Raw genomic sequence first — 72,089 nt, forward strand, 5'->3', positions numbered from 1 at the left:
CCGAGCTTTAGCGTCCGGGACATGAGCGGTATTGCCGTCGTACCCCCACCACGCGTCAGCGCCTGGGCCGTGGCGGAGGCCCCTCTGACAAAACCACTTCCCCCCGAAAGGTGGTGCGCCACAAAACCACTTACCGCCTCCTACCTGGTGACGTCGCCGCTTACGTCACCCCCTACGTCACCCCCCCTACCCAGTCACATGTCGAGTCATCTGCCTGCGTGGCCCCTTGCCATGTGTCATGCCACGTCACCGTCCGTACATGATGACATCATGCTGACGTCATCCTGCCACGTCATCATGCTGATGTCATCGCTGACGTCACCCGCCGTACAACGTCACGTCATGCTGACGTCATCAGCACTTTTCTGGCGCGAAGGGCAAAAATCGCACTTCGGGGCCCCAGAATCAGATTCTGAGGCAGTTTTTGATGAGCGATTTGCGCCTAGCGCTCATCGCTAGATTTTTTGGGCCTGAATGGGGAATCTTTTTATTCTGCGGCCCCCAGCAAGCCCGAAAGGCGCCAAATGAGCCGTTTTTCTTTGCGAGGCACTCAGGAAGGAGCAGAAAACAGTTTTGAAGGAAACAGAGGCTGAACAGCGGCCATTAAATGATGATTTAACCCACAGCACATCAGAACAGCATCAATTGATTGCCAAAGAGTATCAGAGGAAGAAGAAGAGCCAAAGAGTATCGGTCAAGATTTTTTAGGGGCTCAAAACACTTGAACATTGATGAGCCCCCAGAAGGTCAAAGCAAGAAGAGTAAGCATGTCCTAGCTCTCAAATCATAGTCATAATCATTCAATGTCACCGAACAGCAAGGGCGCAAAGACCAATGCACAGTTATGAGAGATAAACAACACAGAGCCACCAGGACAGGCATTAACTCATTTTGTTACAGCTGCTCCCAGCATAGCTCAAAGATATTTTCTGGCATTTATTTCTAGATAAGATTAGGATAAAGCAATCAGTTTTCTGTCAGACCTGTTAGGTCGGCTGCAATAGATAAATTTTGGATAAATCTTCCCTATATATACCACCCTCTGTATTGTTTTAAGGGTCGGTTGGTTGATAGTCTTCAGTAGAGACTCGCACTGTATACCTGATATGTTTCTGTAATCAAAGACTGCTGAAAAGCTTGGAGGAAAGACTGTCTGCTCTGTGTCTAATGGTTCCGAAGAAGTGAATTTGGAATTCTTGTGCTGCAACATGACTCAATAAGTTTTCCTACCTCTGTTTTTCATTTGATACACCCTCTAAAATAGTAGAAAGAAAGAATAGTCTAGAATTGGTTTAACTGCCCTGTATGCTCATTTTCTGCTATTTCTTTATGTTTTCATCTGGGTTAGAAATGAACATGAATTCCTTATGGCTCATGTTTCTCCCTAATCCATTCATCTTTGACAGATGTCTAGGAATTCTTAATTGCTCCTAGACAGAGCTCATTCACCTTCCCCCTTTTAAGCCGAGTGAGAGATTCTTTGTTGCCTCTCATTCCTTATCCCTCATTCCATCCTTTTAAGCTTTAAGTGTTGTTTCATGAGCAGCTACCTTGCTCCTTATTTCTCTTGTGACCAAGAAAACGCACCAGCAGTCCCACTCCTTGACTCCACACCCAATGGTTTGAAACTTACCAGACTATGTTCTGCCTCTTTACTTGAGACATCTTCCTTCCCACCAAAAACAAAACAAAAACCCTCTGGACCCAAGACCTAGCCTAAAATCCTTTCAAACAAAGCTAAATCTAAAAGAGAGAGCCCTCTCTGATTGCAGGTTGGCTAGAACCTACAGTCCAAAGTTGGTCTGTGGTTACCTCGGTCGTATCCTTTTCCGGAGCTTAAGGACAACTTGAGTGATAACACTTCTAATAGATTCAACCATTTATCTACGGCGTTTGCATCTATCAGGCCTTCGAATATGGGAATATTGAAGTTAACTTGTACCTTAAAAGAGTGGCACCTCCAAAGTGGCTATTGGATGAAGATGCATCGCCTGTGGGTAGTCATCGAAGGATCTAGGAAAAGTTATCCATCATCGCGTCCCTATGTCTCTCGAGGGCTTCCTCGAGCAACATTTTCAAAGGATCTCCTGCACCCTCGTCTTTATTTTCTTCCACCATGGGAGGTTGTCAGTTTTTGAGAGGCTAATCTTGCAATGGTTCAACCAGATCAAGCCCACTCCTTATACCTCGACCTCATTGGGGACATGCAAAGAAAAACAGAGAAAGAGCAGACCGCTCTAATACCATTGATCTGAAATTAAACAGGAATTCAACAACTTACATATATAATCATAAACACAGAGATGCTGCAAAAAAACACTTCATTTCATTAATATAAAAATATTTAACTATGCTTACAAAAATAATGGAAACAAGATAGCTCGAGCGATGGTAGCTTATCTCTGAGAAGATATGCGGTGGCTACATGCCTCTGAACTATGTTACAATGAGGCTTAAGGACCTATTTATTATTGGAAAACATGAGAAAACCCTAAACAACCAAAACCCTAACCATAGGAGATGTAACACCAAGAGTTTGTGAGCACCGTTGGGGTTAGTTGGGCAACCAACTTCCTGGGGTCGTAACTTGGTCATATTATGTCCATTTGGCACATATGATACCTTGGTGGAAAGGTCTCTCTAAGTACTACAGGTTTCACCACAAGCCCTTACCTATGGCTTTGGGCCTGCCACGGACTCCAAAAAAATGTCGTTTACGGGGAAAAAATTGTTCCGGAAGTTCAGGACCCAAAAAACGACTAAAAATAGTAAATGTTGAAATGAACAAAGAAACAGATGAAATTGACTAGGGGGTCTAGGTGGAATAGGTGGGTAGCCACCAATATCCACCTGGATCATTTCCCCCCAACAATTGACGTGAAAAAATGTATGTCATAGGGTTACAATCTGAAATGTCCATAGTTTTCTGAAGCAAGATATAATGGCAAAACCTTTGAATGACTTGAAATTATAGCTGCCAAGGCTAACATTTCTACGTGGGAATATCAGATCTCGGTATCATTAATATTCTGACTCAAATAATAAATGGCATTTTTATTCCTTAAATTATCTTCTTGGACCAATACCATTGTTATAGTATTAATGGCAGCAACAAGATACAAGAAGTAGTCGGGCTTATAATCAGGGGGACAGAGAAGAGATGCCCAAACCAGCACATCTTTCAAGGCATCAAATGCTTTTTGAGTGGCATCATCCCAATGAAAGGGAATCATTTTTTTAAGCAACAGAGTAAATCCTTTGGTCAACTCAGTGTAATTAGGTACAAATGTTCACAGGAAGTTACTTTTCCCTTGGAGTCACTGAAGTTGAACGAGTGAAGAAGGTGCAGGCAAATCAACAATTGCCTATACTTTCAATGGATCGATACAAATTCCTTATTTTGATATGACAAAACCCAGCAGTTGACCAAAAATGACACAAAACACACATTTGTTTGGGTTACATTGAATATTATAATGTCTACAACAAAGGAAAATAGCCCAAAGATGCATCGGGTGATCAACCCGATGTTTGGAGTGAGCAAGGAGGTCATCCAAATATGGTTGAACAATGTGTTTGATATTATGAAAAGTGTAATCCATGGCACATTGAAACGTGGCCCCAACATTATTTAAACCGAACGAGAGTTTCCTATAGGTGAAAGTGCCCTAGGGACAGATAAAATAAGTTTTAGGTTGGTCCGTCGAGAGAATTTTGATTTGATTATAGCCCGAAAATCCATCCATAAACGAATAAATTTCATAGCCAGCGTAGCCTTCAACAATCTGGTCCATAAAGGGGGTGGGATAATTTCCCTTTAGACATGCACGATTCACATCTCGATAATCGACGCACACTCGAATGGTGCCATGTTTCTACATGACAGGAACTACATTCGACACCCAATTAGTTAAATGGACGGGGTATATGAAACCAACTCGAAGAAGCTTTTCAACTTCAGCCTTAATACCAGTAGCCTTCTTGTGATGGACCAGACAGAGGCGCTTCCAGACTGGTTTGACATTAGGATATGTCTTAATTTCATGTAAAAGTATATTTGGGTCGATATCTGGCATTTACTCGTAGCTCCAAGCAAAGACATCTCGGAACTCACGAAAAAGGGCTCGATAATTCTCGATCTCGGATGGAGAACAATATACTCCAATGTGTAGATTTTCGACAACACCTGGCTTAATGGAAATTTCAACCAGTATTGTCTCTTTGATATTTGAAAGTTTATTTTCTAAATCAACCTTATGAATAGACACGGAATTCGTAAAAATTTCGAAATAATTGGGCCAGTATACATCACTAAGACTATCCTCAATGGAGTCAGGTAAGGAGGAACGATTATGATGTTCATCCCACGGCACATCATCCAACATCATGATCTCCATGATGCTTTCATCGATAAGGAATACATGCGAGAAAGGATTGGAAGACGTACCATAATCCAATAATCTGTCTACCCAATTAAGCAAATCAAAAGAAGAAACTGCATAAGCCAAATCAATGGCTTCTTAATATAGCTCAATGGGGCTTAGCAGCATTAGTTTCATCTGGTACAAGCCATGGATCGGCCAAGATAGTAGAAGACAATATCATGTTGATATAGGCTACCAAAGATGAGTTGTCGGGAAGGAGAGTAGGAGGGAGTGAAAATATTCCCATACGTGAAGAATCCTTCAACAATCCAACTCTAACATGCTAATATGACTGTAAAATTTCCCCTACAAGAGGGACACTTCAAGTAACATGTGAATCGGAGGTGAAAAAGGTGAGTTGGTCTATGGCTACAATCCCTCCTTTATGACAAAAATTGATCATACGAAAGTAAGTCAAAACGACAATAGCCATGGCATAAATCCAGGTACGTCCCAATAGAATATTTTAATCGATAGGTCCATCAATAATTTCAACTTCTATGGACATAGTTTTTCCCCCTAATTCAACTTCCAGGGAGTTCAAAATCCCACAAGGTTTGTATGTTCTCCCGTCAAAGTATTTCAATGTAGTATGTGACTGGCTCAGTTGAGGAGAAACAATCGCCTTCCAGCAAGACATGAACATAATGCAAGTCGAGGCTCCTTCATCCATGATAGAACGATGAATTTTTTTAAAACAAATGGCAACTTGGATTATAAAATCTAATTGAGCTAGAAGCTGAGGGGTATAGTTTTCATGAAAGAAAATGACGAGGTTGGAATCCAATTGATCCACACATCCAATAGCTAAAAGTAAAGCCTTCTTTTGGGCGGGCCATTTTTGCAACACCTCAAGAGTCGACATAGTCGATGAAAACTGAGCCAAGTCTTCAACTACGTTATAATTCTGAGAGGCTCTTGCATGAGGGTTGAAATTTGAATTATGAATAACTCCATTTGGAGGTTTAATAGTCACTTCGGAAGGAAACGATGATGGAGTGGGATCTAATGAGGATGGTGTCGAACTGGCAGGTTGATCAATAGCTTGACCATTCGGTGGATTCACATTACCATAATTATTGTTTCGAGTAGCTACTAAAATATCAGATCTCGGCTTTGAGGAGGAAAGCATCAAAATAGTGTTAGAGAAGGAAGGGTCTTGAGCAACCATATGAGTCTCTTGATTCGGAAATCAGTCGGTCAACATTGCAGAATAAGTGGAGGACTTAAGAAATTGATTCACTTCAGTGTGGTGAGGGAAATCGCGTGTAAGTGTTCTTCGTTGCAAATCAAGCAAGGATATCAAGGCTTTTGTTTCTCATCAGAAGATTGATTTGTTTGTTTATCTTGAGGAGAGGGATCTTTATTTTTCTTACCTTTCCTTTCTTCTTGCTTCTAGGTTGTTGTTGAGACTTAATTTTATCAGATGAAATGACATTTATCTCGGAAGCAGAAGCCGCATGAGTATGGGATTGAGGGTTTTGAGCAGATGCAGTTGGAGCAATACCAAATGGTTTACTCGTTGTCTTCATGTTGGTAGAACCAATAATTCCATCAACGGCATGAGATTCTTTACCAGGCGGAGGAGGAATAGTATTTGAAGGTCTTGAAGTGTTTGGTATCCTATCATAGAGAGTGTCAGATTGGGTATAAATCATATCCAAATATTGCGCGCGAGAAATCACTTGCTCTTCAGTCACAACTCCACCTTTGGCCACATATTCTATGATGGGTACCAACAGAGATTTGGTAAACCATTCCATGAGAAACTAATTGGGAACATAAGTTTTGACCGACCGGCGATTACGCCTCCACTCATGAATGTGATCTAAAATGTGAGTGGAATCAGATTGTTTGAAGTTAGTTAAAAATTTTGTTCCAGTTTCGTATTTGATGGGTAACTGGAAATGTTTGAGGAAGGTTGTTGCTAAGGAGATGAAATCATGGAATGAATCCCTAGGTAACTCAATATACCATTTAGCAGTAGCACCCATTAGTGTTCTTTGGGAAATACAAAGTCGAATAGAATCATCTTTAAGGGAATTTGATGAACACCATAGATGATACGCCATGACATGCGCCAATAGGTCTTCTCCTGGATTCCCATTTAATATAGGGATATTGGAAGGCAATTTGGTAGGAATAATCAGCCACCAAGGCGAATGAGCGATGGGGTCATTTGTGAGCCGAGTCAAATCTGGCAACTCGAGAGTGGCCACAAAAGGAAATTGTCGATTAAATTTCAGTGGAGGATGACCTAGATATGAAGGAATAGCCTGGGAAACATGCACTTGCATTCCTGGATAAGGAGGTTTTTGGTAATAAGGAACCTAGGTACCAAAATAAAGAGGATTCTGATAGCCAGAATACAAGTGACCTTGTTGGCCAGCCCCAAGGCAACCATGAATTTCTTGTCCTTGAAAAGGCACCTGAGGAATACCCTGATAAGGTCTATACCATTGCCCGATGGGAGTTTGCATTATCCCATGATAATGAGGGTTCGATTGAGACTATTCCATGCCATACACAATCTGTCGTACTGGAATTTGAGGAATACCTTGTGCAAGTGACTGAGAATGCAAAATAACTTGTAAAGGTTGAGTAAGTGGGACCTAAGAGGTACCAGATACTAAAGGAATAGGTTGAGATGAAATCACATCCTATACAGGTTGAGTTACATTAATTTGAGCTTGTTGAGGTACATATTGAGGAGTAGGAACTTGAGACAAAGATGGCATAGGTTGGGAAACAAATAATGAACCCAACATCAAACCAGGTTGAACAGGGAAAGTAGGCTTCCAAACACTAGCAGCCATCCCAGGATAAGGAGGACTATAATAAGGTTGGTTACCAATTTGAGGTATACCAACAACAGGTTTCCCCCTACCAAAGGGGGAGGGGATGATGGAGGCAACTTCCCCCCATGTGGAGGGTACCCAACATAAGGATAGTTAGGTTGTTGAAGAGGACCTTGCCCACTAACATAAGGGCCAACCTGTTGTTCAATTGTTGGTGTAGGAGGAGGAGAAGGAGCAGGTTGAGAAGCACTCATAAGAGCAGCGCCAGATGGAATTCTCGAAGTGGAAGACATGGGGGATGTCAATAAACTTGGATATGCACCAGAGAAGGTACCAGATAAGGACTAATAACTTGGTGAAATGGAAGGGCCACCATACAGATGTGCCTCTGGTGATGTCGAAAACATAGATGTGGAAGCAACATTTGATGTTTCAACCATAATGGTAGAAATAGGTTGGGAAGCCATATCGATTCCAGTCATGGTCAATAATCCCGATGTAGATTTCTGCGTGAAATTCGTGAGTGAGTCAAAAGAACTAGGCAAAGGAGTTAGTACAGGAGGTGGAGGAGGAAGAAGATGATGGTTTGGATAAAGGAAAAGTCCCTCAAAATGAGTAGAAGGATGAGGCTCTTCTTGTGGGATCTCCTCGATACTCATAAGTCCATGTGGAAGTGGTTCACCGTCAGGGCTGAGATATATAGTAGGCGGATTTGTCTGAGACAAAGGAAGAGAAGATGGAATTCCTGAAGTAACAGCTAAATATTATTAAGGCTCCTCAGGTTCGATGACATCAAGAAATAAAGTTTCTGACTCAGGAAGTTCAGATTGTATAACCTTAGGCAACAAAGTTTTAGGTAATTCAATATCATTTGTGTCAGTTTCATCGACAAGAGTAGATGTAACCTCAGGTTTGGTACTCAAGGGGACAAAGGATTTTGGTTTATCAGATTCAGGAGGACGACTAGAAGTAGTTCTCGAGTTTCCCAATTCGGTAGTTTGCGTTATTTTATGCTTCTGACTATGGCCAGGAGTAGCCTCTAGTGGAAGAGGAGGCTTATTTTGCATTCTACATGACTTGCAGAGTAGGGGATATTGTTGTTCCATGTTGGATAGTAAATTTTATTAACACAAAAAGAAATAAATCAAAAAGGGGATAATCTAGGCATAAAGGATTACCAAACAACTATGAACTGCAATATACACCTTGGCGAACCAAGGACTTAACATATGGCAGCCAATCTCCCTCAATGTTGTGTTTGGTGTATCATGGTATACAAGGTGACAGACTTAGTTACATATGGATGGATATCAACCTATTGGGGACTCCAAAAATATACGTGACGTTATGTTGGAATGCAGTCTATAGTAATGTTGTCTAATTCGTAATCATTTCATGAGAGCTTTCACATATAATTTACATGCGTGGAGCACCACCAATATACCCAAAGGTACGTGGAGAACAATCCTATTCACATACGTGGAACAGGATTTCCCTCCTAGGATGCAACGCTGGAATAAAATGACAACTCCTACATTTAACAACATCGAAACACATCTCTAGACTAGACCTATCTTACAAATTCTTCTTAGGTTGGTTCAATAAATTTTAAGTTGATCTTGAATTAAGTTTCAGTTTTATGGCTCACCACAAATTCACCTGAATTCCATAAAATGAACACTGAGCCAAGTCTTCAACTACGTTATAATTCTGAGAGGCTCTTGCATGAGGGTTGAAATTTGAATTATGAATAACTCCATTTGGAGGTTTAATAGTCACTTCGGTAGGAAACGATGATGGAGTGGGATCTAACGAGGATGGTGTCGAACTGGCAGGTTGATCAATAGCTTGACCATTCGGTGGATTCACATTACCATAATTATTGTTTCGAGTAGCTACTAAAATATCAGATCTCGGCTTTGAGGAGGAAAGCATCAAAATAGTGTTAGAGAAGGATGGGTCCTAAGCAACCATATGAGTCTCTTGATCAGGAAATCAGTCAGTCAACACTGCAGAATAAGTGGAGGATTTAAGAAATTGATTCACTTCGGTGCGGCGAGGACAATCACGTGTAAAGTGTTCTTCGTTGCAAATCAAGCAAAGATATCGAGGCTTTTGTTTCTCATCAAAATATTGATTTGTTTGTTTATCCTGAGGAGATGGATCTTTCTTTTTCTTACCTGTCCTTTCTTCTTGCTTCCAGGTTGTTGTTGAGACTTAATTTTATCAGATGAAACGACGTTTATCTCGGAAGCAGAAGCCACATGAGGATGGGATTGAGGGTTTTGAGCAGATGCGGTTGGAGCAATACCAAATGGTTTACTCATTGTCTTCATGCTGGTAGAACTAATAATTCCATCAACGACACGATTTTCTTTACCAGGCGGAGGAGGAATGGTATTCGAAGGTCTTGAAGTGTTTGGTATCTTATCATAGAGAGTGTCGGATTGGGTATAAATCATATCCAAATATTGCGCGCAAGAAATCACTTGCTCTTCAGTCACAACTCCACCTTTGGCCACGTCTTCTATTATGGGTGCCAACAGAGATTTGGTAAACCATTCCATGAGAAACTAATTGGGAACATAAGTTTTGACCAACTGGCAATTACGCCTCGACTCATGAATGTGATCTGAAATGTGAGTGGAATCAGATTATTTGAAGATAGTTAAAAATTTTGTTCCATTTTCGTATTTGATGGGTAGTTGGAAATGTTTGAGGAAGGTTGCGGCTAAGGAGATGAAATCATGGAATGAATCTCTAGGTAACTCAATATACCATTTAGCAGTAGCATCCATTAGTGTTCTTTGGAAAATACGAAGTCGAATAGAATCATTTTTAAGGGAATTTGATGAACACCATAGATGATACATCATGACATGCGTCAACAGGTATTCTCCTGGATTCCCATTTAATATAGGGATATTGGAAGGCAATTTGGTAGGAATAATCAGCCACCAAGGTGAATGAGCGATGGGGTCATTAGTGAGCGAAGTCAAATCTGGCAACTCGAGAATGGCCGCAAAAGGAAATTGTCGATTAAATTTCGGTGGAGGATGACCTGGATATGAAGGAATAGCCTGGGAAACATGCATTTGCATTCCTGGATAAGGAGGTTTCTGGTAATAAGGAACCTAGGTACTAAAATAAAGAGGATTCTGATAGCCAGAATACAAGTGACCTTGTTGGCCAGCCCTAGGGTAACCATGAATTTGTTGTCCTTGAAAAGGCACCTGAGGAATACCCTGATAAGGTCTATACTATTTCCCGATGGGAGTTTGCATTGTCCCATGATAAAGAGGGTTCGATTGAGACTATTCCATGCCATACACAGTTTCTCATACTGGAATTTGAGGAATACCTTGTGCAAGTGACTGAGAATGCAAAATAACTTGTAAAGGTTGAGTAAGTGGGACCTAAGAGGTACCAAATACTAAAGGAATAGGTTGAGATGAAATCACAACCTATACAGGTTGAGTTACATTAATTTGAGCTTGTTGAGGTACATATTGAGGAGTAGGAACTTGAGACAAAGATGGCATAGGTTGGGAAACAAATAATGAACCCAACATCAAACCAGGCTGAACGGGGAAAGTAGGCTTTCAAACACTAGCAGCCATCCCAGGATAAGGAGGACTATAATATGGTTGGTTACCAATTTGAGGTATACCAACAACAAGTTTCCCCCTACGAAATGGGGAGGGGATGATGGAGGCAACTTCCCCCCATGTGGAGGGTACCCAACATAAGGGTAATTAGGTTGTTGAAGAGGACCTTGCCCACTAACATAAGGGCTAGCCTTTTGTTGAATTGTTGATGTAGGAGGAGGAGAAGGAGCAGGTTGAGAAGCACTCATAAGAGCAGCGCCAGATGGAATTCTCGAAGTGGAAGACATGGGGGATGTCCATAAACTTGGATATGCACCAGAGAAGGTACCATATAAGGACTAATAACTTGGTGAAATGGAAGGGCCACCATACAGATGTGCCTCTGGTGATGTCAAAAACTTATATGTGGAAGTGACATTTGATGTTTCAGCCATAGTGGTAAAAATAGGTTGGGAAGCCATATCGGTTCCAGTCATGGTCAATAATCCCGATGTAGATTTCCGCGTGAAATTCGTGAGTGAGTCTAAAGAACCAGGCAAAGGAGTTAGTACAAGAGGTGGAGGAGGAAGAAGACAATGGGTTGGATAAAGGAAAAGTCCCTCAAAATGAGTAGAAGGATGAGGCTCTTCTTGTGGGATCTCCTCGATACTCATAAGTCCATGTGCAAGTGGTTCACCATCAGGGCTGAGATATATAGTAGGCAGATTTGTCTAAGACAAAGGAATAGAAGATGGAATACCTAAAGTAATAGCTAAATATTATTGAGGCTCCTCAGGTTCAATGACATCAGGAAATAAAGTTTCTGACTCAGGAAATTCAGATTGTATAACCTCAGGCAACAAAGTTTCAAGTAATTCAATATCGTTTGTGTCAGTTTCATCGACAAGAGTAGATGTAACCTCAGGTTTGGTACTCAAGGGGACAGAGGATTTTGGTTTATGAGATTCAGGAGGAGGACTAGAAGTAGTTCTCGAGTTTCCCAGTTCGGTAGTTTGCGTTATTTTATGCTTCTGACTATGGCCAGGAGTAGCCTCTAGTGGAAGAGGAGGCTTATTTTGCATTCTACACGACCTGTAGAGTAGGGGAGCTTGTTGTTCCATTTTGGATAGTAAATTTTATTAACACAAAAAAGAAGTAAATCAAAAGGGGGATAATCTAGGCATAAAGGATTACCAAACAACTGTGAACTGCAATATACACCTTGGTGAACCAAGGACTTAACATACGACAGTCAATCTCCCTCAATGTTGTGTTTGGTGTATCATGGTATACAAGGTGATAGACTCAGTTACCTATGGATAGATATCAACCTATTGGGGACTCCAAAAATATAAGTGACGTTACATTGGAATGCAGTCTATAGTATTGTTGTCTAATGCGTAATCATTTTATGAGAGCTTTCCCATATACTTTACATGCATGGAGCACCACCAATATACCCAAAGGTACGTGGAGAACAATCCTATTCACATACTTGGAACAGGATTTCCCTCCTACGATGCAACGCTAGAATAAAATGACAACTCCTACATTTAACAACATCGAAACAAATCTCTAGACTAGACCTATCTTACAAATTCTCCTTATGTTGGTTCGATAAATTTTAAGTTGATCTTGAATTAAGTTTCAGTTTTATGGCTCACTACAAATTGACCTCAATTCCCTAAAATGAAATCTAGCCTAAGGAAATGGAATCTTTCTCTTCAATGAAAATATAGCTAAGGAAGGGAAGAGACAAACAATATGCAGCATAGAAAATACAGCAAACAAGATGCTCAATGCAATTCCCTTTTCGTGGAACTATTCCTAAATCAATGTAGATGCAAAAACCTTAAATTCCAATGCAAGATTTTTCATTTTCACCACACTTGATTTTCGAAAATGAGGAAAACTAAGATGTAAAGTCTAATCATTGATTCAAATGCACTTTTCAAAATGAGGACTAGAATAAAAATTCATCCAAGCGATCAATGGTCAAGCAAAACAAGTTTGCAAGCGACCTAATGATAAGAAAAAAGAAAAATAGAAATCAATTCTTACCAAAGGAAATCACACATAAATTAAAACCAAATGGAGGCTCCAAATAGACCACAAGACACTCAAGACTTAGGGAAGGTTAGATGGAAGTAGGCTGATCAAAGCAACACTGAGCAAACAAGACAAATTTTGTGCAAAAATAGGGATTAACGCAGGTGCAAAAGAGGCATCAATGCTTTGCAACACAGGCACAGAGAGGGCCCAGGTTGGGTGCAATGCTCTATTAGCAGACCAGAGGGTGTGTTAGTCCTGGGAAAGAGGATTCCGAAACAAAAATTGTAAACAAGACTGATGAAATCACTTCCTAGGTCTATTCTTGGCTGGTTAAAGAAGCAAAGGTCTATGAAAGAGGTAAAGAAAACACAATGGACAAAGAAACCGCCAAGGGAATACATCGTTACCCAGTATGGTCACTAATTTTTTATGCGGGATTTACAATTGCAGACAAAAGTATCTCCCCTAAAAATAAAGGACCCAATATTTTCCTTAAAGTAAGTAGATGAAGGGATGAAACCTACTTGGAATATGTCGTATGTTTCGCTCCTTCTTTGGCTTTAATTCTCTAATCCTAGCTCCAGCTGCCAAAATTAGAACCTGCACAACCAAACAACACAAGCCAAGAAAATACAAGATCTATGTAGCATCATCTATCTACTTTATTCAACATATCAACATGGTATTGAAACATATGAAATAACAACATCACATATAGGAAAACAAAGAACCCTTTGTATTGATATAAATGGAGTGAATTACAACCATAAATAGGTTTTGATATTGTAGAAGAGCTCCTCCAAGTTGTTGACTTGTCCTTCCTTTGTCAGAAAGTGCACCTCCAATCACCCTAAATGCATGAAAGGATAACTTTCACAATAGTAGCATAAGCGTAGAATCACTTTCCAAAAGCCAACCCCTTTCATAAGGAAGGTTGTAAATATATAGAGGAGTGAGGTAAGTTGGGAGTTTTTATCCTTTTACCAATATTGGGATTGAGATCCACTCTTGATGGGAGGATGATATTTAAGGAAAGGGATGGAAACTCAAGGTAGGATAGGATAGGATTCAAAAGATTTATCTGAGGTAAATGGTTACCCCTTATTAAAAAAAATGTTTCATGCATAAAACCCTATCCAAGAGAATCCATGAAATTGTAAAAACATTGACAATAAATCATTCTCAAGAATTTGTCGTAGTTATTCAACCATAGAAAAAATATAGAAGTCACAGTATACAAGTAATTGTTTGCCACAGATTCTAGAAATGAATGCAAATGAGAAGTGCTTCTCTTGTGAGAGATTTAACACCCTTTTCATTAAAAATAACTTTATTTTACTAGTAGCCCTCGACGGGTAGCTCAATTGAAGATCATCGTAATAATGAAGTGTTATGTACCAAAAATTTTTAGGTTCAAATCCTACGGATTTATTTGTTTTTGCGGAAGGGGTGTACATAGGAACCTAGTGGTTATAGTGGTAGTGGTAAGAATCAACCTCGTGTCATGCAAGTATGTGACTGACTTAGTTGTTCATTCCTCTAGATACAAAAAAAAACATTATTTTCCTAGTAAAATCCCTAAGAAAATATAAAAATGCTTTATCTCTTTACGATCCTATTATAGGCTATTTTTTCACATCTGATCAATCAGCCTCCTAATGGAATAAATCAACATCCTATTCCCCATTTACATCATCATTGCACAAAGACCTATGCATGAATCTCTTATTCCCCAGAGTTTCTTCCCTAAACTGCATCATCTGAGCTAGTTTTAGAACCAACGTACCCTAGCCTCTTGCTGGACAATGTTCACCTACAGGTTGCTTCACTGTGGCCTGCTTTGATCACTTGTAGGTTGCTACCCTTTGCACCTGTGTTGGTTCTAGAAATTTGGGAAAAAGAGAGAGAATCCCAAAGCTTCTCTAGTATTGTTTTTTCACTCTCCATATTTCTCTTGAACAAATCTCTTCTTCAAAACCCTTGGAAGATTACTAGTGGAGTATCATCCCTTGAACTATCTTGAAGTTTGTAAGGAACTAGGTGGATATTATATGGTTGTAGTAGACATCACTAGATATCACCCTAGATATACTTATATCCTCTCAAGGGAGTCCTCATTTTACCCCATATTCCCAAAACAATAGTAGGCACAAGTCTTCTTCCATCTAGTCAATTGTATTTTCACAGTTTCAAATTTTATTTATGCTTTAAAGTAAATTTACAGTTTTAGTAGCTTATATTTAATTTCCATCCATAAAAATCCTAGATGTCTAGGGTTTTCTTTGATATATAATTGCAGTGGATATTCCATTGGGACATTTTGTTACAACATGTATGATAAAATACTAAAATATTTATCTTGAAGGTTAATGCCCTTTATATCCCAAATTCGTTATGTTTTTAATGCTTAAATGAAACAAATCGTTGAAATTAGAATAATGTAGAATAGAAAATTATGCATATAACATACACACCATTTTTAAATAAACAAAATATGTTACATTGGAAAACCCTTATGGGAGAAAACTCAGTTAGAAGGTGAGGCTTCTTTTTTCCCTTTTCTCTAGTATGTATCTATGCAAATAAAAATAAATAGATGCACTTTGTGGAGTTACCTAAGACTTTTGACCTACAAGGTTGCTACAAAATCTTATCCCATGATGTTCTTCACTATAACTTCCCACTCTTGAATTCTCTATTCAACTATGGAACAAACACAATGACATAGAATGGAACCCCTTCTCCCACAAACAACCTAGTATTTAACATTTCTTGATAGCCATCTAGGGGTAAATTTTGACTCCATAAACCCTCAACTAGAATTATTGTTTTGGATCTTATAGAATATTCTTGAATTTCCAAGCATGGATTGTTGAAATTCATTTGTAAACTAGAATTTCTGAACATGATATTTACTTATGACTCATAAATAAATTTTCTCTTGACATTTACTTCATTTAGTGATATCACTAACAAATTACACATTAAAAATTTAGTCATTCAAAAATTGAAAAAGAGACAAAAGACACCAAAAACTAGGCCAGAGGCTAGGGCAAAACCCACAAGGGGAGAACCCATCATTCCTTTCCTTATATAATCTTTGTCATAAAGAGAAATCCAAATCAAACTAACTAGTGATCCAAGTGCCAAGTCATCCCTCCAAAATTTGACATGTTTTTTTCAACCAATTTGTTTATACATGCCTATCTTTAGAATCCACGTCATATACATAGACATCCTTAGAAAATTTTCATAGTTTCAGAAATGCAGTGTCATACATAGCTCGGATATCACAGGAGTGTAGTGCTACAAAAGGATAGGATAAGACATAAGTACAGTGCCATAGGTAGCTCGCATGTCACAGTGAGATAGGTGTCATAGGAGGCTCGCATCATTACAGGAAAAGGTGCCACAAGGACTTGCATCATCACAGAGAAATGTGCCATGGGAACTCACATCATAAAAATGAAATATAGCCTCAAAAAAATTGTATGTATGCTTCAGAGAAACTTGAAATTTTGCCTCAAGAATCTCATCCCCCTTGCCTCATATTAGATCATCGAAGTGTGTATTTGATGGAGACAAATTGGCTCTATTTATAGTTATTTGTTCATGCAAAGGGACACGACTGTTAGGCAAGTCAACTTGTCTTCTGGAGGGTCGACTTGGTCTACTTGGGACATGAGAAAAATAATTTTATTTTAACTTAAATAAATTATTTTTGATATTTTTACAACATCATACATTATGAAAACTGAACCTAGTTACAATTTTAACAATCCCTCTTAACTAGGGAGGTATTCATAATGACTCATTGGGATATTCTCAAGTTGAAGGCTTCTATAAGAAAGGATCCATATTGATAAGCATCACTAGTGATAGCATCATCATAACTAGCGTTGTCAAAGTACCAAGGCCTTGACAAGTAATCTATATCTCTCTATTATATCAGAGCACAGTGTTGGGAGGCATTCAATATGACACCACACAATTGCCTCTCTGAGGCACATACTCCACCTAGTTCACCAAAGAATGTCCTTAAGAGGACCATTTCATAATCCATTGTCACAATAGTTGACACAAGGAAATGTCAATTCTATGGACCATTCTTATACCATATTAATGTACTTGACTTAAGGTTGTTAGTCTTGGTCACAATACATATCTCAAGAATGTCGGTCCCTGATGCTTATCCAATCTACCATTATTTGTATCCATGTTCATGTATTTGACTTACAGTTGTTAGTCTTGGCCATAGTACATGACACATGGAGAATAAGGTGTCCATCCTCACTCCCTCTCAATATGGGAGGAAATATCCACAAGCCCAAGATTGTCTCAAAAGTATTCATACTTCCCTTACATCAACTGCATGTTCATTTATGGATAATTTTTTGTAGATTATTGGCTCCTATCTACACCATATTCTTGAATCATAAATCTCTTAGACCTTCTTTGAAAAAACAAGTTTTCTCACAATCTTTATAGAATATTATGATCGAATGTAACATTTCGTCAAATACTCCATCAAACGTTTATAGATCCAAACTCATCCACAACTAAATGTACAAAGTGTCATATATTCTGCCTCTATAGTCAAACAGAATCCTTCTTCATTCTCTTCTAATAAATCATACCAGATCTCAACCATTAGTAGTATCTCTACACATCATCATCTCTACCAACCCAATCGATGTATCCTCAAGTCCCAAGTTGTAGTGTAAGAACATTCATGTCAAATTTTGCTTCCACTCCCTCTGAAGTCAATCTTTCTTCTTTTGATTCATGTGTCCTTTCCAAAAATACAAGGTCTTCTTTAATCATGAGGTTCCTTCAAAATCTGGGATAACTTTTCTAACTGACGCAATCATCTTGACATGATATTCTCCCTCTTATTGGGAGAACTTTCTTGCTTCCATGTTGTCATTTGATGAATGTTATATTTTGACTTCTATAATGCATACTTCAAACTTCCCTCTTTTTTCCGCATTCATGTTCTTCCATGATTCAGGGAAGCTGTTGTGATTTGCTACGTTCTTCCATTTCTTTATTTTGTTGTCAAATATTAGGCATCTCTTATCATTGACTTGCAAACCTTATTAGGAGGTTATATAAGAACAAATACAATTAAGCAAAGAGTATATACAAAATATTATCCAAAGATAAAGATAATAGCAACAATACTAATCGAAGAAAGGAGATGTAGAGTACTTATCTTTTGAGAAGAGAATCAACTCCCTCTTAATCTTGTACTTCTTGTAATCATTCTAGTCATCCCATTAGTATGATGTCATTTATGTAATTCTCAAGAGCTAGGGATTCTTCTTTCAGCGAAAATGATTAGTCCTAGGGTTTGTCCCTAGATTTTTCTTAGTTTATACTTTTGTTAGGGTTTACAAACTCTAGATGCTAAAATCCTCAAGACCTATCCTCCTTCAGAAATGAACCTTATCTTTAGATTTTGTTTACAGCAAGCTCGTAACATTCTAGGTTTTAGGCTTGATGATGCTTGGTTCTTGCTCAGAGAAAAGTCTTAGATCGTCCTTAATCCTATTGCAGACCTTGGACAGGATCGGATTACTTCTTTCATGAATTTGGATTTTTCTCCATAGGAATGCAACAATACTATTTCTTGAAGGCTTTAGCACATCTACCAAAGGAACCATGATTTTGGTCACAACTTGACTAAATTTTTTCAGTCTAATTCATAGTCCTTTATGGCTAGGGTTACCTCAATCCTGCGACCAAAAATACTAACAGTGGCTCCTTTTCTTTTGGAAACTCTTCCACTATCAAATACCATAGCAAGCATCATATCACACTGGGAAATAATACCGACTACTAACTTAATCTTAATGGCCCACCTATGTGTGCATCTTTACCTTTTACACAACTGACATCTTTATTACTTAGATGGTGATGGGTAACCTCATGTAGTTGTAATTTTCCTCTTCACAGTGTCGTTGGTTCTTCTCCACAACAACTCTTCACTTTTATTTGCGTAAATACTTCTCGGAGCTTTGACTCCTAGTTTCTTCATGCTAGTTTGTGGTCCTCACTACTCTTTCTTGATGGGTATTGGATTTTTGGCAATGGCAGGTAATAAAATTGAAAACTCACACATATCCTTTTCCTTGATTACAATGTTTGACATGATTTTCACAAGTTCTTCATGTGTTATAGGATATCACTTAATCCAATGTATATTCTCATGACTTTGACATAGCACCCAATGAAAATCCTTGAATTTCTTTGAACATGACAAGTATTTATGATATTCCTTTCTTACACAATCAATGCAGAATCGTCAAAAATACCCTTCAATATTAAAAACAAACTTATCTCTAAAATTTAGTTTCCTTCCTTCTGTCCAATTGTTTGTTGTTGTAATGTCTTGACACCTTCTTTAATCACATATGTCCCTCTTCTCCACTTTCTTCCATAGATTCTTTTTACCAAGGCTTCTTGTAATTATCTCATCGTAATTTCATGGACTTGTCATAGGAATATACATAGGAAAGAGGAGGCTCGAACCATATTTAACTCATCATCATGTTGAACAGTGTGCAACAAGAAATGCTAAAAATAGCACTGCTATAAATATTCAGGCTATAAATAGCAGTTCAGCCATTGGAGATCTTAGCTACAATGGTTGAAAAGTGAAAGTGCTAAAAATAGCTTTTCTAAAAATAGCATTTCGGGATCCCTTCTTATTTTAGTCAGTCCCTGGACTAAACATAGGAAGTAAAATTCGAATTTGATATCAACAGCAATTTGAAAATTAATTAATTCATCTTGAGTTAATTAGTTAAGGAAAATCAAACTTGAAGTCTATGTGAGCACATGCAACAGTTTCTCCATTAATTGAGGAATTTAACCTTCAGTTAAAGAGATAAGGATGAGTTGTAATATTGAGTTGTAATCAGTTAACTTAGTCAAGTCCAGTTAGATTAATTTAACAGTTTGTTAAATTAATGAGAGTTCAGTTAGTTAATGCTTGCATGCATGTAACTACTATAATTCAGATAACTAAGTATTCACTCATGGATAAGTCATGCATGTCAGTTCAGTCAGAGACCCAGTTGAGATCAGATGGAGGGACAGTGTACTATCAGTTGCTAGGATATTCCTTGGTGAATATTCCTTGCCTTGCATGCACAAGGAATATAATTCCTTATGGATTGCGCAGTTGGACCTGAGGTTACAGTGAGTGTGATGAGGCCAATTCACACATGTGATATCATTTGACCCCAATCAAAACTACGCAAGGAAATAGGAGGCTTGAAGGGCTTGAGGAAGATATATTCTATGTCTATTGAGTCTATGAGTTGTATTGTTTTGAGTGCAGAGGGATCATGATAGCTTGAGAGCTAATTCTTTTTTTAACTTGAACAAGATTTCCACTTGTATGATAATATAGAGCTAGGGTTTTAGGCTGGTGCTTTCCCCAGTGATATATCTTCTATGTTATGCTTGATTACTTCTCATTCTCAGTTATATCTGTTCATGCTTGATGTTACTCATGTTCGATTAAGCTTTCGCTAAATTGTTTGTAGTAGATCAAGTGTTTTGCTTTAGTACATTGCATTACCAGGTGATCTACAGTGGGAATTTCTACACATCAAGGACCAATACCACAAAGATGTATTTGATGTTATATACCATTGGAAAGTTAATACGAGCTTCAGCAGCTACAATAATGGCATAATACTTTTTTGATTCCTTGACATGCCTTCCATATGATCCCTTAAGACAGTTCCAAAAAAATTCTCAACCCTACATCCAATAATTCAACAAGAGACTCAGACCTGTATGCCCATAACACCCTTTGTAAACTTGATTAACAAGTCTCACTATATCTAGATTAAATCTTTAATAAAGATACAAACTTGTCTTCAACTCATACTAGGCTTATCTTGGATTATGACTAGCTCTAATACCATGTTTAAATTTGTTTGTAAACTAGAAATTTTGAACATGATAATTACTTGTGATTGATTAAATGTTCTCTTTGCATTTACTTCACTTAGTTATGTCATCAAGCAATTACACATTAACAATTTATTCATTGAAAAAGTGCATAAGAGACAAGAGACAAGAGACACCATAAATTAGGCCAAAGGCCAAGGGAAAACCCACAAGAGTAAACCCCATCAATCCTTTCCTTGTAGAATCATTGTCATTAATAGAAATCCAAATCAAATTAACTAGTGATCCAAGTGTCAAGTCATCCCTCCAATCTTTGCCATGTTTTTGGCAACCAATCTGTTTATACATGCATGTCTTTAGAAGCCACGTCATAGATATAGAAAGCCTTAGAAACTTAGCTTCAGAAAGGCAATGTCATAGATATCTTAGATATCACATGAGTGTAATGCTACAAAAATCTCGGATAGGAAAGAAGTGCAGTGCCATAGGTAGCTCACATGTCATAGTGAGATAGGTGCCATAGGAGGCTCGCATCATTGCTTGAAAGGTTCCACGAAAACTTGCATCATCACAGAGAAAGGTGCCACAACAAATCACATCATAATAGAGAAATATAGCCTCAAAATATTTGTATGCATGCTTAAGAGAATCTCAAAATTTTGCCTCAAGTACATCACCCTCCTTACCTCATATCAAATCATCGAAGTGTGTATTTGATGGAGATGAATTGGATCTATTTATAAAAAAAAATCAGCGAAGGGACACAACTATTGGGCAAGCCGACTTATCTTCTAGAGGGTTGACTTGGTCTACTTGGACACAATAAAAAATATACTTTTAAAAATCAATTTTATTTCTTTTAAATTTCCAAATGGGAGATGACAAAAATAATTTTATTTTGACTAAAATAAATTATTTTTGATACTTTTACAACATCATACATTATGAAAACCGAACCTAAACATAGATAACCCCATATGTGTTAGTAATGGGGATGCGATGACATTCTCTCATACCATGGTGGTCAATGGGGTACGTCAACTTATGGGAGGCATAAATTATGCACATGATCGCAAATTGGTGTGATTATTACACCATTGTAAAGGTCTCTAAATGTATATCAACATCAATGGCCCTCACACAAATGAGTAAATTTTTGGCCCAAAAACATGTCATATGATAACTCAAAATAGCTCTGAAAGGTTTCAAACCCAAATTTTCCAAATTGAGATCTACTACTAAAATGACCTTAAAAGTTGACTCCTCCAATATTTTCCATATAAAAGCATCAAGAATAATAAAAAATAATATGATGTTCTGATAGGAATTGTATCTCCCCATTTAGGAAGGATTTTGGTCCCCAAATCTTTACTAAAAGAGGTGAGGAAATTTTTCCCCTACCTTCTCCTTGGAGTACCAATTTTTTTTGCTTGAAAGTTATCCTTTTAACCCAATCTACCAAAGGTCATGTTGAACATGTCTTATATTTCTAGACCTCTTCTACAAAACTATTTCCTTGTCAGGATAATCTATGGGCATAGATCAAGACATAATATTTAATTCAATCTAGGTATTTGTAAACTTAGAATCACATTACAATATTATGGAGTTAGACTGGGTTGGTTTGTCACGTTAAACTAAGACGAAGTGTCCAAGTCAACTAGCAAAAGTTAAGGTTTAAAATTCTAAAATTTTAAGTTAAGAAAACATGAAACAAAACTTACAAAATTAAACTAATCTAATCATACTAATCACACTTCTTTGAAAGAAAATCACACTTACACTCAAAATCTATTTGATGATTATGCATGCACTAGGGTCCCAAAGTTGCAATGGTTGACTCCTAGTCTTCTACTTATCATGCTCAAATGATTTTCAAGTATTTACACTAAAATCAAATGATTGGAAATGTAAATTACAAGAATTGAGAACAATACTCAAGTAGGTGTAGTTTGATGGACTATGAATGCATTAGGGCCTTTTCTAGTATGAGAGCCAAATGGTTGGACATGTTTCCTAGTTTTTTACTCAATCCAACACTATTTGAGAAGCCAAGAATTCACTATGGTCTTTTCCACTTGTGAGAGTGAAAGGGATGGGAAATCCTAATCTCATACTTAAGTTATCAATCGTCTTGTCCACAAATCATTAACTAATCTAAGAAAGCTAAATCTATGATGTCTTGAAGCAATACCAGTTTGGTGAGTTATGAATGCACTACGGCATTTTCTACTTTTAAGAGACGAAGGGATGGTCACTCCTAATCATATACTTAACTAAGATTAAAAAAACAAAAAAACACAAAAAAAAAAAAAATCCTCATGTACATCAATTGATAATGATAATTTTGTTCATGAATAGTGACTAATTAAATAAATATATACAACAACAAAAAACAAGTGTAGATAATAAATAAAATGAGTATGAGCAACAAGCTTTATGAACAAGTTATGAACATATCAAGCATGGAATTGCAAGTATGTACGAGATAAATAAAAACACATGAAAAGGGAAGTTTTTTATCATAAATATGACAAAAATAACATGTAGAATATATACCAGAAATACATATGATAAACAACGAGTAAAATGAGTGTATAAGCTGAAAGTGTGGGGGGGCTCCACTCCTTAGCATACAGGCCTTTGAGACTACCAATTAAGAAAACTCAACAAGCTTCATACATTGATGAAATAAACATCTCCAAAACTGCAACACAACTCTGGAGATTTAAAACTAAAGCCAAAGTTCTCAAGACTGAAATCTGAAAATTACCAACTTACAAACTTATGAAAGTCTTTACATGCTTGGGTACTTATACACAAAGTTTTGAAACTGAAATTCCATAAAATCTCTAACCATCAACTAAAATTCTATTTTAGTTAGTTACTTGGGCCTAGCTCCACCTTTGGAGTGCCTCCAAATTAGGTGAAAATCCTCAAATATAAAAATTGTTCTAAATTTTAGGCTAAAACAGAGTATTCTATTCCAAATAGGATATGTTGACCAACCATTGACCAAGAACGTGTGAGTCAATTTTTGGGGAACCAGTAGGTATTCTTCCATCTCTGGTTCATAAAGAACAAAATCTATATTCTAGAATTTGTCTAGTTGTCCTACACATGTCCTAATAAATGAGTATTTACTAGAAATCCCATTTTCTTGTAATTTCCTTATAAGGTTTATTTCTTAATGCATAAATATTGTCAAAAATTCATGAATTCGGAGAAAATCATTCAAATACCTTTTTGATGCACTTTTAGTCCAAAATTAGGATATAGTAGATAAAATGTATTATAAAGTAAGTTTATTAGGTTGGATTAGCGTTTTGGTTAACAAAAAAAGAACATAAAAAACCACATCCAATATCTCCCCCAAAGTAGAGATGTTGCATGTCCTCATGCAACCAATACTTTTTCAAATCTCTTTCTTCTTATGTTTCTCTTAGAAGAAGATCAACATTTGGTTGAATTGGTCTCTAAACCTATTCCTAAACTTGTCCCTATTGAATGAGTAATAACACCCTTAGACTCTAGTTCCTATTTCTCGAAGCTTTCTTCTGTTGGAACCACTTTTATGCATGTTTGGACATGACTATAGTGTCTCTCTTAATATTTTGTTTTTCTGTTTCAGACTCTCATTCTCTTCAATACTTATTCTACTTTGATTTCTACGTAGTTCATTTTGAATTTTCATGTATCATTATAGGACTTCCATTTCCTCCACTTTCCCTTTTAACTTCTTGGTTTTCTTATCTTTCCTCTATTTTGGACCATTGGAGGATTTACCCTTTTCCTATTCATCATTATATTCATAATGTTCTTCATGAACTGTATCATTCTCTTGATAAGTTGTAGCATGCCCTTTATAAGTTGTATGATCCTCCTCTTTTTGTTCATCATATTCTTTATAGTCATTTCATATTCTTCATAAATTGTATCATGTTCTTCATTATGCTCATTATGTTATCCAAAAATAGTTATATAAAATTTCTTATAAATTGTGTTATGGTGGTCATCTTCATCTTCCATTTCTTGTATCTTATCTATAATTTTTTTTTGATATTGATTCACCTGTCGAGCAGAGGTATTGAATGAGGAATATCTTATTCTTGTTCTTTTAATAATCCTAGCAATATCTTCTTTGTTCATGCAATCTCCTCATTTTCCTCTACTTGTTTCTTAGCCATCATTCTTGTTATTCTTCTCCTACTAATATTGACCTATTTAGTTTTCCTCTATGATTTTCTGACTTGAGATTTTGCTGGAGGTATTTCTTGTACTTGTTATTCTTCCATCTCTACTCCTTCATCATCACCTTTCTCAATAAATTGGTTTTGAATGAGGAAACCTCTCCACGTTTTGTTGACTTTTTGAACTCGTTTCAAATTATTATTTTGATCAATGCATAATGGCATAAGATCCTTTCTTCATTTACTAGTTGTCTCTATACATTCTTGGCCATTCTTGTAAGACAGTTGAGGAGGTAGAAGGGTATATTCATGGGGATATATTCGCTAAAGTGTTGAAGTAATATAATATGGTACAAGTAAATGGGGTTGTGCCTTCTCTCACATGTGATATTTTTCATAATCAAATATACTAGTTCATTTCAGGGGTGTTGAAGCCAACTCCTTGAAACACCATTAGTCCAATTCATTGATTTTATGGACTTCTCAAGGAAGGGGGTCCATATTTTCTCCTTAGGATGCATGTTCTCAAACCATCATTCCCCTCCCAGTGGAAAGCTTGTAGCAAGACTAATTATGTGTTATGAGAGGTGTAGTTCTAATTTTCCAACTTTGGCTATAAAATCATCAAAATTGTATAGAAATCCTTTTGTCACTAAAACATTCAATACTTTAAGGTTATTGAAGAATTGTGTCCATACTACCTCTTGGAGTAGGGTGTCATATTCTATTTTAAATTTATCAATGTAAAATTCCTCTAGTTGATATCTCATAGCCATTGAAGTTTCTACAATAAAACCCTAATAAATAATATAGTTTTTTAAACTGTAAATTTTTATAGGTTTGGAGAGAATTAATTGGCACAAAATTTTCAAAAATATGACAAGAATATGAATTTCATATTGTCTCAAAACAAAGGACTGTGACAGTATTAGAAGAAAAACCATTAGAGCAAGGACTATGACAGTCTTAGAAGAAAAACCATTATTTTCTCTACTCGAAATATTCATGATTTTCGTTGTCTTTCAAAAGCTTAATTAGTAGTAGGGTTTATCATTGTAGAGAGGTAGGATTTGAAACATACTTGGTTTAACCTTGAAGCCTTAGCAATTGAAAAGTTGACCTTGAAACCATTACTTTGTATCTTTGTCACTCTTAAAATAATAACAATTTAGTTCAGTTTGTTTACATGTAGCTTTTCTAACATAAGAACTAAAATTTCAAATAGTTTCTTTGTAGCTTTGTATCACAAAAATAAATGCTCCATGTGGTTCGAATTGAGGTCATACATTTCCACAGATACCCTCGATGCCAATGTTAAGTATTCTCTACACAGAATTTGCTTGTGGTTTTGAACAACTTCAAAAGAGATACTCTCACTTTATTTTGAACATTTCCATTCAAGTATTGTCTTAACGTGGCTACCACCTTATCACTTACTTGAATTTTGGTAAATTTACTCGATCCTCATATTATAGAAAACATGCAAGGGTTGAATGGTTTAAGTGAATCTAAGTATAACTAAGCAACATTTAAACATTTTTAATGGCAGTCACATTTTGTGTGAATTCAACCATAAGTATTGTTTGGTCAATTCAATGTCCTTGAATTGGAAATCATAAATTGTTAGCCAAGGTGCATAGATTGATGAAGTATAGGTGCACAATATGTGCTTAGAAGTTATTCACTAGGTCATTATGTATTTGTCAAGATCTAAACTTAAGATGGGGCGATGTTTGTCAATTGTATTAGTGTTGTAATTCTTAGGGATGTTGATTAAGTTTCCTAGGAATTAATCTCTATCCAATTAGTTTGTAGATGATGTGAGGGTGATTTTACTTATGTTAGATTGTTGGGATTTTTTATCTTAAATCTCTTTGCTACAGCTCCTAATTCTCTAAGTGCAAAAAGAAACATATTCTATCAGCTATGAAGGAATATTGTTGAACTCAATTGTTTTAGGAGAGGTCTTCTCGCTTGTTCAATTTCTACTCAAACAAAGTAATCCAAGCAACATCTATGAATTGAACACACTTCAATTATGTTGGATAATAAGCAAAGGAAATAAATGTGCAGTACCAGGTATAAATCAAATTAGATAACAGTCTAAGCTAGGTATAAAGCAAATTAAAGTTCTTATGCATATAACAATTCGAGAGGTTTGACCTTTATAAGGTATGCATCACATCATAATGTTTTTTAACCATAGTAACTTATTATTTAAAATATATGAGGGGATATTACATCTTCCCCCTCTCAGAAAAAACACTGTCCCAATGTTTTCACATCTTCAGAACGAATTTGGGTATGCTTCTCTCATGAACTTTTCATCCTCCCAAGTGGACTCATCTAGGGAAAAGTGCTTCAACTGCACCTTATCTTGGGTGATAACTCACCTCTACAATATTACTTCTCTCTGATTGAATATACACTAGGGCTCGACCAGAAACTCGTTGTTCAATTCGAACTACAACGACAATTGCAATTTTACCAGTTAGTTTTTTTTTTTTTTGCGGATGACGACGGAGAAACGATGAAAGGAATGGGGCTAGGGTTTCAACCGAAACCTGCAGACTGCTCCACGCCTACAGCCGCCTGACTATGTTGCTACACTCTCCGCCCTCCCGTACTCCAGCCTCGTTTACTCTCACACTGCTCCCGTTTGTCGCCATCACGATCACTCCTCCTTTCTTACAGCTTGGATTTTTACCCTTACCCTCCTCCTCGACAAACCCTCGCCTGTTACCCGGTCACTACAACGACAGGAGACTTTGGTTTCTGAAGGTAGCTGGTGCAGAAATATAGCAACGGTTATGGAGGACCTAGTCGACTACTCGGAAGACCCACTAGCGGGTACCTCCATCTGGACTTCTCCCCAGGTTAACCCGACAAGCAGTTTCCATTATGGCTATGAATTCATTGACATTGTTGCCTCGCTTCCCTTGATCTCAGGGCCCTCGTGCTCGATGGCTACACTCTCAGAGGCCTCCCCCTCCATTCCTGACCTCACAGCCCAGCCATTGTCCCCTTCTACCCTAAATTTCATGGATCAAACCCTAGATCCCAGTCTGGGCATCTCCTCTGAGGGTATCTCATCTTTCCCTTCCTCCGCCGGCTCCCGCGTCCTCTCTGCAATGACCAACAGTGATCCTGCCGCCTCTGATTTAGGGCTGCCTGTGTCGGCCTCATCAGCCCCCCCTTCTGGCAATATCACTGAAATCCCACCCATCTCGGGGGTTTTTCCCACTAATCCTCCCTTGGGCGACCCTGCACCTGAGACTAACCCTTCCTGAGAAACCCATCAGAACCCCATACCGGATGAAGGAACCCGGAAAGTAAAGAAGCAAAGGGTCCTAAGACCAAAAGCTTTGGAGGTTTTCCTGAGTTTGGGTGAGGATTTCCAGTGGAGTGAGGCGATGGACACAGCTGAGCGAGTACTGGTTGGAAGAGTCAGGGGCCATTTTTACAGTGCTACCAGATTGAAGCAGTGGGCCACAGAGGTTTGGGGGCATCATCTAGCCGAACCACTAGTGGTTCAGACTTTTGTTAAAGGATGGTTCGCACTTCATTTTGTCAGGGCAGAGCATACCAACTGGGTTCTTTCAGCGGTTTGGCATATTGAGCAAGCCCCAGTCCTCCTTCGGAGATGGACACCACTTTTCGACCCAGAAAGAGAACAGCTTGGCGCTAGCCCTCTCTGGGTTAGACTACCCAGCCTGCCTCTTCAGTTTTGGTCAGAAGACATCTTTAGGCATATCGGGAACTCTCTGGGCACCTATCTGGAATATGACAAGACCTACCTCTCGACAGGAAGAATGGCGTATGCAAGAATTCTGGTACACATTGACACCAGTGATGGGCTTCAAGAATATATCACAATCCAATGGAGGAACTTCTCTCGAAGGCAGAACCTAGACTATGAAGGGGTTCCATTCAGATGTAGGAGATGCCATAAGGTTGGGCATCTCTTCAAGGACTGCCCTCTCAACAAAAACAAGGATAGGGGAGAAGCTGGGAGGAAAATTCCCCCGAAGACAGACCAGGATCAGGGGGAGTAGCCCCATAACAAGGATGACGGGATTCAAAGTGAACCACCTCAATCAGACATGTCTCTCTCGCAGGGGACCCTGAAGAAATGTGGTAGGCCTCCGCTTCGACCTCCCTCCCCTCCTCTCACCAGGGCAAGAGCAGCTGCTGGGTCGGTGGTTTCTTCGGGTAAGCGACCAATCTCTCCTACTCCCTCTTGTAATCATGATATTGATGGATTAAATGAATTTCCAGTAGATTTTTCTTTAAAATAATTTGTAAACCCTCCCTCTCAATCCCCTCTGGTCGTCCCCTCTCCCTCATCATTTCTCGCCTCCTCTGAAGCCATCCCAACACCCCTTCCCCCCCCCCCCCGCGAATTCATTCTTATTCCTGTAGTAGGTCCTCCTTCCCCTTGGTACCGAACCCGATCAAAGGCTAAGCAAAAGATAATAACCCAGGATTATATTGGCCTTGATCCCTCTTTAACCCCCTTTCCTCCCAAGCTTCTGCGGGGTCGACCCTCCTCCCTCTCAAAGGCTCAATTTCGAGCCGGAGGTGAAATTGCCTTGGGAAATTAATCAACCATTCACTGGGCACTTAGAGCTTTGAACCCCCCTTCTGACCCCCCTTCATGAAGATTGCCTCCCTTAATTGCAGAGGGTTGGCTAGAACCGGAAAAAAAACTAGCCCTCCGCAGACTATTTCATACCTCTCCCATTGATATCATCCTTCTCCAAGAAACTCTGGTTCCTGCTGACACCATTACTGACCTCCTCGAGGCCATGTTTCCTAGATGTAAATTCATAGGAATAGATGCTAATGAAAGAGAAGGAGACCTTGCCCTATTTTCAGTCAATTTAGTGTCTTAAATTGCTACATAAATTATCAATCCGGGTATCATAAACTGATGAAGTGTAGTGCACTATATGTGCTAGATGACCCTCTTACCTCACTGTTTTTTTGAGTTTTATGTTTGTTTTGGGGTTTTGTTCTTTTGGTTCCTAATGTTTTTCAATGTCTACAAAATATTAATCTACTACTGCTAAGAATGAAATGAGATCTAAAAGTGCTTTTAGGCCAAATTTGGAAGTAAAGTTTGTAAACAAGAAAATGAAAACAGAGCTTCTCTTCTTGCTATTATGATTGTTTCCAAAGCATGAACAGAAAGGACTTTAAAACTACTATCTACTCAATTCAAAACCAAAAATTAAATGAGAAAATGAGATTGCAGCTATCTATGATAAACCAGAAATGAAAATAAGATTACCTCTACTGTCTAATCTATTGCATAATTAAAGCTTAATGAACAACTGAAGATGGAACTGCAGCTAAACTTAAGTGAAAAACTAAAACTGAAAATGAAACTATTCTATTATGAAAGCAAGGCTAATGAAGTATTTTTGTCACTTTGCAACATAATTTAGGGAGAACTACCTCCTTATGATAGAAATGTGAGAGATTTCATTCTTCATCATTCTAAGAAAAGTAGACATGAGCTAAACTAAGTGAAAAAAGATAATTGAGAACGAAGTTGCAACTATTCTATTATGAAAGCAAAGCTACATGAAGTAATTTTGTCAGTCTGCTACACAATTTAGAGAGCACTACCTCCTTGTGATAGCATTCTTGAGAGATTTCATTCTTCACTATTCTAAGAAAAGTAAACATAACAGAAATGCAGAGAGAGACTCATTCACAAATGAAACATTTCACCACTTAGTTTTAGGATTAACCATCAACTGAAAGGCTTTCAAAAATATTCATTTATAACATGAGTTACTTAAACTAATAAGGAAATGGCATTGAATAAATTAACTCAAAAACTAATGAACATCAATTGTAATGAAAGACTCATTCATAAATACAACATTTCACCATTTAGTTTTAGGATTAACCTTCAATTGAAAGGCTTTTGGAAACATTCATTTATATCAAGAGTGACTATACTAATAAGAAAATGGCATTTGAATAGCTTAATTTAAAATCTAGAAACTAATGAACCGCTGATGAAATAAATCAATTTATGCTACTGCTATCAACTTAAAGCTACAGTTAAGAAACTAAAAAGCAATGAAAACCAAAGGACTAATCTACGATGGAATACAACTACTCTGAGTTAGTGAAAAATGACATAAGTTGCATGATACACAGAGTTAGAAAATGATTATGAACATGATAAAAAGAACACAGTGAATTTACAATTATACTAAAAAGACAAACAAAAAAAAAAACATGTACCCTTGACCACGCAGGGGCCCTCTGGAAGGTCTCGGATTGTCAACACAGAATTAACACTTCACAAGTGCTTCAGGTATCCATTGAAAATAGAGTTGTTATATTAAAACAGAGCACTTAGTTTTTCACACTACAAAGCGAAAATTTGCACTATTACATAAGAAAAAACTTGAACTTTTTATGTGTTCTACATGCTGGTATTTATAGGAAAAATATACAATTGTTTTGAAGAGAGAAATCAGCTATAACAAAACACGTAGACAGGTAGTGTATGCAGAATTCTTGTCTTCAGTTGCCTTGGAACATAGATATTCTAATAGTGGTTGTTGGATTCTATTTGTGCAAGTGGCAGAGGAGGTCCTTGGCTTCAGGAGACTGCCTCGGATCCATCACTGAGAATCGTGTGAAAACAGAGTCCTACTTTCCATAGGTCTCTTACAGTTGACTTCCCTTTGACCAGAGTCCTCCTCATCGATCTAGGCAAAATGGATAGGATACAATCCATGCTCTGACATTTTCCAAGGTACCCATGTGGTCTGTTTCCTCTCTTGACACCTGTAACCTACAAAATTGTGGAGATGGCTGTGGAACAGCCGATTAGTTACAGAATGTGGCTGCATTCTATAGCTTAAAGCCAAAAACCTATTCAAATAACAAACATAAAAATATAACTTGTAAATCACTGAAATATACTCCTTGAGGCAATGTGCAATGGATTTTGATGATTAAGGATGCATTGTTCATGGAAAAGCAAAGGAAGAAGGATGAGAAAGTTGCTTAAGAGAGAGGCAGTTTTGGAACTCAACATACCCCCACTGTGAGACTATTGCATGTCCCCGTGTAATCAAAATTGTAAACACCCTCCTTCTACTGCATCTTCTCTGAGACTTCAACCAAAACATCCAACCTTTTCTTGCTTCTCTTTGTTGCAACTGCCATACTAGGCTTCCTCATGAGGAATCTATACTTGAGGTTAATAAGAGTCGTGTTTACCTTCATGTTTTTCCTCTTTAATTTTCTGTTCTTCTTATGCCACAGACCCAAATGAAGCATTGTGTTATCATGGATAATTTTATCCAGCTTGTTTTGTTCTTTTAAGGCTTCATTTTCCTTCTAAATATGCCTATTTAAAACCTCTAGCTCATAAATTTCCTGCTTAAGAAGCTAGTCAAAGTTTCTTGTGATATAGCTGGCTATTCAGGGTTGGATGAAGTCCCTTGATCCACTGATGTATTCTTTTGCTCCAGTGACTCAATATAATCATAAATCTGTTGTTGGATTGGGTCAATCCCTGGAGAGACTCTCTTTGGGCTACTTTCAAAGTTTGGTTGAGGAGAGTGTTGTGGGCTCTGCTCAAATGAGATATTGTCTTGAGACTGAGTTGGAGTATTCTCTCCCAAATATATGAATGGAGTTTCTTTTGATTTTGTTTTATTTACTTTGCCCTTGAGTATAGAAATCATCCTTAAACTTTGGGAGCCTATGATCTCTTCCTCCATAACCTGTCTTCTTTTCCCCTTCTCTTTGTTGAACTGATACCTGATGTTGACTAATCTCTCAAAAAGTAATTGTTCACCCTCTAGTGAAGGTTCAGGAGTGTTTCTATGGATTTCCTCAACTTTTCCTTTCATATTTCTTCTTCGTTTTTTCTGCTTTCTGATCTATGTTAATGTCTCAGAGAGAGACTCTTCTTCACTGTTTTCTTTTGCTGAAGCTATAGGAGTGTTTTGAATTGTAAGACTGGTTTTCCTTCTCCTACTCTTTTTCATAGAACTTCCTTCAGGTAATTCTAGTGGACCATGGAAAAAGTTTCTGATCAGAAAGTTCTCCCATGTGTCTCCTACACTCTTTAAGTGATATTCAACTAGAACTTTTATGAGACCATGGTGATAAATATTAGTTTCTATGTCTTCCATTTTCTTTTGAACAGTAGTGGCCATTCTCTTTAAACTATTCAACAGGAAGAATGGGAGGTTGAAGGTTCCGTTTTCAATAAAAATCATCAATAGTCTTTTCTGATACACATACATGAAACCGAATCTACCCTCGCATGTAATAAATTTTTGTACAATTAATAGCATGCTACTGCATTTACCCATAAGTGCGGAGATGGGAATTCCTCTCTTAAAAACTGAAGTGTCCATACCTGGATTTTGGGAATGACTTTCCAATTTTCATCATGGAATTCTTTATTCTTGAACCACCTCTCTCCAACCTTTTGTAGCTCAGTTGCTGCAACAATTAAAGACTCGGTCACTGTAAACTTTATGTCACCAATCTCCATGTCCATCCCATCAAACGATCTAGCAAATGACTTGGTGATCTCTTTATGGTGACCATCGAATTTCTCAATAAAACTCAGCCAACCAGCTTTCTTCAACATCCCTTTCAACTGAGGATAACCTTCCATATATTTCACTCCTATAGGTTTTGTTCTAACAATGAGACCCATCACTCTTATTCTTTGTTTTTCTTCAAATTTACCTTCATTGTCTGCGTGAAGAAGACTGTGTATACGACAGTGGTATATGGAAGCAAAAATGGTTATAGATATGGAGATGAAATAACAAAGTGTGTAGAAGGAAAATGACGGAGATAAAACATATATGGTATATGAAACAATATGCATGAAATAGTGCAGAAGATATATGGTGGTTGTAAACTATGTGGAAAACAAAGTATTTTTATACACAGAGAGAATCAAAAACAGAATGAATGATTGAGTGCTCAACGTATCCAAGTGCTTGTATACACAAGAAGGTTGCAGAAGTATAAGCGTGGAACTCGATGTAATAAAGGAACAATAGGGTTGTGAAGAGCCGTATCCAATTAGGTTATGTCATGTATCTAGCCGTTAAATAGGTGTGCTAGAGAAGTACAGTGAAGTACGAGTTAAAAACAAGATCAAATAATGAGACCGTTAGGTATTTAAGTCAGAATGCATGGTGGAATAATCACGACAATCAAATCTTATGATGACAAGTCAAGGAGTAGTGTGTGATTATACGAGTTATACAATTTATGTTTTATATTGCTATTTGAAATAAGTTTTTGTGCTTACCTCTAGAACCATACCTTTCCGCTTGCTAACCTTTTGTTGTTTGCTTCTTCAGGTGCTTAGATGTTGATATGTCTTCAAAAGTTGTTTTCTCCTTCATTACCTACATATAAAATTTATTATGAACTGGCCTCTTTATTCTTGAACTAATGATCAAATTGTTACTGCGGAGTCAGATTGGCTGCAGAATAGGATCAGCTACGGAACTGGAACAGCTACAGAACAGCTGTGGAATGTAAAACAGAGAATAAAATGTGACTTTATGAATGAATGAAATGGATATGACTATGTAGATGAAAATATGACAAAATGGAAATGAAAAATGGAGATGGAAGAAATGCTGAAGAAGAAAAATTTATTGGTGGAATATGGTGATGGAGTGGAGTGAAACTTGCAGAAGTAAAATAGGATGGAATGAAGTAAGACAATGCATAATGAGTCACCATTTTTTTGGAAAATATAGGGTGTCAGAGTCTTCTGATTTTCACCCTATATTTTCTGTATAAGCATGCCAATCAGTGATTGGTTTTCAACCTTATACAATTTATTTATTTATTTATTTTTATTTTTAATTCTTTTTTATATTTTTTTTTAGATATGATGAAATGAGAAAAGACTAAGTTGGTGGAGAAGAAGGATTCTTCTTCACCAACTTCATTTCAGAATTATTTTGAAAGATCTTGATGAACTCCTCCTTTGAGATTGGTTTTTGATAAATTTTCAACCTATGACCATTCACAAGGAGAGGAGTTTGATTCTCATCTATTGTTCTGATTCTTACTGCTCCATTACTGAAAACTTTTTCAATCTCATATGGCCCAAGCCAATGAGTTTGAAACTTTCCTTGAAAATCCTTAAACTTTGAATCAAATAACAGTGCCCAATCTCCCTCTTGAAACTTCTTGTCTTTGATGTACTTATCATGCCACTTAGTCCTCTGTTGTTGAACTAGACCAGTTCTTTGAACAACCTCTTGTCTGATTTCATCAAGTTCATTCAACTGCTCCAGTCTATGCTTTTGAGCTTCTGATAAATCCATCCCCAACTGGACCGCCATCTTGAAAGTTTTGACTTGGAACTCTATGGGGAACAGGACTTGCTTCCCATAAACAAGTTCATAGGGTGTATGTCCTGTTGTGTTCCTCCATGTAGTTCTATAGGCCCACAAGGCTTCAGGAAGCCTTTCTGCCCAATCTCTTCTATGTAGATGCACAGTCTTGGTGAGGATTCCTTCAATCACTTTATTTGTAGACTCCACTTGACCATTTTCTTGTGGATGATAGGGAGTGGATTTCCTATGCTTGATCTTGTACTCTTCCATAAGCCTCTCCATCATGTTGGATGTGAATTGAGTTCCCTGATCTATCACAATTTCTCTTGGAACACCAAAGCGAGTAAAAATATCCTCAAAAAGAAAACTAACTACAAATTTTTCGTTAGCAAAAAGTAATTCTTTGGCTTCTACCCATTTGTTGACATAATCAGTGCATACCAATATATACTTTTTCTGCTTGGATGGAGGATTAATAGGTCCAATAAAGTCTAAAGTCCATTTTTCAAAGAGTTCGATAAGTACCTGAGGTTGTAATGGAATTACATTTTAGGGGGCAGGTTTCCCTACCCTTTGGCAGTTGTCGCACCTTCTGACGTATTCTTTAGCATCTTTGAAGATGGATGGCCAATAATATCCTAAAGAAAGGATTTTATACGCTGTCCTCTTGTTAGCAAAGTGTCCACCACACGGCTCATCATGACTTGCTTTGAGAATATCAGGCATTTCATCTTCCCTGACACACCTTCTGATCATAAGATCTGGCCCTATTTTATACAATTTGTTAGTGATCCATGAATATCTTGCACTATATTGAATAATATTTCTTTTCTCTCTAGGAAATAAATGTGAAAGTAACTTCCATGTAACCAAGTAGTTAGCAACATCTACAAACCAAAGAGTTTGAGTAGTTACTGCAAATAGATATTCATCAGGAAACTTATCCTCAACCGGAAAGTCTTCTTTGATATTATGAATCCTGGACAAGAAATCAGCAACTGTGTTTTGTTTTCCAAGTCTATCTAGCATAATAATGTTGAATTCTTGCAAAAGTAAAAGCCATCTTGTAACTCTTCCATTAGTAATAGGTTTATCCATCAAATATCTAATTGCAGAGTGATCTGTATGAACAAAAGTTTCATAGTGTATTATATAGTGTCTAAACTTGTTAATTGCATGAACAACAACTAAGAATTCTTTTTCAGTCACAGTATAATTCAACTCAGTGGGAGTCAACTTTTTACTTGTGTATTAAATGGCATAAGGAATCAAATCTTTTTGTCCTAATACAGCTCCTATAGCTGTATCTGAAGCATCTGTAGAAATATGGAAAGGAAGTTTCCAATTTGGTCCTCTTAAGATAGGTGCTTCAAATATTTTTGCTTTCAAGGTTTCAAATGCTAATTGGCAATCCCACTTGAATTCACAATCTTTTGTAAGAAATTTGAAGAGTGGAGATGCTACTTTGGTAAATTTTTCTATAAAACTTCTATAATATCCTGTAAATCCTAGAAAACTTCTAACATCTTTTTGGTAATTGGAATTGGTAACTTAGAGATGACTTCAACTTTTGATTTGTCCACTTTAATCCCATCTCCTGAAATGTTTACAATACCTTCTGTAAACATCATAAAGCATTTTTCATGGCTTAGTGAAAGGTTTGTCTCTTTACATCTTTTAAGGACTTTTTCCAAAGTTTCCAAAGCTTCTTCAAATGTGTTACCATAGACTATAAAGTCATCCATATATACCTCTACACAATCATGTATTAGATCAGAAAAAAATTCCTAGTACTGCTCTTTGGAATGTTGCTAGTGCACTACATAACCCAAAAGGAAGCACTCGGTAGGCAAAAGTTCCCCATGGACAAGTAAATGTGGTTTTATCTTGATCCTCAAGTGCTACCTAAATTTGATTATAACCACTAAAACCATCCAAGAATGAGAAATGCTTCTTACCTACTAATGTATCTAATATGATCTATGAAGGGCAAAGGAAAGTGATCTTTCAAGGTTGCTTTATTCAATTCTCGGTAATCAATGCACACCCTCCATTTCCCATTCTTTTTAGGCACAATTACCAAAGGAGAAACCCATTGGCTATCTGAAATTGGGTAAATGAAGTTTACATTGAGTCATTTTTGGAGCTCTTCCTTCACAATCTCCATAAGATTTGGATTCATCCTTCTTTGAGGTTGTCTAATTGGTCTACTGTTTTCCTCAATATAGATATGATGGATACAAGTCTTAGAATCAATACCTTTCTCGTCAGTATATTCCCATGAAAATGCAGTGGAATGTTTTTGTAATATTTTGGTTAGCTCATCTTGTGTTAGTTTCTCCAATTTTTTATTTACATTCAATGTCCTACCTGGAAAAATTTCAATTGTAGAGCTGCCAAACTCTTCCATAGAATAGAGAGACATCTGCCTAGATGACAAGTATTCAACATTAGATTTTTCCTGGAATTGTGCATGATCATATTCTGAAGATGTTTCAAAATTTTCAAATGTGTTCAAAATTTGACTATCTTCACTAACTTTTGATATAGTAAAGATAGGTTGAATAACATCTTCATCATCGATCCATTCCTTGTCATCTATTTCTGTGATTGCTTTTGCTGGAGGATACAAAGTAAATTTCTTTGTTGAATTACCATCAGAAATGTACATGTCACCAGATCTACAACTAATAAAAGCATCAGTTGTGGCCAACCAAGGTCTTCCTAATATGAGTGGGTGTCCTCCTAGATTATTCTTGGGAGTTAAAATCATGAAGTCAACAGGATATTCCCAAGAATCTAAGGAGATTGAAATGTCTTCTAGCACACCATCCGGTTTGATTATTGATCTATCTGCAAGTTGCAGTAAGGTAGGTGTGTAAAGAAGGTTAGGAATTTTAAGCTGCTCCATAATTTGTATACTCATAATGTTTATTATTGCCCCTAAGTCAATCAATGTGTTTGAAATTTCAATCCCATTTATATGTGTCTTGACAATTGGACTTCCTGAATACACATATTTCTGCATGGCAATCTTGCCCATCATGATATCTAGTATCTTTCCTATCAAGTGAATTCTTTTTGTTTCTCTTGGTTTCCTTCCTGGTCTTTTGATGCTCAACTCCTTTATTGTCTTAGCTAGAATTGGAATTTCTCTAATGGCTTGTAACAAAGGAATTTTGATACAAACATTCTTCAATTCATCTAAGAAGTCATAATTGGGCAACAAGGTCTGTTTTTCTACTCCTCTATCAATTTGTAATCTCTCAGGAAAAGGTGGTGTAGAAGTAGATGTTGGTTGCTCAATTATAGGAGTTGTGTTTATTGACTCTTTTTGTTTTCCTTTTTCACTAGTTTGGTTTTGGATGGATGTCCCATCAAAACTTTTATTGACTTTTAGAGAATCCTCCTCAGAAGCATCTTGTTCTTGAATATCTATAGAAGGTTTTTCCTTTTCTAATATCCTACCAGATCTAAGTTGAACATCATTAAGATCTAGAGGATCAATCATGTAAGTAGGAAACTATTGCCCTTCTACCATATAAGCATTCTAAGGGTTTTTATTATTGGGGTTTGGCAATGGTTGGGCTGGTAGTTGATTTGGTTTTGACTTTGTTGTGGAGGTTGTTGTGGAAATGGCAATGAAAAATGAGGGCTTCGATTTGGAAATTGTGGTTGTTGATTTTGTGGGGGAGGATAGCTCTCATAAGATGGAGGACATTGATAATATTGAACAAACCTTCTATAAGGATTTTTTACCCCTTGTGCCCATGGTTGAGATTGATACTGAGTTTTAGGTTGATGCCAAGGTTGTTGCCAAGAATTTCAGTTTGGTGGGGGCTGAAAGTACATTTTGTTAAATCCTTGATTCTGTTGCCCCTGCCAAGGTATTCTTGCAACAAAACAAAGAGGTTCTACAGAATTTGGGACTGTTTCTTCTTGAAAGACAACCTTAAGACCTCGGATTGAAGGACAATCTTTGGTCTCATGAATTTCTGAACAAATCATACAAGTTTCTACAATTTTTGCATCTAAAGGGCATTCCCTTAGAGCATGTTTCTTTCAGAATTTTGGACAAAAGATGGCTAAGGCATTAGCATCTGTTTTCTACTTGTTTTGGATTTTGAGGGTGTCTAGCTGCTCACTAAGGCTCCCTAAAATGTCAGTTTTAAACTCATCAAGCATATTACCAATTTCTACCCTACTTACAGATCTGGTTGCAGATTTGTTTGCTCTAATAAGAGAAGGATCTCTTCGTCCTTTCCCAATTTTAGATTTCCCTCTTGAGAGATGAACACATAGTTCTGCTATGTCACTCAATGGAAGTTGAGAGATGTCTACCTTCTCCATCATGTTAAGGATATCTATCCATTCATCTCTAATGTCCTTTAACAAAAGAGTTTTCAAAGTTTCTTCATCTAAATTGTTCATTTTTTCTCTTTTCAAATTGTAGTTGAATCTCTCAAGAAAATCCTTTAAGTTTTCATCTTCCTTTTGCATCATTTTGAATACCTCATCCTTATGATTAGTAGGCATACAATAATCCAAGTATCTATCCAAAAATGCATGTTTCATGTCATTCCAAGTTCTAATGGATTGAGTGACTAACCCCATAAACCATTTCAAAGCATCCCCTTTTAGTGTTGAAGGGAACAATTTGAGTTTTTGAGAGTCTTCTAAATAATCATAGGTTATGCACAAGACTTCAAACTCAAATAAAAATGTTTCAGGGTCCTCACTTCTCAACCCATAAAAGTTTGGGAGGAAAGATGGTGAGATGTTTTTCATTGTGGTATGTGTTTCCTAACCTACTATAGGGAATCCAAATGAGTTATCTATTTCCCTATTTCCTCTGCCTCCTCCATTTTTACCTCGACCTCTCCCTCTACCCCCTCCTCCAAACAGTGAGAATTCTCCATCTTGTTTTTCTTCTACCATTACAGTTTCTTCAGAGTCCTCTGGTTCTTCTATTAATGGATTAGGGGAGAGATTTTCTGCTTCTTCTTCTTCACTAGGTATTCCTACTTCCTCAACTACAATAGGCTCGCCTGTAGAAGTGAAAAAGGTCTTCTCTCCTAGGTTTGTTTTAGTAGATGAAGTGGGAGAATCTTCTAACTGAGTTGCTACCCCTTGAATTCCAGGAATCCTAAGGCTGGGAGTATGAGTCTGGGATGGAGGTGTATCTTTCCTAACTCTTGGTGGAGTAGGTGGAGTTGTGAAAATCAAACTTCTACCCCTAGCTATAAATCTACCCCTAGAATCTCTTTCTCTATGCATGTCATTGTTTTGTTTTATTGTTTTTGTTGTTTTTTTTTTATGAATGTAAGAGATAAGGCTACCTAGTTACACTTCCCCGGCAACGACACCAAAATGTTCAGTCAATTTAGTGTCCTAAATTGCTACATAAATTATCAATCCGGGTATCGTAAACTGATGAAGTGTGGTGCACTATATGTGCAAGATGACCCTCTTACCTCACTGTTTTTTTGAGTTTTATGTTTGTTTTTGGGTTTTGTTCTTTTGATTCCTAATGTTCTGCAATGTAGTCTACAAAATCTTAATCTACTGCTACTAAGAATGAAATGATATCTAAAAGTGCTTTTAGGCCAAATTTGGAAGTAAAGTTTGTAAACAAGAAAATGAAAACAGAGCTTCTCTTCTTGCTATTATGATTGTTTCCAAAGCATGAACTGAAAGGACTTTAAAACTACTATCTACTCAATTCAAAACCAAAAATTAAACAAAAAAATGAGATTGCAGCTATCTATGATAAACCAAAAATGAAAATAAGATTACCTCTACTGTCTAATCTATTGCAAAATTAAAGCTTAATGAACAACTGAAGATGGAACTGCAGCTAGACTTAAGTGAAAAACTAAAACTGAAAATGAAACTATTCTATTATGAAAGCAAGGTTGATGAAGTATTGTTGTCACTCTGCTACATAATTTAGGGAGAACTACCTCCTTATGATAGCAATGTGAGAGATTTCATTCTTCATCATTCTAAGAAAAGTAGACATGAGCTAAACTAAGTGAAAAACCATAATTGAGAACGAAGTTGCAACTATTCTATTATGAAAGCAAAGCTAAATGAAGTAATTCTGTCACTCTGCTACACAATTTAGAGAGCACTACCTCCTTGTGATAGCATTCTTGAGAGATTTCATTCTTCACTATTCTAAGAAAAGTAAACATAACAGAAATGCAGAGAGAGACTCATTCACAAATGAAACATTTCACCACTTAGTTTTAGGATTAACCATCAACTGAAAGACTTTTGAAAATATTCATTTATAACATGAGTTACTTAAACTAATAAGGAAATGCCATTGAACAACTTAACTCAAAAACTAATGAACGGCAATTGTAATGAAAGACTCATTCATAAATACAACATTTCACCATTTAGTTTTAGGATTAACCTTCAACTGAAAGGCTTTTGGAAACATTCATTTATATCATGAGTGACTATACTAATAAGAAAATGGAATTTGAACAGCTTAATTTAGCATCTAGAAACTAATGAACAGCTGATGAAATAAATCAATTTACACTACTTATATCAACTTAAAGCTACAGTTAAGAAACTAAAAAGCAATGAAAACCAAAGGACTAATCTACGCTAGAATACAACTACTCTGAGTTAGTGAAAAATGACATAAGCTGCATGATACACAGAGTTAGAAAACGATTATGAACATGATAAAAAAAACACAGTGAATTTACAATTAAACTAAAAAGACAAACATAAATAAAAACATGTACCCTTGACCACGCAGGGGCCCTCTGCAAAGTCTTGGATTATCAACACGGAATCAACACTTCAGAAGCGCTTCAGGTATCCATTGAAAACAAAGTTGTTACATTAAAACAGAGCACTACGTTTTTCACACTACAAAGCAGAAATTTGCACTATTACATAAGAAAAAACTTGAACTTGTTTTGCGTTCTACATGCTAGTATTTATAGGAAAAATATACAACTGTTTTGAAGAGAGAAAGCAACTATAGCAAAACACGTAGACAGGTAGTGTATGCAGAATTCTTGTCTTTGGTTGCCTTGGAACATAAATATTCTAATAGTGGTTGTTGGATTCTGTTTGTGCAGGTGGCAGATGAGGTCCTTGGCTTCAAGAGACTATCTCGGATCCATCACTGAGAATCGTGTGAAAACAGAGTCCTACTTGCCATAGGTCTCTTACAATTGACTTCCCTTTGACTGGAGTCCTCCTCATCGATCTAGGCCAAATGGATAGGATACAATCCATGCTTTGACATTTTCCAAGGTACCCATGTGGTCTATTTCCTCTCTTGACACCTGTAACCTACAAAACCGTGGAAATGGTTGCGGAACAGCCGATTAGCTGCGAAATGTGGTTGCATTCTGTAGTTGAAAGCCAAAAACCTATTCAAATAGAAAACATAACAATATAACTTGTAAATCATTGAAATATACTCCTTGAGGCAATGTGCAATGGATTTTGATGATTAAGGATGCATTTTTCATGGAAAAGAAAAGGAAGAAGGATGAGAAAGTTGCTTAAGAGAGAGGCAGTTTTGGAACACAACATACCCCCACTGTGAGACTATTGCATGTCCCCATGCAATCAAAATTGTAAACACCATCCTTCTACTACATCTACTCTAAGACTTTAGCCAAAACATCCAACCTTTTCTTGCTTCTCTTTGCTGCAACTGCTATCCTAGGTTTCCTCATGAGGAATCTATACTTGAGGTTAATGAGAGCCCTATTTAGCTTCTTGTTTTTACTCTTTAATCTGTTCTTCTTATGCCACAGACCCAAATGAAGCATTGTGTTATCATGGATAATTTTATCCAGCTTGTTTTGTTCTTTTAAGGCTTCATTTTCCTTCTGAATATGCCTATTTAAAACATCTAGCTCATAAATTTCTTACTTAAGTGAGCTAGTCAAATTCTGTTGTGATGTAGCTGGCTGCTCAGGGTTGGATGAAGTCCCTTGATCCACTGATGTATTCTTTTGCTCCAGTGACTCAATATAATCATAAATATGTTGTTGGATTGGGTCAATCCCTGGAGAGACTCTCTTTGGGTTACTTTCAAAGTTTGGTTGAGGAGAGTGTTGTGGGCTCTGCTCAAACGAGATATTGTCTTGAGACTGAGTTGGAGTTTCCTCTCCCAAATCTATGAATGGAGTTTCTTTTTATTTTGTTTTCCTTACTTTGCCCTTGATTCTAGAACTCCTCCTTAAACTTTGGGAGGCCATGATCTCTTCCTCCATAACCTGTCTTATTTTCCCCTTCTCTTTCTTGAACTGATCCCTAATGTTGACTAATCTCTCAGAAAGTAATTGTTCACCCTATAGTGAAGGTTCAGGAGTGTTTTTATGGATTTTCTCAACATTTCCTTTCCTCTTTCTTCTTCATTTTGTATGATTTCTAATCTCTGTTAATGTTTCAAAGAGAGGCTCTTCTTCACTGTTTTCTTTTGCTGAAGCTGTAGGAGTGTTTTGAATTGTAAGATTGGTTTTCCTTCTCCTACTCTTTTTCACAAAACTTCCTTCAGGTAATTCTAGTGGATCTTGGAAAAAGTTTCTGATCAGAAAGTTCTCCCATGTGTCTCCTACACTCTTTAAGTGATATTCAACTAGAATTTTTATGAGACCATGGTGATAAATATTAGTTTTTATGTCTTCCATTTTCTTCTGAACAGTAGTGGCCATTCTCTTTAAACTATTCAACAGGAAGAATGGGAGGTTGAGGGTTCCGTTTTCAAGAAAATTCATCAACAGTGTTGTGTGATACACATACATGGAACCGAATCTACCCTCGCATGTAATAATTTTTTGTACAATTAATAGCATGCTACTCCATTTACCCTTAAGTGCAGAGATGGGAATTCCTCTCTTAAAAACTGAAGTGTCCATACCTAGATTTTGGAGAATGACTTTCCAATTTTCATCATGGAATTCTTTATTCTTGAACCACCTCTCTCCAACCTTTGGTAGCTCGGTTGCTGCAGCAATAAAAGACTCGGTCACTGTAAACTTTATGTCACCAATCTCCACATCCATCCCATCAAACGATCTAGAAAATGTCTTGGTGATCTCTTTATGGTGACCATCAAATTTCTCAATGAAACTCAGCCAACCAGATTTCTTCAACATCCCTTTCAACTAAGGATAACCTTCCATATATTTCACTCCTATAGGTTCTGTTCTAACAATGAGACCCATCACTCCTATTCTCTGCTTTTCTTCAAATTTACCTTCACTGTCTGCGTGAAGAAGACTGTGTATATGGCAGTGGTATATGGAAGCAAAAATGGTTATAGATATGGAGATGAAATAACAGAGTATGTAGAAGGAAAACGACGGAGATAAAACATATAAGGTATATGAAACAATATGCGTGAAATAGTGCAGAAGATATATGGAATGGAGTGGCTGTAAATTATGTGGAAAACAGAGTATTGTTATACACAGAGAGAATCGAAAACAGAATGAATGATTGTGTGCTCAACGTATCCGAGTGCTTGTATACACAAGAAGGCTGTAGAAGTATAAGCGTGGAACTTGATGTAATAAAGGAACAATAGGGTTGTGAAGAGCTGTATCCAATTAGGTTATGTCATGTATCTAGCCGTTAAATAGGTGTGCTGGAGAAGTACAGTGAAGTACGAGTTAAAAACGGAGATCAAATCATGAGACCGTTAGGCATTTAAGTCAGAAGGCATGGTGGAATAATCACAGCAATCAAATCTTATGATGACAAGTCAAGGAGTAGTGTGTGATTGTACGAGTTATACAATTTATGTTTTATATTTCTATTTGAAATAAATTTTTGTGCTTACCTCTAGAACCATACCTTTCCACTTGCTAGCCTTTTGTTGTTTGCTTCTTAAGGTGCTTAGATGTTAATATGTCTTCAAAAGTTATTTTCTCCTTCATTACCTACATATGAAATTTATTATGAAATGGCCTCTTTATTCTTGAACTAATGATCAAATTGTTATTGCAAAGTCAAATTGGTTGTAGAACAGGATCAGCTACGGAACTGGAACAGCTGCAGAACGAGAACAATTGCGGAATGTAAAACAGAGAATAAAATGTGACTTTATGAATGATGAAATGGAGATGACTGTGTAGATAAAAATATGACAAAATGGAAATGAAAAATGGAGATGGAAGAAATTCTAAAGAAGAAAAATTTATTGGTGGAATATTGTGGTGGAGTGGAGTGAAACTTGCAGAAGTAAAATAGGATGGAATGAAGTAAAACAATGCATAATGAGTCACCATTTTTTTGGAAAATATAGGGTGTCAGAGTCTTTTGATTTTCACCCTGTATTTTCTGTATAAGCATGCCAATCAGTGATTGGCTTTCAACCTTATACAGTTTATTTATTTATTTTATTCCTTTTTTTAATTCTTTTTTATATTTTTTTTTAGATATGATGAAAAGAACAAAGACTAAGTTGGTGGAGAAGAAGGATTCTTCTTCACCAACTTCATTTCAGAATTATTTTGAAAGATCTTGATGAACTCCTCCTTTGAGATTGGTTTTTGATAAACTTTCAACCTATAACCATTCACAAGGAGAGGAGTTTAATTCTCATCTATTGTTCTGACTCTTACTGCTCTATTACTGAATTTTTTTTTAATTTCATATGGCCCAAGCCAATGACTTTGAAACTTTCCTTGAAAATCCTTAAACTTTGAATCAAATAATAGTGCCCAATATCCCTCTTGAAACTTCTTGTCTTTGATGTGCTTGTCATGCCACTTGGTCCTCTGTTGCTGAACTAGACCAGTTCTTTGAACAGCCTCTCATCTGATTTCATCAAGTTCATTCAACTGCTCCAGTCTATGCTTTTGAGCTTTTGATAAATCCATCCCCAACTGGACCACCATCTTGAAAGTTTTGACTTGGAACTCTATGGGGAACAGGACTTTCTTCCCATAAACAAGTTCATAGGGTGCATGTCCTGTTGTGTTCCTCCGTGTAGTTCTATAGGCCCACAAGGCTTTAGGAAGCCTTTCTACCCAATCTCTTCTATGTAGATGCACAGTCATGGTGAGGATTCCTTCGATCACTTTATTTGTAGACTCCACTTGACCATTTGCTTGTAGATGATAGGGAGTGGATTTCCTATGCTTGATCTTGTACTCTTCCACAAGCCTCTTCATCATGTTGGATGTGAATTGAGTTCCCTGATCTATCACAATTTCTCTTGGAACACCAAAGCGAGTAAAAATATCCTCAAAAAGAAAACTAACTACAAATTTTTTGTTGGCAAAAAGTAATGCTTTGGCTTCTACCCATTTGGTGACATAATCAGTGCATACCAATATATAATTTTTCTGCTTGGATGGAGGATTAATGGGTCCAATAAAGTCTAAAGCCCATTTTTCAAAGAGTTCAATAAGTACCTGAGGTTGTAATGGAATTTCATTTTAGGGGGCAGGTTTCCCTACCCTTTGGCAGTTGTCGCACCTTCTGACGTATTCTTTAGCATCTTTGAAGTGGATGGCAATTAATATCCTAAAGAAAGGATTTTATAGGTTGTCCTCTTGTCAGCAAAGTGTCCACCACACGGCTCATCATGATATGCTTTGAGAATATCAGGCATTTCATCTTCCCTGACACACCTTCTGATCATAAGATCTGGCCCTATTTTATACAATTTGTTAGTGATCCATGAATATCTTGCACTATCTTGAATGATCTTTCTTTTCTCTCTAGGAAATAAATGTGAAGGTAACTTCCATGTAACCAAGTAGTTAGCAACATCTGCAAACCAAAGAGTTTGAGTAGCTACTGCAAATAGATATTCATCAGGAAACTTATCCTCAACCGGAGAGTCTTCTTTCATATTTTGAATCCTGAACAAGAAATCAGCAACTGTGTTTTGTTTTCCAGGTCTATCTAGCACAATAATGTTGAATTCTTGCAAAAGTAAAATCCATCTTGTAACTCTGCCATTAGTAATAGGTTTATTCATCAAATATCTAATTGCAGAGTGATCTGTATGAACAAAAGTTTCATAGCCTGTTATATAGTGTCTAAACTTGTTAATTGCATGAACAACAACTAAGAATTCTTTTTCAGTCACAGTATAATTCAACTCAGTGGGAGTCAAATTTTTACTTGTATAGTAAATGGCATAAGGAATCAAATCTTTTTGTCCTAATACAACTCCTAGAGCTGTATCTGAAGCATCTGTAGAAATATGGAAAGGAAGTTTCCAATTTGGTCCTCTTAAGATAGGTGCTTCAGATATTTTTGCTTTCAAGGTTTCAAATGCTAATTGGCAATCAGGATTCCACTTGAATTCACAATATTTTGTAAGAAATTTGAAGAGTGGAGATGCTACTTTGGTAAAGTTTTCTATAAACCTTATATAATATCCTGTAAATCCTAGAAAACTTCTAACATCTTTTTGGCAATTTGGAATTGGTAACTTAGAGATGACTTCAAATTTTGATTTGTCCACTTTAATCCCATCTCCTGAAATGTGATGTCCTAAAACAATATCTTCTGTCAACATCATAAAGCATTTTTCATGGCTTAGTGAAAGGTTTGTCTCTTTACATATTTTAAGGACTTTTTCCAAATTTTCCAAAGCTTCTCCAAATGTGTTACCATAGACTATAAAATCATCCATTTATACCTCTACACAATCATGTATTAGATCAGAAAAAATTCCTAGTACTGCTCTTTGGAATGTTGTTGGTGCATTACATAACCAAAAAGGAAGCACTCAGTAGGCAAAAGTTCCCCATGGACAAGTAAATGTGGTTTTATACTGATCCTCAGGTGCTACCCGAATTTGATTATAACCACTAAAACCTTCCAAGAATGAGAAATACTTCTTACCTGCTAATGTATCTAATACTTGATCTATGAAGGACAAAGGAAAGTGATCTTTCAAGGTTGCTTTATTCAATTCTCGGTAATCAATGCACACCCTCCATTTCCCATTCATTTTAGGCACAATTACCAAAGGAGAAACCCATTAGCTATCTGAAATTGGGTAAATGAAGTTTACATTGAGTAATTTTTGGAACTCTTCCTTCACAATCTCCCTAAGATTTGGATTCATCCTTCTTTGAGGTTGTCTGATTGGTCTACTATTTTCCTCGATATAGATATGATGGATACAAGTCTTAGGATCAATACCTTTCATGTCAGTATATTCCCATGCAAATGCAGCAGAATGGTTTTGTAATATTTTGGTTAGCTCTTCTTGTTGTAGTTTCTCCAAGGTTTTGTTTACATTCAATGTCTTACTTAGAAAAATTTCAATTGTAGAGCTACCAAACTCTTCCATAGAATAGAGAGACATATGCCTAGATGACAAGTATTCAACATTAGATTTTTCCTAGAATTGTGCATGATCATATTCTGAAGATGTTTCAAAATTTCCCAATGTGTTCAAAATTTGACTATCTTCACTAATTTCTAATATAGTAAACATAGGTTGAATAACATCTTAATCATCGATCCATTCCTTGTCATCTATTTCTGTGATTGCTTTTGCTAGAGGATACAAAGTAAATTTCTTTGTTGAATTACCATCAGAAATGTACATGTCACCAGATCTACAACTAATAAAAGCATCAGTTGTGGCCAGCCAAGGTCTTCCTAATATGAGTGGGTGTCCTCCTAGATTGTTCTTGGGAGTTAAAATCATGAATTCAACAGGATATTCCCGAGAATCTAAGGACACTAAAATGTCTTCTAGCACACCATCTGGTTTGACTACTGATCAATCTGCAAGTTGCAGTAAGGTAGGTGTGTAAAGAAGGTTAGGAAGTTTAAGCTGCTCCATAGTTTGTCTACTCATAATGTTTATTGTTGCCCCTAAGTCAATCAATGTGTTTGGAATTTCAATCCCATTTATATGTGTCTTGAAAATTGGACTTCCTAAATCCACATATTTATGCATGGCAATCTTTCCCATCATGATATCTGCTATCTTTCCTACCATGTGAATTCTTTTTGTTTCTCTTGGTTTCCTTCCTAGTCTTTTGATGCTCAACTCCTTTATTGTCTTAGCTAGGATTGGAATTTCTCTAATGGCTTGTAAAAAAGGAATTTTGATACAAACATTCTTCAATTCATCTTGGAAGTCATAATTGGGCAACAAGATCTGCTTTTCTACTCCTCTATCAATTTGTAATCTCTCAGGAAAAGGAGGTGTAGAAGTAGATGTTGGTTGCTCAATTACAGGAGTTGTGTTTATTGACTCTTTTTGCTTTCCTTTTTCACTAGTTTGGTTTTGGATGGATGTCCCACAAAAACTTTTATTGACTTTTAGATAACCCTCCTCAAAAGCATCTTGTTCTTGAATATTTATAGAAGGTTTTTCCTTTTCTAATATCCTACCAGATCTAAGTTGAACATCATTAAGATCTAGAGGAGCAATCATGTAAGCAGGAAATTGTTGTCCTTCTACCATATAAGCATTCTGAGGTTTTTTATTATTGGGGTTTGGCAATGGTTGGGCTGGTAGTTGATTTGGTTTTTGTTGAAATGGAAGTAAGAGTTGAGGGTTTTTACTTTGTTGTGGAGGTTGTTGTGGAAATGGAAATGAAAGGTGAGGGCTTTGATTTGGAAGTTGTGGTTGTTGATTTTGCTGCTGATTTTGTGGGGGAGGATAGCTCTCATAAGATGGAGGATATTCATAATATTGAGCAAACCTCCCATAAGGATTTTGTACCCCTTGTGCCCATGGTTGAGATTGATACTGAGTTTGAGGTTGAGGCCAAGGTTGTTGCCAAGAATTCCAGTTTGTAGGGGGCTGAAAGTACATTAGATTGTTAAATCCTTGATTCTATTGCCCCTGCCAAGGTCTTCTTGCAACAAAACAAAGAGGTTCTATAGAATTTGGGACTGTTTCTTCTTGAAAGACAGCCTTAAGACCTGGGATTGAAGGACAACCTTTGGTCTCATGACTTTCTGAACAAATCACACAAGTTTCTACATTTTTTGCACCTAAAGGGCATTCCCTTAGAGCATGTTTCTTTCATCATTTTGGAAAAAAGATGGCTAAGGCATCAACATCTGTTTTCTGCTTGTTTTGGATTTTGAGGGTGTCTAGCTGCTCACTAAGGCTCCCTAAAATGTTAGTTTTAAACTCATCAAGCATATTGCCAATTTCTGCCCTACTTATAGATCCGGTTACAGATTTGTTTGCTCTAACAAGAGAAGGATCTCTTGGTCCTTTCCCAATTTTAGATTTCCCTCTTGAGAGATGAACACATAGTTCTACTATGTCACTCAATGGAAGTTGAGAGATGTCTCCCTTCCCCATCATGTTAAGGATATCTATCCATTCATCTCTAATGGCCTTTAACAAAAGAGCTTTCAAATTTTCTTCATCTAAATTGTTCATTTTTTCTCATTTCAAATTGTAGTTGAATCTCTCAAGCAAATCCTCTAAGTTTTCATCTTCCTTTTGCATCATTTTGAATACCTCATCCTTATAATTAGTAGGCATACAATAATCCAAGTATCTATCCAAAAATGCATGTTTCATGTCATTCCAAGTTCTAATGGATTGAGTGACTAACCCCATAAACCATTTCAAAGCAGCCCCTTTTAGTGTTGAAGGGAACAATTTGAGTTTTTGAGAGTCTTCTATATAATCATAGGTTCTGCACAAGACTTCAAACTCAAACAAAAATGTTTCAAGGTCCTCACTTCTCAACCCATAAAAGTTTGGGAGGACAGATGGTGAGATGTTTTTCATTGTGGTATGTGTTTCCTCATCTACTATAGGGAATCCAAATGAGTTGTCTATTTCCCTATTTCCTTTGCCTCCTCCATTTTTACCTCTACCCTCTCCTCCAAACAGTGAGAATTCTCCATCTTGTTCTCTTCTGCCATTATAGTTTCTTCAAAGTCCTCTGGTTCTTCTATTAATGGTTTATGGGATAGTTTCTGCTTCTTCTTCTTCACTAGGTATTCATACTTCCTCAACTACAATAGGCTCCCTTGTAGAAGTGAAAAAGGTCTTCTCTCCTAGGTCTGTTTTAGTAGATGAAGTGGGAGAATCTACTAACCGAGTTGTTGCCCCTTGAATTCTAGCAATCCTGAGGCTGGGAGTATGAGTCTGGGATGGAGGTGTATCTTTCCTAACTCTTGGTGGAGTAGGTGGAGTTGTGAAAATCGAACTTCTGCCCCTAGCTATAAATCTACCTCTAGAATATCTTTCTCTATGCATGTCATTGTTTTGTTTTGTTGTTTTTATTGTTTTTTTTTATGAATGTAAGAGATAAGGCTACCTAGTTACACTTCCCCGGCAACGACACCAAAATGTTCAGTCAATTTAGTGTCCTAAATTGCTACATAAATGATCAATCTGGGTATCGTAAACTGATTAAGTGTAATGCACTATATGTGCTAGATGACCCTCTTACCTCACTATTTTTTTGAGTTTTATGTTTGTTTTGGGGTTTTGTTATTTTGGTTCATAATGTTTTGCAATGTAGTCTACAAAATCTTAATCTACTACTGCTAAGAATGAAATGAGATCTAAAAGTGCTTTTAGGCCAAATTTGGAAGTAAAGTTTGTAAACAAGAAAATGAAAACAAAGCTTCTCTTCTTGCTATTATGATTGTTTCCAAAGCATGAACTGAAAGGACTTTAAAACTACTATCTACTCAATTCAAAACCAAAACTTAAATGAGAAAATGAGATTGCAGCTATCTATGATAAACCAAAAATGAAAATAAGATTACCTCTACTGTCTAATCTATTGCAGAATTAAAGATTAATGAACAACTGAAGATGGAACTGCAGCTAAACTTAAGTGAAAAACTAAAACTGAAAATGAAACTATTCTATTATGAAAGCAAGGCTAATGAAGTATTGTTGTCACTCTGCTACATAATTTAGGGAGAACTACCTCCTTATGATAGCAATGTGAGAGATTTCATTCTTCATCATTCTAAGAAAAGTAGACATGAGCTAAACTAAGTGAAAAACCATAATTGAGAACGAAGTTGCAACTATTCTATTATGAAAGCGAAGCTAAATGAAGTAATTTTGTCACTCTGCTACACAATTTAGAGAGCACTACCTCCTTGTGATAGCATTCTTGAGAGATTTCATTCTTCACTATTCTAAGAAAAATAAACATAACGGAAATGGAGAGAGAGACTCATTCCAAATGAAACATTTCACCACTTAGTTTTAGGATTAACCATCAACTGAAATGCTTTTGCAAATATTCATTTATAACATGAATTACTTAAACTAATAAGGAAATGGCATTGAACAACTTAAGTCAAAAACTAATGAACAACAATTGTAATGAAAGACTCATTCATAAATACAACATTTCACCATTTAGTTTTAGGATTAACCTTCAATTGAAAGGCTTTTGGAAACATTCATTTATATCATGAGTGACTATACTAATAAGAAAATGGCATTTGAACAACTTAATTTAAAATCTAGAAAATAATGAACAGTTGATGAAATAAATCAATTTATGCTACTGCTATCAACTTAAAGCTACAGTTAAGAAACTAAAAAGCAATGAAAACCAAAGGACTAATCTACGCTAGAATACAACTACTCTGAGTTAGAAAAATGACGTAAGCTACATGATACACAGAGTTAGAAAATGATTATGAACATGATAAAAAAAACATAGTGAATTTACAATTAAACTAAAAAGACAAACAGAAATAAAAACATGTACCCTTGACCACGCAGGGGCCCTACGCAAGGTCTCTGATTATCAATACAGAATCAACACTTCACAAGCGCTCCAGGTATCCATTGAAAACAGAGTTGTTATATTAAAATAGAGCACTGAGTTTTTCACACTACAAAGCGGAAATTTGCACTATTACATAAGCAAAAACGTGAACTTGTTCTGCGTTCTACACGTTGGTATTTATAGGAAAAATATACAACTGTTTTGAAGAGATAAATCAACTATAAAAAAAACACGTAGACAGGTAGTGTATGCAGAATTCTTGTCTTCGGTTGCCTTGGAACATAAATCTTCTAATAGTGGTTGTTTGATTCTATTTGTGCAGGTGGCAGATGAGGTCCTTGGCTTCAGGAGACTACTTCGGATCCATCACTGAGAATCGTGTGAAAACAGAGTCCTACTTGCCATAAGTCTCTTACAGTTGACTTCCCTTTGACCGGAGTCCTCCTCATCAATCTAGGCCAAATGGACAGGATACAATCCATGCTCTGACATTTTCCAAGGTACCCATGTGGTCTGTTTCCTCTCTTGATAGCTATAACCTACAAAACCATGGAGGTGGTTGCGGAACATATGATTAGCTGCAGAATGTGGCTGTGTTCCATAGCTGAAAGCCAAAAACCTATTCAAATAACAAACATAACAATATAACTTGTAAATCACTGAAAGATACTCCTTGAGGCAATGTGCAATGGATTTTGATGATTAAGGATGCATTGTTCATGGAAAAGCAAAGGAAGAAGGATGAGAAAGTTGCTTAAGAGAGAGGCAGTTTTGGAACTCAACACCCTGGGATGCAACTCCCGCACCTTAAATCTCTGTAACTGTTGGGGAGGTCTCAGGCACATAGGGGAAGACCTCTTCTCAACTGATTTGGGCTTGGAGTTTCGAGTCATTAATGTTTATGGGCCTTGCCAACAAAGGCCTGCCTTCTGGGACCATCTCCTTGGTTCAGAAGTTTTTCAGAATGATTATTTAATTATGGGAGGGGACTTAAACTTCTCCATAGGACACTCTGAGTCATGGGGGCATCATGCACAACAAGACCCCTTATCTGCCTATTTTGAGAATCTGATGGACTCCCATAATCTATTGGACATCCCCTCTGCCAAGCTCATGCCTACCTGGAGGAACAATAGGGCCGGAGAGGACTGTCTTGCTCGAAGACTTGATCGTTTCCTTATTAAGGAAGGACTTTTGACCTTGGGTCTTCTCCATAGACAATGGGTGGGATCGGGAGGAGTCTCTGATCACCTACCTATCTTTATGGAAATCAGAGGGGGTCCTCGAAAGCCCAAGGGACCTTACAAGTTCAGCTCCTCTTGGCTAAAAGACCCCACTTATAATCAGATGATCAAGGAATATTGGAGGGCGCATCCCCCAAGTGCGGGTGGGAACATATCAGAGGGTTTCGCTCACAACCTCATGGAGCTGAAGAAACTATCAAAAGCCTGGGCACACAACAAGAGAATAAAAGATGATCAATCTCTATTGAATGCCGAGAAGGAAATCGCTGAGATTGAAAAGACCTGGTAGGGGCATACAGAGTGAACGATCAGAGAAATAGACTCATGGAGCTATATACCACCAAAAGAAAAATTCTTAAGGATCGTGAGGAAGTTTGGCAACTGAGAAGTAGGGCGACCTGGCTACTCGAGGGTGATGACAACACAAAGTTCTATCACAAGTTTGCAAATGGCAGGAAAACCATCAACACCATCTGGCAACTCTCGAACGAGCAAGGCCACACTGTCAATACTTTCCCTCAGCTGGCTTCCTTAGAAAACTCACACTTTAAACAAACCTACAGGGGCCCCCCTGATGCTAATCTAGCCGAAATTATACAAGTAGCCCAACTATTCCCTCAATTTGTGGATCAGGAGGCAGGCATGGAACTGACAAAGGAGATTACTATCGGGGAATTAGAAGCCATGATCAAATGGTTTAAGAAGGACAAGAGCCCAGGACCGGATGGCTGGGCGATTGAGTTTTACTTAGCTTTTTTTGATACTCTGGGGGAGGACCTTCTAAAAGTCATTGAACACTCCAGAACTAGTGGAAAGATTCCTGAATCCTTCACCTCCACTTTCATCGCCCTCATTCCAAAATTCGACAACCCTTCCACCTTTGATGACTACAGACCTATATCTTTATGTAACTACATCTATAATATCGTGGCATGTAGGAATTTACAGGGTAAGTTCCTCAGAAATAACACCAAAAGGACACCGCTCACAACCAGATCACAGATCAATACACCAGTATTTTTGACGTGGTTAAAACCCTCAAAGAGGGAAACAGTCCACGGCCTGAGCCAACGCGGCCACTTCAGGAAATTTATTAATCAAAGAATGAAAATTTACATAAGCTTCTCTCATGCACGGATTACCCTACAAATGACCCTCCATGCACTTTAAATAGAATTCATGGACCAATCGGGTGTCAAGCCACGGATCAAGTGTCGGTAATACCGAGGAGAGAATGAACCGTTGGATCACTACATATCGTGACCGTCAGATTGTAAGTTACAAAATGTACAACAGTAAAGAAACACACTTTACCTAACTCTATACCTAACTCTACACTAGACCAAGTTGAACTTAACTATATCCTATGTGTCGGAATATCCTAACATCCCCCCTTAAGAACAACTTGGGATAGGATTGAAGGATTTACAAATATGACACAATAGGAGAAGGAAGGAGGCACTAGAGCCTATCCCCCCTTAGTGACAACTTCCTAAACTCCAACCATAAATCGAAGTTTAGTGAACTTCACCTCTGTGAGAGCCTTTGTGAAGATGTCTGCAACTTGATCATCTGTTGAACAATATTGCACTTCAAGAACATGGTCGTGAATGAGCTTTCTGATGAAGTGCATGTGCAGTTCAATGTGTTTGCTGCGCTGATGTTGAACTGGATCTTTGCATAGCTGAATGGCACTTTGATTATCACACCAAAGTGTAGTCGGATGCTGCTGCTGAAAGCCAAATTCTGACAGGATCTGACGAAGCCACAAGGCTTCCTTACTAGCTTCTACGGCACCACGATACTCTGGTTCTGCTGATGAAAGAGAAATGGTAGCTTGTTTCTTACAAGCCCACGTAATAGGTCCTGAACCAAGAGTGAACACATAAACGGCAGTAGACTTCCGATCATCAGGGTCACCAGCCCAATCGGAATCAGTGAAACCAACCAATAGAGGAGATGCTTTGGCACTGTAATGAATCCCAAACTGAACTGTACCTCGAACATAACGAAGTATTCTTTTCGCTACTTTCCAATGACTTTCACGGGGGTTTTTCATGAACCGAGCAACAAGGCCAACAACAAAGGAAAGGTCAGGACGAGTATGGGTTAGATACAAAAGTTTTCCTACAAGTTGACGGTATAAGGTAGCATCAACTTCAGGAGAAGTACAAGTGACTGAGAGTTTGACTCCAGACTGAAAGGGAGAAGGGGTTGGCTTACAGTCTTCCATGTGAAAATGACGTAGAATATCACAAGCATACTTGGACTGGGAAAGGGAAATACCCTCCTTGGATTGCAAGACTTGAAGACCGAGAAAATAGTGTAAGTGTCCTAAGTCTGTCATTTCAAATTTCCTTTTGAGGCTAGACTTCACATGGTTTATAAGGTTGGGATCACTACCAGTAAGGATAAGATCATCAACATAAAGAACAAGGATGATAAGAGAGTTGCCCACTTTCTTGGTGTAGACAGTATTGTCAGAATGACACCTAGAAAAGCCAGATTCTAAAAGAAAGCTATCCATTTTGGCATACCAAGCCCGAGGAGCTTGCTTGAGACCATAAAGGGATTTCTTAAGTCGACAAACAAGGCTGGAGTCTGTTTATATGAAGCCAATGGGTTGTTCCATATAGATTTCTTCATGCAAGTCCCCATGCAAGAAGGCAGATTTAACATCCATCTGATGGACTTCCCATTTGAAAGAGGCAGCAAGGGAAAGAACAAGGCGGATAGAGTTCATTTTGGCAACAGGGGAGAAGGTTTCAGTGTATTCAATGCCTTCAACTTGTGAAAAGCCCTTAGCAACAAGACGAGCTTTATGTTTATCAACTTTCCCATCTGGTCCATACTTGGTTCTGTAAACCCATTTGCATCTAACAAGTTTTCGTCCCTTTGGTAAAGGAACAAGATCCCATGTATCATTTGCCAATAATGAATGATATTCTTCATTCATAGCTGCTTCCCAATCTGGATGGCCTGAAGCTTCTGCAAAGGTGTCAGGATCATAATTTACTGGAGCTTGAGCCAGTAAAGAAGAGGCTCTCTCGAACTGAGAACGTGTGTGTCGCTGATCTGTAGGATCACCGGCAAGATCACCTGCTGCATCTCGAGTAGCACGAACCCATTTTGGAAGCTCAGGAGCTGAAGGAGGATCCTGAGATGGTGGGGGAGGATTTTCATCATCTGAAGAAGAAATGTTTTCAAAGGTAGAAGAGATAGGGAGAGGTGGCACATCCGCCGGACTAGGCTCGCAGGCCGATGTATTTTCATCAAATTTTACATCTCTTCTAATGATAACATTTTTGGACTTAAATGGAATAAGTCTATAGCCTTTGACATCTTCAGAATATCCAACAAAAGTACATTTTTCACTCTTAGGTTCTAAAGCTTTATGTTTTTCATCTGGAATATGGGCCCACGCTTCACTTCCAAAAACACGAAAGTGACTTACATCTGGTTTGATTGAGCTCCATGCTTCTTCTAGAGTGATATTCTTTAAAGCCTTAGTAGGAGTGCGATTTATTATGTAATTTGCACAGTTAATTGCTTCTGACCAAAAACTAAGACCAAGTCCTTTAGATTGTAGCATACAATTAGCCATTTCCTTTAAGGTGCGATTCTTCCTTTCAGCTACACCATTTTGTTGTGGAGTATATGGAACAGTATGTTGCATTTGAATTCCATTCTCAGTGCAATAGTTGATGAATGTGTTTTTAACATATTCTCCGCCATTGTCAGATCTTAACTTAAGAATTTGATGTCCAGATTGTTTTTCAACAAAGGCCTTGAAGGCCAAAAAAGTGTTAAATACTTCACTCTTGAGTTTTAAGAAGTATACCCAAGTGCGTCTGGAGAAATCATCAATGAAAGTTAAGAAATACTTGCAACCAGAGAATGACACAACTGGAAGTGGACCACATAAATCACTATGCACAAGCTGTAAAGGGGCTGAGGCGTGCCAAGAGGCACGTTTTTCAAAATTGTCCCGATGATGTTTTTCGAGTACACATCTGGAACAAACACCATCTCTGCAAGATACCATAGGAAGACCTGTCACCATATTTTCTTTACATAGATGCTGAAGGGAGCGATAGTTTAAGTGACCAAATCGCTGATGCCAAAGTTTGCTCACTTCATCGTTATGAGCAACAAATACTGAGGGAAGATTTGATGACCCAAAGTTGTGAAACTTATACAACCTTGTGGAATCATCAGCAATGCCAGTAGCCAAAATTTGTTTAGGATCTCTTAAGTCCTTGATTACAACATCATGAGGTGAAAATTCAACGATTTTACCTTCACCTGAATGAGTTATCTGATATACAGATAGAAGGTTGCATGATAAGGTTGGAACACATAATACATCATTAAACTGACCATTGTCTAGATGAACAGTTCCAGTCCCTACAACATTAAGAGATCTATCATCACCAACATATATATTTTTGGTGTTACAATCATTTAAAGAAGAAAACATGACTTTGTTTTTGGCCATGTGATAAGAAGCTCCAGAATCAATGAGCCACTCATGAGAATGAGAAGAAGAAGAAGATGCATTTAATGCATAGCCAGACCGAGATGCTTGACAACCACATGCAGAAAGTGCCATTCCTGAAGATGAAGCTGAAGAAGATTGCCCCAAATGGATGTTATGCTTCTTCATTGCTGCTTCCAAGGCTTCCATCTTTTTAAAGCATTTTGATTCTAAGTGGCCATCTCGATTACAAAAATTGCAATGTCTATCAGTCTTCTTCCATTTGTTTTTATTTGTCTTATCATTTTGTTGAAATGATTTTTCATTTTGGGGCTGAAATTGCTTAGGACCCTTGTTTGGTTTAGGACCATTCTTTTTAGGATATGACTTCTTAGGATTCTTTGAATTTGGTTTCTGTTGGGCAGCTAACGCTTTCTTGGAAGAGTTTCCAAGATTAAGAAGACCAAGATGTAAGAGTTTTTCTTGTTCTCTTATTAAAGAATCACAAAAAGAGTCAAAGGAAGGGGGCTTGTAGTCTTTTCCTTGAGAAATGAAGGCTTCTCTTGTAGAATGGAAGGTGGAAACAAATACAGAGTAGGCTGGTCCCAACTTAGTAAGGATGGAATAAATAAGGTTACTATCTTCTTTCTTAACCTTAACACCTTCCAAAAGATATCTAAGGGTCTTGAACTTAGACAAGAAATCTTCAATGCAAGAAAAATTATTAGGGTCCAATGTAAGCAACTCATTTTCAAGTTGATGGGCTCTAATTTCATTTTTAATCCCAAAAACTTTATTGATTTGTTCCATTGCTTCATGAGGAGTTTCAAGTTCTGCAATATGGAATCTAAGATCTGGAGAAATAGACATCCCTATCAAACCACGTGCTTGATCTTGTCTATTTTCCCATTTAGCAGCCTTGTCTTCATCTTTCGGTTTCTTTTCTTGGCCTGTGGCTATTCGGTAGAGACCTTTACTTCTAAGTAAATCCTCCATGTAGGACAACCATTGGAAGTAGTTGGTGCTGTCAAGGGTAACTTGGTATTGACTTTCCATTTCAACAAAAACTGAAGCTAAAGATGCTGAAAGTAAGTGTTCCAATGGATAGATCTCGAAAAAATAGGCTGGTTTAAAAAAACGGCTCTGAAAAAGGCTTCCGGATGAAGAAGTTATGGCTTTTTGAAAAAAAGTTGTTGAAGTTGCCGACGAAGTGCGGGAATGAAAAAGTCCGCCCCCACAAAATGGAGACTTGAACCCAAGACCTCTACTCTCTTAAAATAGCTTTGAACCAATTGATCTATACAAAAAATTTGAGAGAGAGAGAGAGAGAGAGAGAGAGGGGGGGGGGGGGGGGGGGGGTGGGGGGGGCTTTGGGTTGCGTGCTTGCTTTGAGAAAGCTCTTTTTCCCTACAAAACAAAAAACACAAAACCCAACACGGACATGCAAAGAAAACGAACCTTGCGGCTCGAAGTTAGCTTTACCCAAAAAACTAAATATTTTCAAAAATTGAACCTTGCGGCTCAAAGTTAGCTTTAGCCGAAAAACTAAATATTTTTCTCAATGTTTCTGATTTTCCGAGATCACACTAAGGTGCAGGGAAAAGAGCATACGCATGAGAAAAATCCTTCCTTTCTGTTTCTGATTTTCCCAGATCGCACAGAGTCGCAGGGAAAAGAGCATACGCAGAAATGAAAGGTATAGATCCGGTTAAAAAAAAATCTAAATAAACCGAAACTGAAATAAGCAGAGAGAAAATAACAGTAAACTGCAAATAAACACTGTATACCTCCAGATCTTAAAAATGACGCAGCTAGGGCTACCGGAAACCTTTTCGCGTTAAACGAAAGGGGTTCCTCACTGGAACAGATGCTCCGAACACAACAGAGCAGTCCACTCAGCCCAAAAGCAGTCAGAAACAGCAGATCTAGGAAATGGAAGTCGGATGCAGCTCTACCGGCTTCAGATTTGGATCACCAACGGACGCGGCCCTCAAATAGCTCTGATACCATGTAGGAATTTACAGGATAAGTTCCTCAGAAAGAACACCAAAAGGACACCGCTCACAACCAGATCACAGATCAATACACCAGTATTTTTGACGTTGTTAAAACCCTCAAAGAGGGAAACAGCCCACGGCCTGAGCCAACGCGGCCACTTCAGGCAATTTATTAATCAAAGAATGAAAATTTACATAAGCTTCTCTCATGCACGGATTACCCTACAAATGACCCTCCATGCGCTTTAAATAGAATTCATGGACCAATCGGGTGTCAAGCCACGGATCAAGTGTCAGTAATACCGAGGAGAGAATGAACCGTCGGATCACTACATATCGTGACCGTCGGATTGTAAGTTACAAAATGTACAACGGTAAAGAAACACACTTTACCTAACTCTATACCTAACTCTACACTAGACCAAGTTGAACTTAACTATATCCTATGTGTCGGAATATCCTAACATGGCAAATATTATTTCAAACCAGATGCAGCCCATTTTATCCAAGTACATTTCGCCGGAGCAATTTTCCTTTCTACAAGATCAAGAAATTCATGAAGCAGTGGGAACTTCCTAGTAGGTGCTACACTCTCTGCACTCCAAGAAAATCAAAGGTATGATCCTAAAGGTAGACCTCTCAAAAGCTTTTGATAGAGCAAACTGGTTATATATTAGAATTCTCTTAACCCACCTGGGATTCCCCTTTGATTTCATAAAATGGATCATGAGCTACATCACTAACATACCTTTCAGTGTGTTGATCAATGGGGCAGCTTCCCTTTTTTTATTCTGAAAGAGTCTTCGACAGGGGTGCCCCTTATCCCCTTTGTTGTTCCTACTGATAATGGAAGGTCTCAGCAGGTTGGTTAAAGAAGAATTCAGAAGAGGCAGACTAAAGGGAATAAAAATCACAGATGATTGCATCTTGACACATCTATTATTTGTGGATGATGTTCTTATTTTCCTCAATGGAAGCATTGGAGACTTAACAAACCTGAGGAACACATTTGCATTATTCCAAACAGCCACGGGTATGATTGTCAATTGTAACTTCTCATGTGGACCATTCTAAAGAACAAAATCCCCACTGGAGATAACCTGCTTAAGCGAGCTCATCATGGCCCCTTCTAGTGTCACTTATGTAAATGCAACAATGAATCTATCACTCATATTTTTATTGAATGTCTGGCTGCCCAAGAACTTTGGCTTTCAATCTCATCAGTGATTTCTTTCCCGACAAGGTGGCAAGGTGCTTTTGTAAAGGAAGCTTGGTCGAATTGGTGGACAAGCGCCTGCCCACAAAAACTCAGAAATCTGCCTTTACTTATTTGTTGGGGACTGTGGATAGCCCGAAACAACCTCATCTTCCAAAACTCCCTGCCGCACTGGCCCTCCATTACTTCTCGTATCATCTCTGATTATTCCATCATACCTGATGACGAGGAAAAATCCCGAACCAGAACCATCATTCCCGAATCCATAGACCATTCAAAGCCATGGGCTTATTTTGATGGGTCTACCCAAGAGGACGGATGCGGGGGAGGAGCCATTCTAAACCTCTCTGTCTCTCATTCCCTCCACATACAAATGGGTTTAGGGGGAGGTACTAATAATTTTGCAGAACTATCCTCTGCAAAATTCCTCATCCAACATGCTTTACAAATCCAATGCCGAGACCTTCAACTCTTTGGTGACTCAAAAATAGTTTGTGATTGGATTAACAAAAAATCTAGATGCTCAGCATACACTCTGTTACACATACTGGAAGAGGCCCACCGTCTTATTACTACTTTTGACTCATTTACATGTCATCACATTTTCAGGGAGCGAAATGCAGATGCTGACAGATTATCCAAAGAAGTTGCGCACAGGCCATCCGGCACTTGGATGATCCAGGAACACAGAGAGGGAAATTTCTACCAATACTACCACCAGCCCTTTATGGACATAGATGCTACAGCAAGCTCTCAGGGAGCTTAGATCATGGGTTTTTTTGTTTACCACCTGTAAATATTTTAGTATTTTCAACAAGAACTATGGACAGATTATATAACTACTAACCTTTCTATGCTACTCTTCTTTTTTGACAAAAACAATATGATGATCATTTCAGAAATGGATGCCTCCCTGCGTGGAAGAAAGGCATCAAATTTTTTGGATTTCTTTTTGAAACTGACAAGCACTGCCTCATATAGCATATGCTCATGCATATACAGCATGTAATTTTTATATATCAATGAAAATTACATTTTTTTCCAAAGGGAAAAAAAATAAAAAAATAAAAAATAAAAAATAAAATTAAAATTAAAAAAAAAATAAGAAAAAAATAAATGGATCCCATTTGGGATTTGAAACGTTGTTGTAAAAATTCTCTTACTGTGGATTCTCCGGTCAAAGATTCAAAAAATAAATAAATAAATAAATCAAGATCATTATACAGTATTATCACACAAAACAGAGCAACTGAAGAATTAAAGGAAATCAGATTGTATCTGATTAAAACCCGCCACTATTTGTAGGGCCTCCACATAGTAGTTCAGAGCTTCAAATCAATACAACACTTGCACACAAAAACCAAATTCATTGACACGAAATTAACAAATTGTTCATAAAACATATCATTCAGCGCGCACCCAAATAACAGTGCGGCCATTAGCTTTATAGTAGGTCTCTTGGCATAACTGTATCAAGATTTTAAGCCTAATATCTCTTAATCCTATCTAAACTTATATCATGAAACCGTTGTTTTATTATTTTGAAAGCAAAACGATAAGGTTTCAACTGATCTCGAGTTCTATTCTGCGTTAATCCAGCGGTTGACTTGGAGTTTGACCGCGATCTCCTGTGCCTCTTTTAGCAAATAGTTTTGAGTGGATAGGAAGGTATCCATGAGAGAGTCATCCTCTATCCATCCGCACCTTTCGCTACTGACCTGGAACTCTGGAACCTCGCAAACAATGAAGACAGCTACGGAATCCTAGACTAGCTGTGGAAACAGATTGATTCGGTAGCCAATTACAACTTTAATTTTAAAAATAGGGTATACAGTTGAATATGAACAAGAAAACATACTAATTCATACCTTCATCAAAACCTGGTAGATATGGCTTTATTAAGTGGTAAATATATATGAAAAAGAGAGGACCATTGGGGAAAAAGGATGTCATGGTAGGACAATCTTCAGACTCTACATTCCCCGAGACTGGAGATCTTGTATATCCTCATACACTTCTTCCTTGTCCTCTGCTTGTGTCTCTTGTTTGTCATCTCCTTGTTTCACTATTTTCTTCTTTTTGGCAGAGATTGGGATTCTAGGCTTCCTCATCAGAATTTTGTACTTTAAACTGATTATCTCTCTGTGCATAATTTTGTTCTCTTTCTTCAGCTTCTTGTTTTTCTTATACCACAAGCTTAAATGTAGGATCAGATTGTCACTCTTGGCAATCTGTATCTCACTCTGTGTCTTTAGGGCTTGATTTTCATTTTTAAGATACCGATTCAGTGTTTCTAGTTCAAAGATCTCCTGCTTCAAGATGTTTGAGGCCAATTTTTCATTCACCTGGTTGCTTCCTTCTCCAGGGCTCTGTATTGTCTCCTTTGTTGTTGTCACCTTCCTTTCTAGTGACTCTATGTAGTCATATATTTCCTGTTGTGCGGGGTCAATACCTGGACTATGTATCGGGCTTCCTAGAGGTGAGCTGTAAGGCTGTGGTGATGATCTTGGTGACCCTTTTGGAGAATTCCCAGAGCTTCCAATTGGATCATCCTCTATTGGCTCGTCCTCTGTTGGAGTTTTCTCTATTGGCTCCTCTTCAGTTGGCTCCTTTTCATTTGGCTCATTTTCCTCAAGGTTAATGTATTCTATAGTCTTTGAGGTTGTTTTTTGAGTCGTGCTCAACCTCGTGCTCCTTCTCAACCCTGGGGTTTGTGTTTTTTACACTTTCCTCCTCTTATTCTCTGATTTTTCTTTTAGAGGAGAGGTTTTAGTTTGTGAGAGTTCTTCTTTACCTGGGCTAGCTTCCTTTCTTCTAGGGTTTCCCCTCTTCATTCTCTGCAAAATCTTTACTATAGGTAGCTCTTCTTTTGTTACCTCTGTCTGAGTTTGAGGTGCCTGTTCCTTTATCATTTCTATGGTTCTTTTTCTCCCTCTGAGGGCCCTGCTGCTACTTGGTTTTTCTGGGGATTTTTCCTCGAAATGGTTCCTTATTAAGAAACTTTCCCAGTCATCCCCTATACTTCAGAGGTGAAATTCGACCAATATTTTTACCAGACCATGATGGTACATGGTGTTTTCTATGCATTGAATTTTCTTTTGAACATTTGTAGCCATTTTCCTGAGGCTATTCAAGAGAAAATAGGGGAGGTTCATTTGATGATCCTCAAGGAAGTGCATCATCATTCTAACATGATAAAAGTACATTTGTCCAAACCTACCTTCACAAGTGATAAACTTCTGAAGCACAAGCAATAAGTTTCTCCATTTGTTTTTAAGAGCAGAGCTTGGAATACTTTTTTTGTAGACCGTTGTGTCCATGTTCGGATTCTTGAAGAAAACCTTCCAGTCCTCATTGTCAATCCCTCTATGTTTAAACCATTTTCTCCATGCCTTGGTAACTCAGTGGCCTCAGCGATCATAGACTTTGTTACTATGAGCTTTATGTCCCCAATTTCAGCCTCCATTCCATCGAATGAGCGCGCAAATGTCTTGCTTACCTCTTTGTGGAAGCCGTTAAATTTCTCAATGAACTATAGCCATTGTCTTCTTTGTAGCAGCTCCCTAGTTTGTGGGTACCCCTCTAGGAATTGCTTCTCTTTTGGCTCAGTTCGAACAATTACCCCCATGCTGAAGGATTCTTTGCCTTAAAGATTGGCTACCTTGACAGGAAAATGGGACTGGTAGGGTTTTCTAGCTGGAGGAAAGATGGAGTGACTGTGGAAGAACAGAGGAGTGTAGGAATAAGGAAGAACAAATGGGTTATCAATAGGATTATGGGAATGGATTCGACGGTTAGGCACATTCAAACTTATGATTTGGTAATTAATTTGGCAGATTTGGCACAAGGTCGTGACATGACTTTTAGAGTGATGGCATATGATATTTCATTAGGCGGCCATTACCCTTAGGTTGTAATGATTGCACTTTAGTACCATATTTTCTTATTCATACATGCTATATATCTTCCCCTATTGTTAAATTAAAGCAGCACGTACCTTCAATTTTCTATTGCTAACCTTATTTGTTGTCTTTTAGTCTCCTGCAGGTGTATTGTTGTCAACTGTCCATTAATCCAGATCACCAAGCATCCTTGTAGACTTCAAAATTATTGGGCTGATGTTTAGCTATGGAAACTTGTCCGAGCTGTGGAAAGTTGTCCAAGCTGCGGAAAGTTATCCAAGCTGCGGAAAGTTGTCCAAGCTGCGGAAATTTTCCCAAGCTGCGGAAAGTTATTGCTTCTGCAGCTTAAGAGAAAGAAAGCTTTAGTAGATGAGCTTTATTATTTTTTTCTTTTGAAAATAAAATTTGAAGTGCCAACAAATTGGTTTTCACTTTAAATTTTCTGTATAAACATGCCAACAACATGTTGGTTTTCATGTTTATACAATTTTTATTATTATTATTATTATTATATCTATATTTTATTTTATTTTTCATATTGTTATATGTATATATATATATATATATATATATATATATATATATATATATATAATATTTTTGCTATATTTTTTCTTTTTCCTTTTTTCTTTTTTATTTATTTTTTATTTGAAGAACAAACTGGATGAAAATTTCTAAGGTGGAAAAGAAGAAGAATTCTTCTTGACCATCTTCAGTTCTGAATTATCCTGAAATATTTTGACAAATTCTTCTCTTGTTAATGGTTTCTGATAAAGCTTGAGTCGATGTCCATTTACTAATAGAGGAGTTCTTTCTTCGTCAATAGTCCTAATTCTAACTGCACCATTATCAAAGACATTCTCAACCTCATAAGGTCCAAGCCAATGGGTTTGGAATTTCCCTTGAAAATTTTTGAATTTTGAATCAAAGAGCAATGCCCAATCTCCCGGATGAAACTTCTTTTTTTTAATGTACTTATCATGCCATCTTGACCTCTGTTGTTGCACTAAGCTAGTCCTCTGGAAGGCTTCGTGACTGATTTCATTGATCTCATTTAATTGTGTCATCCTTTGCTTCTGGGCTTCTGACAAGTCAAGATCTAACTATATTTTTGTCTTATAGGTCTGGATCTGGAACTCTATTGGAAGTAAGACTTGCTTCCCATAAACAAGTTCATAGTGAGTATGTCCTGTAGTATTCCTCCATGTAGTCCTATAGTCCCATAAGGCTTCTAGAAGTTTTTCCACCCAGTCTTTCCTGTGTAGATGTACAATCTTTGTAAGGATAGCCTCGATCACTTTATTTGTGGACTCAACTTGTCCATTGGCTTGTGGATGGTATGAAGTTGACTTCCGATTTTTTATCTTGTATTGTTCCACAAGCTTCTGCACTAGTCTGTATGTGAATTGTGTCCCTTGATCTGTTACAATTTCTCTTGGCACACTAAAACGAGTAAAAATATCCTCAAAAAGAAATGAAACTACAGTATTTTCAGTAGCAAAAGGAAGTGCTTTAGCTTCTACCCATTGGTCTAACAAAATCCAGTGCCCATTTTTCAAATGGTTCGATAAGTACCTGTGGTTGCAGTGGCATCTCATTTGAAAGAGTAGGTTTTCCCATTCTTTGACAACTGTCACATCTCTTAACATATTCTTTGGTGTCCCTGAAAATGGAAGGCCAATAATATCCTAAAAGCAAGATTTTGTAAGCGGTTCTCTTGTCAGAAAAATGTCCTCCACATGGCTCATCATGACAAGATTTTAGTATCTCTGGTATTTCCTCCTCCTGAACACATCTTCTGATGATGAGGTCTGGTCCTGTCTTATGTAATTCCTCATTTATCCATAAGTAGGATGTGCTATTGTGGACTATTCTTCTTTTTTCTCTAGGAGATAAATGAAATGGCATTTTTCTTGTGGCCAGATAGTTAGCAATATCTGCATACCAAGGTGATTTAGTAGATACTGCAAAAATATATTCATCGGGAAATTTATCTTCTACGGGTCGATCATTGTTTTCATCTTGCATTCTAGATAGAAAATCGGCAATTGTATTTTGTTTTCTTGGCCTATCTAGAATGGTTATGTTGAATTCTTGTAAAAGTAGGAGCCATCTGGTTATTCTTCCATTAGTGACTGGTTTATTCATTAGGTATCTAATGGCAGAATGGTCTGTGTGGACAAAAGTTTCGTAGCCAGTTATATAATGTCTGAATTTATTAATGGCATGAATTACAGCTAAGAACTCCTTCTCAGTTACAGTATAATTTAACTTTGCAGGGGTTAAATTTTTACTGGTATAATAAAAGGCATAAGGAGTGAGATATTTTTGTCCTAAAACAACTCCTAAGGTTGAATCTGAAGCATTTGTTAAGATATGGAAAGGAAATTTCCATTTAGGTCCTTTTAAGATGGGTGCTTCAGAAATTATCTTTTTCAATGTTTCAAAGGAAACTTGACATTCAGAATCCCAACTGAATTCATAGTCTTTGGTCAGTAATTTAAAGAGTGGGGATGCAATTTTTGTGAAGCTTTCTATAAATCTTCTATAGTATTCGGTAAAACCGCGAAAACTTCTAACATCCTTTTGACAACTTGGCATTGATAACTTGGAAATGACTTCTACCTTAGATGAGTCTACCTTAATTCCATCTCCGGAAATATGGTGACCTAAAACAATTCCTTCGTTAAACATCATGAAACGTTTTTCATGGCTTAATGAGAGGTTTGTTTCTTGACATCTTATTAAGACTTTCTCCAGGTTTTCTAGTGCTTCATTGAAAGAATCTCCATACACTATGAAATCATCCATGTACACTTCCACACACTCATGGATAAGGTCAAAGAAAATGCCAAGGACTGCCCTTTGGAATGTTGTGGGAGCATTACATAACCCAAAGGGAAGTACTCGGTAAGCATAAGTTCCCCATGGACAAGTGAATGTGGTTTTATCCTGATCTTCAGGGGCTACCTGAATCTGGTTGTATCCACTAAACCCATCCAAGAAGGAAAAATATTTTTTTCCTACTAAAGTATCTAAGACCTGGTCTATGAAAGGTAGTGGAAAGTGGTCTTTTAATGTTGCTTTATTCAACTCCCTGTAATCAATGCATACTCTCCATTTTCCATTCTTTTTAGGGACGATTACTAGGGGTGAAACCCACTAACTGTCAATTTATTTTAGATTTGGGTTCATTCTTCGCTGAGGTTGTCTAACTGGTCTTGCATTTTGTTCAATGTAGATATGATGTATGGAAGTTATAGGATCAATCCCTCTCATGTCAGTGTATTCCCATGCAAAATCAAAAGAATGTTTCTGTAAAATTTCTATCAATTGTTTCTTTTGAATGTCTTCCAAGTTTTCATTGACATTTAAGGTTTTTCCTGGAAAGATTTCTATCGAGGAATTCCAAAATTTTTCCATGGACAACAATGATACTTGTTTGGAGGAGAGATATTCATTTCGACTACGCTCATAATGTGAGGAAGATTCATTATTTTCTAGTAGATTTAAAAGTTTGTCTTCCTCTTCTACTTGTTCAGTGACAAAAATAGGTTGTATATCTTCTCCATCTTCTACCCATTCTTCAGTTTATGTATCTATTGTTGTTCTTGCAGGGGGGTATAATGTAAATTTCTCTGTAGAATTTACATCTGAGATAAACATATCACCTGACCTACAACCGATGAAAGCACCTGTTGTAGCCAACCAAGGTGTTCCTAGAATTAAGGGATGTCCTCCTAGATTGTTCTTGGGTGTTAAGACCTTGAAATCAACAGGATACTCCCAAGAATCTAAGGATACACAAACATCCTCCATCATACCATCTAGTTTAATAACAGATCTATCTGCTAATAGCAATAAGGTTGGTGTGTATTGAAGGTTAGGAAGCCTAAGTGTGTCCATAACTTGTTTGCTCATTATGTTTATGGTTGCCCCTAGGTCAATCGGTGTGTTTGGTATTTCAGTTCCATTGATGTGAATTTTTACATTCTCCCTGATTGTTGTGTACTTAATTCCTTAATTGTTTTTTCAAAAATTGGTATTTCTTTTATGGCTTGCAATAAAGTTAATACAAACATTTCTCAATTCATCCATCATATTGTAATCAGGCAAGATTATTTGTTTCTCTACTCCTTCATCGATTTTCAACCTTTCTGGGAAAGGTGGTTAAACTGATATTGAAGGTTGTTCTATGATAGGAGAATCTATTTGGAATTTCTTCTGCTTGTTTAGTTCCTTTTTGAGGGAGAGAAGTCTCCCCTTCTTCTGATTGATTCTTATGTTTTTGAATATCATTTTTTTTTTGAATGAGAGCAGGAGGGTTTTTTGGTAATACCCTTCCAGACCTTAATTGGACATTGTTTAGGTCTAGTGGGGTTATCAAATAACTTTGAGGATGCTAACCCTCCATGTTGTATATTGGTTGTTTTGGTACCTTATTATTAGGATTTGGAAATGGTAGGGAAAGTTGCGGGTTTTGACTCTGTACTAGGACCTGCGGCAACTGATTGGCTTGAGGAATTTGATTGGACGGGGTTAAGAATTGTGGTGGAATGTAGGATGGCGAGTATTGTTGATATTGAGCATAGGCTCCATAAGTATTTTTCCATCCTTGATTCCAAGGTTGTGATTGTGGCAGAGCCCAAGTCTGCCAGGCTGAATTCCAATTACTTTGTGAAGACTGGGCAAATTGTTGTGGTCTAATCCCTTGTCGTTGATTTGGTTGGGGGTTTTGCCATGGTCTTTTGGCTATGAAGTAGAGAGGGTCTACTGGTTCTGAGATTCCTTCATCATTGAATACAGCCTTAAGCCTGGTAAGGATGGACATTCCTTTGTATCATGACTATCTGCACATATGAAACAGGTTTCTATGGCTTTTGAGTCTAAGGGACACTCTCTTAGAGCATGTTTCTTCCGAAATTTGGGACAGAAGATAGATAATACAACATTTTCTGAATTCTTCTTGTTTTGTATTTTAAGGGTGTCTATTTGTTCACTTAGGCTCCCTAAAATATCTATTTTAAAGGTGTCAAGAAGGTTTCCTATTTCTTCCCTACTAACTGTCCCAGCTGCAAACTTGTTTATTCTTGATAAGAGAGGGTCTCTAGGACTCTTTCCAACTCTTGCTTTTCCCCTTTAGATATGTACACATAAATCACAAATATCTGCAAATGGTAGTTGGGAAATATCTCCTTTTCCTGTTAGGTTAAGGAGATCGATCCATTCATATTTAACAGCTCTGAGTAAAAGATATTTTAAGGTTTCTTCATCCAAATTATCCATTTTTGCTCTTTTAGTATTATAAACAAATATTTCTACCAAGTCTTCAAGATTCTCATCTTCTTTCTGTGTCATTTTGATGACTTCATCTTTAAGGTTACCAGGCATACAATAATCTTTATACTTGCCCAAAAAATCCTCCTTCATCTGTGCCCATGTTGTTATGGAATGCACTCCTAGACTCATGAACTATTTTAATGCTGAGTCTTTTAATGTGGCAGGGAACAATGTCAACTTTTGAGCATCGTGTAGATAGTCATATGATCTGCATAATACTTCAAATTCGAAGAGAAATGTCTTTGGATCTTCGTTTCTTTTCCCATGGAAATTAGGAAGAATCGAGGGTGATATATTTTTCATTGTGAGGATTGTATCTTCATCAAGAATAGGAAATCCCGAAGGACCTTGATTTCCTCTGCCTCTACCCCCTCCTCTACCTCTACCTCTTCCTCTTCCTCTACCTCCAATCCTATCTTCTTCGCCATGGACATTGTGTACTTCTCCTTCCCCTTCTTCAGCCATGATAGGTTCTTCAGAGCTAAGATAGTTTTCTTCTAATATTTTTGGGTTCCTCTATCAATGGTTGTTCATAATAAGTTTCCAATTCCTCCTCTTCACTAGGAATTTCTAATTCTTCTCCCACAATTTTTTCACCAGTGGGGGACAGAAAGATTACTCCTGTGGTTGGGGATGTAGGAATTTCTTCAATTACAGCTTCAGTAGAAGAAGTAGGTGAAGTTCTGGATTGAATTTCTGATCTTGATACTTCATGAAGTATTTGTTGACCTCTAAATGGAATTCGGGTTCGAGTAGGTGGTGTGGAATCTCGAAATCGTGGTGTAGTGAGTGGATTTGTCGAAATTAAACTTCTTCCTCATCCTACAAATCTACCCCTAGAGTCTC

The 72,089-nt window shown here is 37.4% G+C and overlaps 1 protein-coding gene across 1 annotated transcript; it reads left to right on the top strand.

Annotated features, from left to right (window-relative positions):
• Positions 1-28,393: 28,393 nt before the first annotated feature.
• LOC149258505 (uncharacterized) lies at positions 28,394-29,035 on the top strand. Its single transcript, XM_089420389.1, has one exon. The coding sequence runs from the start codon at positions 28,394-28,396 to the stop codon at positions 29,033-29,035; it is 642 nt and encodes a 213-aa protein (XP_089276515.1).
• The last annotated feature ends 43,054 nt before the right edge of the window (positions 29,036-72,089 follow it).

The sequence above is a fragment of the Pinus tabuliformis genome, chromosome 6 (assembly GCF_031772625.1).
Source record: "Pinus tabuliformis cultivar Carrire ecotype Pingquan chromosome 6, CPIR1, whole genome shotgun sequence".
Lineage (NCBI taxonomy): Eukaryota > Viridiplantae > Streptophyta > Pinopsida > Pinales > Pinaceae > Pinus > Pinus tabuliformis.

Excerpts from the sequence above, each read along its gene's own strand:
- LOC149258505 (XM_089420389.1), top strand. The coding sequence starts at position 28,394 with ATGGACACAGCTGAGCGAGTACTGGTTGGAAGAGTCAGGGGCCATTTT.